At 38.0% G+C, this 72,089-nt stretch overlaps 1 protein-coding gene across 1 annotated transcript; it reads left to right on the top strand.

Moving 5' to 3' along the window:
* The first annotated feature begins 53,965 nt into the window (after nucleotides 1-53,965).
* LOC100010078 (retinitis pigmentosa 9 protein homolog) lies at nucleotides 53,966-54,658 on the top strand. The gene has a single exon (XM_056803827.1). It carries the CDS (start codon nucleotides 53,966-53,968, stop codon nucleotides 54,653-54,655), a length of 690 nt encoding a protein of 229 aa, XP_056659805.1. The 3' UTR covers nucleotides 54,656-54,658.
* The last annotated feature ends 17,431 nt before the right edge of the window (nucleotides 54,659-72,089 follow it).

Here is a 72,089-nt window from a genome sequence, read left to right as displayed (position 1 = left end):
TTCTTGCTGCTGAGATATATTGGAAATATATAGAAATGCTAATGACTTATACGGGTTTATTTTATATCCTGCAACTTTGGTAAAGTTGTTGATTATTTCTACTAGCTTTTTAGTTGATTCTCTGGGATTCCTTAAGTAGACCAATATATCATCCATGAAGAGTGATAGTTTAGACTCCACATTGCCTAATTTAATACCTTCAATTTCTTTTTCTTCTCTAATTGCTACTGCTAGTGTTTCTAGTACAATGTTAAATAATAGAGGTGATAATGGGCATCCTTGTTTCATTCCTGATCTTATTGAGAAGGCTTCTGGTTTATCCCCATTGCAGATGATGTTTGCTGATGGTTTTAGATACATACCACTTATTATTTCCTATACTTTCTAATGTTTTCAATAGGAATGAGTGTTGTATGTTTTCAAAGGCTTTATCTGCATCTATTGAGATAATCATGTAATCATGTTTGTTTGCTTGTTAATATGGTCAATTATGTGGATGGTTTTCCTAATATTAAACCATTCTTGCCTTCCTGGTATAAATCCCACCTGGTCATAATGAATAACCCTTGTGATCACTTCCTGCAGTCTTTTTGTTAGTATTCTATTTAATATTTTTGCATCTATGTTCATTAAGGAGATTGGTCTGTAGTTTTCTTTCTCTGTTTTTGACCTGCCTGGCTTTGGAATCAGTACCAAATTTGTGTTATAAAAGGAATTTGGTAGAACTCCTTTTTTGCTTATTCAGTCAAATAGTTTGTATAATATTGGGATTTATTGTTCTTTGAATGTTTGATAGAATTCATTTGTGAATCCATCTGGTACTGGAGGTTTTTTCAATTTCTTTTGTTCAATTTCTTTTTCTGATATAGGGTTATTTAGGTATTCTATTTCTTCTGTTAACCTAAACAATTTATATTTTTGTAGCTATTTGTCCATATCACCTAGATTGCCATATAATTGGGCATAATAGTTTTTAATGATTACCTTAATTTCCTCTTCATTAGAGGTAAGGTCTCCCTTTTTCATCTTCGATACTGTCAATTTGGTTTTCTTCTTTCCTTTTTTTTAAATTAGACTGACCAGTACTTTGTCTATTTTATTTGTTATTTCAAAGAACTATATTCTAGTCTTATTTATTAAATCAATAGTTCTTTGACTTTCAATTTTATTAATTTTTCTTTTAATTTTTAGGATCTCTAATTTAGTTTTCATTTGAGTATTTTTAATTTGTTCACTTTCTAGTTTTTAAATTTGCATGCCCAGTTCATTGACATCTGCCCTCCCTAATTTGTTAATATATGAACTCAAGGATATAAATTTCCCCCTAAATACTGCCTTGGCTGCATCCCATAGATTCTGAAAGGATGTCTCATTATTGTAATTTTCTTCAATTAAATTATTGTTTCTATGATTTGTTCTTTAACAAACCAATTTTGAAGAATCGTATTATTTAATTTCCAATTAATTTTTTATTTACCTCTCCATTGTGATGAAGAATGAATGGTTTGCAAAAACCTGAGAGATGCAAATGTCAGAGTGAGTGATTGACAGGAGCATGTGACTAAGGGTCACATGGGAGCCTGAGGCTGGAGATCTGGGAAAGATTCTATGCCCAACAGACAGACCTCTCCTGAAGGACCTTGTTTGAAGGCTTGGAGAAAAAAAGGTTTCTGCTTTTTTACCTGAGACCAGATAAAGTAGAAAGAAGGCTATTGAATCTGGCTGCTGACTGCATCAGTAAAGAAGATCTCTGGACCTGTTTGGATACAATCAACTAAGGATCCTGGCCCATTTGATTGGACTCCATGTATGAGATTTGGCTATGGGGAAAATTACTGTTTAGCTTAGAAATATAGTTTTAGATAGTTTATAGTCCTTAGATTTTAAGATAATGAGTATAATTTTCTCCTAAAACCCCTGTTCCTTCCTCCCTTTCCCTAACAATAAGTCTGAATTATTTATATGTTCCCTCTTTTTTTTCCTCACCAAATTCTCAACATAACACCATGTACCCTTACCAATTATTATTTTTATTGAATTGTGTTCTGAAAAGGTTGCATTTATCATTTCTGCTCTTTTGCATTTGTTTGCAATGTTTTTCATGAAAATAAGGTGTACTTTTTTTGTCCTTATTTATTTTTCTCCACATATCTATTAACTCTAATTTTTCTAAGATTTCATTTACTTCTCTTATCTCTTTCTTATTTATTTTTTGGTTTCATTTATCAAGTTCTGATAGAGGAAGGTTCAGGTCTCCCACTAGTATAGTTTTTCTATCTATTTCATCCTTGAACTCCACTAGGTTCACCCCCTCCCTCCCTTGTATTGTTTTGCTCCCTACAAGTCTGTTTGTTACCCTTCTACTTCTCTATAGAGTGCAAATGAATTCTCTGCCCCAATGTATTTGATTGCTTTTCCCTCTTTGAGTCGGTTATAATGTATGTAAGAATTAAATATTTCCTAGCAATGTGCGGCTTCTCACCAGCAAGAAGCCACAAGATAAGAAAGATAGAGAAAGGATAGTAGTTTAGAATTCCACGGGGGGAGAGGGGGTGTGGCGGAGCCAAGTTAGAGATGGCAGAAATAAGTCAGAAACCAGGCCATATTGATTACAATGGAGCCACAGCCATACTCCAATCTCTGAACTACCCAAAGGCAGGAACCATCCAGAGATCCAAATTTAACACTACACCGGTCAGAGGATGATATAGCTTAGTTGAGAGAATAAACAGCGTATAATAGGATGAATTAGAGAGTGCTAGGTATTAGCATTGGGAAAGAGAGAGACACCTGGCCGAAGGCCAGGTTTCAGGTGAGAGATAGAGAGGAGAGAAAAAGGGAAGAGACAGTCTTAGGCAATCCTGTGAGATCTCCGAGACCAAGATGGCTGCGTGCTCTCCTTTTAATCTCTTTGATACGCAAATGTACCCAATACATATTGATGAATTACACAGTGTATTGCCATTGGTTAATTGCAAATTATGACAAGTTAAAGGTGGGGTTTTATCCCAGGTGGGTAAGACAAAGGGAAGTAAGTTTTCGCGCCCTAACAATCCCTATCAATGCTGGAATCAGAGTTCATTGCAATGCACAGGAATAGCCATGTGCCCATACACAATCCTTGCATCTTAATTATACATGTGGCCTGGGCTGCTACACCATGCACTTCTTAATGACATAAATTTTGTTTCTTTTCCCCTTTCTCTTAGTATTAACCTCTTTTTTTATTACCTAGTTTTACACACACACACACACATGTCTTGGTGTTTTGCCCTATACAGTTTGTCACTGTTCCCACGTGATAATAACAATTTTTAAGAGTTGCCAATATTCTCTTTTCCTGTAGAGCTACAAATCATTTTAACTTATTGGGTCCCTTAAAATTTTGTTTGTTTGTTTCCCCCACCCCCACCCCCCACTTTTTAATTACTTTTTGGAGATTCTCCTGAGCTCTGTGTTTGGTCATCAAATTTTTTTGTTCAAGTCTGGACTTTTCTTTATGAATGCTTGGAAGTCTTCTATTTTATTAAATGACCATACTTTCCCCTGCAAAATTATAGTCAGTTTCGCTGAGTAGTTGATTCTTGTTCGTTGACCTAGTCCCCTTGCTTTCTGGAATATCATATTCCATGCCTTTCAGTCCTTCAGCCAGATCCTGTATTATCCTAACTGTGGTTCCATGGTATCTGAACGACTTCTTCTTAGCAGCTTGTAATATTTTTTCCTTGGTCTGGTAGTTCTTGAATTTGGCTATAACGTTTCTGGGTGTTTTCAGTTGGGGATTAAGTATAGGAGGTGATCTGTGAATTCTTTCAATCCCCACTTTCCCCTCTTGCTCTAGAATGTTGGGGAAGTTTTCTTGGATAATTTCCTGTAGGATGATGTCCAAGCATTTTCTTTTATCATGATCTTCCAGTAGTCCAATGATTCTTAAATTGTCTTTCCTAAACCTGTTTTCTAGATCTTCCATTTTGTGGATGATGTGTTTCATATTTTCCTCAATTTTTTCATTTTTTTTAATTTTGTTTTATAGTTTTATAAAAATGGAGATTTTGATCCCTAGACTTCAATCCCTAGAAGTCCTTGGTATTTCCCAGAATTCCCTATAATCTCACCTGAGTCTCCACCACAATTGGTATTTAATTGGCATTAACGCCTCCCTCTCTCTTCCATTCCATTGCAATGATATAGTAAGTAAGCTAAGCGTGAGGAGTCTGAATTGGCTAATCAGCCATGGGCATGTGGTTATTATTGTGTATTTTCTTTATTCCTTGATTTCTAATAATCCTTAATAAACCTCATAAAATATAATATTTTATTACAAGATATCATTTAATTTTTACAGTTAATGGCAACCACTGGTCGACAAGAACTTCTCATTAAAAAAAAAAAAAGATAGCCTAGATAATTTTTTTAAGCCACGTTTCTCTTGCCAAGGCTTTTCAGCCCCCCTCACAAAGCTGTTTTTGATTCAGCTTACTCCTCCTGACCTTCTTGACCAAGATTGCTCACCTGGTCTCAGCCCACCCTGGCTCCTGCTCCTGTCTCCAGCCTTTTTGCTCACCTGGTCCAGTCCTGGTCCCAGCCCCAAACCTAGTCTCAGGCCATTGCAATTATACTCCTGATCAGCTTCTTGAACCAGATCACCCCAGGCCAGCCCCAGGACCCAGGCTGATGGTAGCTGCTCCTGTGTCTTCAGGAATCACAAACCAACTGGTAAAAACTGGGGTGTTCTTTCCTTAGACAACAATTAGCCTCCACGGGGCAGGGGACCTCAGGGGGGTGAAACAAGGAGAAGGAAGCGACTTTTCCAAACAGGAAATTACAAGTATTGCGTATTCTATGAGAGAGCAGGGCATTTCCTATTTCAAAGGATATTTTTTAAGTGCACTGATACTTTTATTTATCTCACCTGAGATTCAGGAGATAAATTCATCTCCCTGCAACTCTTTGCCATTTGGGCCTGCCCAATTTGGGATTCCGAAACCCCATGTTCACCCTTGCTGTGGGATATTTGTCAGTTCTGACAAAAGGCATCTCAATGGATAAAAACAAAACAAAACAAAAAAACAACAATGAACTTTTAAAGAGACTGGAGGTTATATTTTTAAGACTTTTCCAATGTTTCATAAAAATCTCTGTATTTTATTACATTTTGCTGATTGGGTTTTTTTGAGATTTAATTTTGTGGTTTTAAGTTCATATATCAATGTATTCAATACTATTCTGTTACATTGAATCATTTTAATGTACTGGGTTTTGACTACTGTTATATTCTGTTGCTTTTCCCCTATAACCATACTGAACAAATATAATTGAATAAGCCCATTAAAAAAACCAGAGCCTTTTCTATTTTGTCTTTGTAAATTGTCACATAGAGGATGGATGGACTTCATCAAAACTGGTTACAATTGTATAATGACCTTTGGAAAATGTAATGAGCTAAATATCTCAAATTGATTTTAAGCGGTCTTTAGACATGATTTTTAGATTTTTTTCAACAACTCTGATCATTTTGCCTGCCTCTAACAGGAGGTAAGGTCCACTTTAGTAGCTGAAGTGAAATACAATTTTAATCCTCACCTCCCACATTTATAAAAATGTGAATGGATGGGACATCACAGTCTCATACCAAAGGAGCTGGAAAGTTAATCCCAGGGCATGGTACCCCTGGATGGCTCCCAAAAGAGGAGCATCTCTCATTTATAACTCTTCAGCTCACTTTATCCTTTCACCAGAATATCTAGATTTCTTGATGATGTTCTAGACTCAAATACATTTTACTTTGTTTTAAAAATCTCAGCCAAGGTTGAAATATTGCTACACTTGAAAAACTTGTGACAAGTATCCATTTTCTTTAAATGTCATACAGCAACTTATGTGAAATATGATAATGGGTTTGTTTGCTATTGTAATTAACTGGGATTTTGCAAATTTTGGGGATTTTGAGACTTTTTGAATGTGCATTATATGTTGTACTACTGTTCTTTATAAAAAACTGTTACTTTGTGAAAATTATTTGCTTGTACTCTCACAGTGGATCATGGCCAGGTATGAAGAAGAACTAGATCTCATTTTTGGTGCAAATCTTGTATTCTACATTTCCTTAGCTAACACAGTGTGTCAGTGTTAATAAGCTATATTTTTGAATTTTAAAACTCTTTTATTATATTTTTCTTGCATGTGCAATACTATTTTAGTTTTTTATTTTTCTCTCCTTTTATATTTGAAGCACATCACAAGTATTAAGATTTTCTTTAACTTTTTTTTATTTTGCAGTAATATAAGTTTAAAATATATTTGCTATAATGTCAATGCATGCCCCAAAACTTGAGAGTAGAAAAATGATGCCACTGATTGTTTTTTTTTAAAAATGGGACTTTGCTTAATGATTTTGTCTGATTCCAGGACAAGAGAATACAAAAGAGCCAATGCACAGTGCTAAAGAAGCACAAAGTTAAATTGTATAGTGCCAATAGAGCACAAGGTCAAAGAAACCAATTAATCCTGGTGGGATTGATGTAATTTTGAGCCATGACAAGAGGACTTGAAGATGTTTGGGGTTCGAGGTTGCGGCTGTTTAACATGTGTTAAAGGCAGGTCGTCCTTGTTCCACATTCTACCAAGTATCTCAAATTTGACTCCTACTTGGCTCCTAAAATCTAGTCCCTATTGTAACAGTTAAAATTTAAGGAATATGGGGAGACTGAGGCAGGTAGAAATTAGTTTCTCTCTGCAAGGAGTATTATTTTTTTTAGAAGTTTATTAAAGGTTAAAGATTAAAGAAAATACAGAATAAGAAAAAACACGTGCCTAGGCCAGAGGCCTAGGCCAGATAACCTCACATCACAGAAGAGATACATCTGCTCCAAAATGGAAGTCCAAAAGAGTCCTCAAAAGCTTTTGAATCAGCTTAAATACCTTCTTGATCTCGGCCCAGGTGAGATTACAAGGCATTCTGGGGAAGTGGAGCAAAGGCTCGTGGGGATTGTAGTCCTGTATTCGAGTCTATTTTTTACACTATTCTGTCTTTCATAATGTGGCAACTTTCTGTAGTCCTGGTTACTTACTAGGTAAATGCATAAATGCTTATATCATTTTAATTGGGCCCTGATTCAAAGATCTGTTATAGATTTATTTTTCCTTTACTTGGAATTTTTATACATAAGACTTTGATAGCCTATATTTCATCCAGAAATTATCTTTTTTATTTTGGATTTTTTTATGTCTTTTGATTTCTCTTGCTAATTGATTCATATACCTCATAACTCAGCCATGCATCCCTAAGTGATCCCAGTGTTTTTTCAATCACCCTCTTGGGGGGGGGTGTATAAATATTATTATTATTTTAAATTTGTAAAGTTTAAATTCCTTTTGAGAATAATTTTAAGTTAAGAAACATGATACCTCTCCAAATCCAGAAAGTGAACTGTTTGGAGAAGACACCATGAAGATGCCTCCACAGAAAACACACTGCACCAGAAGATCCAGAGTGAACTTTGGGATGTGGCAACTTGAACTGTGTGGGGTTTGAATGCATTTGTTTTGAATGTATACTCTTATGCCAAAGGGGACTGCTCCCCTAACTGGCTTTTTGTCAATGCACCTAGCAATTATTAGTTTTGTTCTCTTTTCCTCTTATCCTCAAATTATTGTAATTTGGTATGTTTACAAGACCCATCAGAGAGACTAGTCTTCCTCGGGCCTCAGGGGGAATGTAAATATGGAGATTTTGAACCCTAGACTTCAATCCCTAGAAGTCCTTGGTATTTCCCAGAATTCCCTATAATCTCACCTGATTCTCCACCTGGGTGAGATCACAACTGGTATTTAACTGGCATTAACGCCTCCCTCTCTCTCTTTCATTCCATTGCAATGATGTAACAAGTAGGCTGTGTGGGGATTCTGAATTGGCTAATTAGCCATGGGCATGTGGTTATTATTGTGTATTTTCTTTCCTTGATTTCTAATAATCCTCAATAAATCTCATAAAATATAATATTTTATTACTAGATACTAATTTAATTATTATAGTTTCCTGCTGCCTTGTGAAGTTGTTTGATTCTAGTTGTTGGATTCTAGTTTTTTAAAGACTGAATTTCATCCCTGGTTTTTTGGTCATACTTCTCCTTCTAGTCTGATTTTCTTTGAAGGTGATCTTTCATCTTCTTTGTCTCATGTTTCATCTTCTTTGCTTCATCTTTCATCTTCTCTGCCTCATTTTCAAGCTGATTAATTTTGGCTTTCAAGACACTATTTTCTGTTTGCAGATGATTTATTTTGCTTTTTAAGTTCTTTTCTCTGTCTTCAGCCTCTCTTTTTTTTTGAATTGTATTTTGAATTCTTCCAAAGCCTAAGTCCAATTCATTGGTTTCTGTGTTTTTGCTTGGTGTTCCTTGCTCCTACTCTGTTCCATTTGCTCTTTGTTCATTGCCTGGATAGAAGAAGTTGATTGTAATTTCTTTTTTCTTTTTCTGTTGTTTACTCATATTTCCCCCTTCTTTCCCCTCTGTAGTTGCCTGTTGTCTTACTCCTCTCATTATATGCTGGATCTGGGGGTTTGGGCTGTTCTGTGTTGAAAGGGCTTCTTCTCTGTTCTGCTGATTGATCAGGTTAGTCAGATCTTCCCCTGCTTACAGCAGAAGCGAAAAAGGAGCTGGGCTTCCTGTCCTGTTGTCAAGGTTGTTGATGACTGTAGTTTGTTGTAGCTTTTGCCCTTGGAGCTTAGTTAGCAAGGCTCTCAGATCAGTCTGTGGGAGAGGGGTGTTGGAGCTTGAGCTTCCCTGCCCTATGAAGGCTTCTTATCTGCCCTATTGATGAGATTGAGCCAGGGAGGAAGAGTTGATCTGCAAAGCAGGATGTGCCCTGAGGTCAAAACCTCCAGAAAAGGGGTGGGATGCGGGGGCAAGATGGAGCATCTTGGCTGCAACTAGGCTGCCTGCTCTGCATTACTCCTCCAGTTGCTTCTACGCTGCCTTTATTCTACACCCTGAGTCTGGCACAGCTTTTTTTTTAAGCCATTTAAAATTTTTTAAAATTAATTTATTTAGTCAATTTAGAACATTATTCCTTGGTTACAATAATGACAATATTTCCACCCCTTCCCTCCCTTCCTGCAGCAGATGAGCAATTTCATTGGGTATTATTTGCATCCTTGATCAGAACCTATTTCCATGCTGTTGATATTTGCACTAGGATGTTCATTTAGAGTCTACATCCCCAACCATATCCCCGCTACCCATGTATTCAAGCAGTTGTTTTTCTTCTGTGTTTCTACTCCCACAGTTTTTCCTCTGAATATGGATAGTGGTTTTTCTCATAGATTTCTCCAAGTTGTTCAGGATCACTGCATTGCCACTAATGGAGAAGTCCATTACATTCGATTGTACCACAGTGTATCAGTATCTGTGTACAATGTTCTCCTGGTTCTCTAGGAGCCTACTTCTTGACCAACTGTATAAATGCTTTCATCAACAAAAAATAAGAAAGCACAAACCAATGAACTGAGCGTGTAATTTTAAAAAAACCTAAAATCATCACAAATAAAAATCACCCTGCTAACTGACAAAACTGAAATTTGGAAAATGAACTATAGTTTAATAAAACCTGAAAGCAAAAAGACCACTTTATAAATAAAATTATGACATTTCTTTGAACAAAGCTAATAAAATAAAATTTGTTTATGTGATTTTAAAAGAGAAGAAAACCACATTGTTGGAATCTAAAATGAAAAAGGAGAACTAATGAAATTAATGGAAAATAAAAGAAAATATAAGACACTATTTTTGCCTAATTGTATGCTAACAGAACTGCTAACTTTGAAGAAAGAAATGAGTGTTTACCAGAATGTAAAATGATTAGATTGATAAAAGAAGAAATAGACCATTTAAATAACTTCCTTCAGAAAAATAAATTAAACAAGTCATAAATAAACTCCCCAAAATAAAAACATTAGGACCAAATGGATTTGTAGTTGAATTCTATCAAGCATGAAAAAAAAATTAATTCCAATACAACATAAACTGTTTGAATAATGAGAAAAGAAAGCATTCTTTTTATCATTTCTAGGATAAAATACAAACTTCTCCACTTAGTATTTAAAGTCTTTCACAGTCTAGCTTCAGCCTATTCCTCCATAATTATTGCACAAGATTATACATTTTATATTCCAAGCAAAGCTCCTTGATTTTAATTTATGAACTTAAATTAATTTAATGCTCCTTCATGCTTTTGTATGTGGGTATGCTACAGTTTTTATATAGCCTTTTAAATTTTTCAGGGCACTAATTTGATTCTTACACCAAAACTGCAAAGAAGATGCTATTATTATCCCCATTTTACAGATGAAGAGCCTGAGAAGGACCTGGGTTAAGTGACTTAGCTAGTTACACAACTACACAACTTACCCTTATATACTTGCTGTGTATGATACAGGATTTGAACTTAGGTCTTCCTGAATGCATCCTGTGATCTTTCTAGGACATGATCCATGATACCTCAGGTGCCTTATGCCTTAATTGAGAAAGACCAAGCCAATCAGGTCATGGAGAAAGCTTTTGTTGCCTTTTAGGGAAAACTAATCTCTTTGTGTGTGTTTAGTGAAGGAGCTTAGTATGTGTGTGTGTGTGTGTGTGTGTGTGTGTACACACACATATATATGTATAAGTTCTATCACAATCTCACATTTTTAGCAATAAACTATATTCTTGAGGCAATAGATGAATTGAAGACCTGAGTTCAAATCTGTATTTAGAGACTTGAATGATAAACCATTCATCTGAGTTTGCAAAAAGTCAGACATGACTGAAATGACCAGACAACAAATATCCTTGAGTCTGAACAAGTCAATACTGAACATTATAATTTGACTATTTTCTGTAAATACTGGTGAATTGATTTGTGTTAGATTAATTAAAATTAAATAGAAAAATGTCTTATTTAGGTGTGGGAAGGCTTTTATCTCCAAATAAATAGACTAAATCAATAGCAAAGATGAAAGTTAATCTAAGAGGTCCAGTGTTTCAGTTTTCTGGTTTCATTTCTGCCGCTATTAATCTCTAATAAGTCAATGAATCTTCCTGAGCCACAATACTTGTTGACAAAAAAAGGAGCAACCTGGAAACCATCAAACGAGTAGTCTCCAAATGAGTTTTTGTTTTAAAACTCTCATTTTCTGTCTGTAACAGCTCTAAGGCAAAAGAAAGATAAGGGTTAGGCAAAAGGAGTTAAGTGACTTGCCTAGGGTGGCAACACTGGGAAAGGTCTGGAGTCATATTTGAATTCAGGTCCTCATGACTCCAGACCTGGCACTCTATCCATTGTGCCATCTAAATCTCCCTTCCATGTATAGCTTGTCAATAAAAATCTTAATACTATTCCTGTTATGCTATATTTATTTATAAATCATATAATGAAAAATAAAGCATACAAAATTAGAATTTTTGAAATAATGAAATCAATAATATATTAAATATTTTTAGTTCCTTGATAAATACTATCTTTTGGTTCTCACTATTTTTAAAAATAATATTGTTAGTGAAAGAAATGTTACGGAATAGCCTTCATTTATTTTTTTTAAACTTTTACCTTGTGTTTTAGAATCAGTTCTGTATATTGGTTCCAAGGCAGAAGAATGGTATGGGCTAGCTAAGCAATGGTCTTTAAGTGAATTGCCCAGGTTCACACAGTGTCAAAGTGGAAGTGTCAAAGTTGAACCCAGGACCTCCCCTCTTTAGGCCTGGCTCTTAATCCACTGAGCCACCTAGCTGCCTCCTCCATTACTTTAAAGAGATTTTTGCTTAAAATTTTACTTTCCCCAATTTTATTCTGTCCAGAAAGATTAATTGACTTGCTATAAAGTTACCCACATAGTGCCTGAGAACTTCAAATTCTAGAAACTATGTTTAATTTTTATATCTTTGCTTTTGACTTCATTTATTTATTCATTTGGTATTGGAAGATATCCCACAACAAAATAAGGCTTTTTTTTAAGTTTATTTGGATGCCTTGAATAACATTTTTATACTCTGATTTTTATTGATATCTATTTTTTTTACTTAACTTTTATTCTTCAATATATGCCTGCCTCAACTCTTCAAAGAGCTGTCTCTTACAATTAAAAAAAAATGAGAGGGAAAAATTAAGCAAAATTAATTCATCAACAAAGCCTAAGATTATAAACAAGATTCTGTGCCCATAGCTTTCATGTTTGAAGCAAAACACGATCATTATCATTTCATAAGCATTCAGTCTTGATAATAGCACTGCAGTAGTCACTGTATATGTGGTTTTTCCTGATTCTGTTTACTTCACTTTGTATTCCATGCATTGTTTCCTTCCTTCCTTCCTTTCTTCCTTCCTTCCTTCCTTCCTTCCTTCCTTCCTTCCTTCCTTCCTTCCTTCCTTCCTTCCTTCCTTCCTTCCTTCCTTCCTTCCTTCGTTCCCTTTCTCTATCTCTTCTCTGCCTCTCTCCATTTCTCTATCTGTCTCTCCATCTCTGTCTCTCTCTTTTTTCTTCTCTCTATCCAGTCATTCTCTCTCCTCTTTAACTCCAGTCTCACTTCATCAATTACCTCCTCTAGGAGGCATTTCCTTAAGATGGATGTCACACAGGCATTTCAAACTTAACATGAAAAATTAATTCTCTTTCTAAACCCCCTCCCTCCTTTTGATGAACATGCTGTGATCTCTTCACCAGATTCTCCACTATGGCCAAAACTTCCCTGCTGCTAACCTTCAGATCTCAACTAGGGGTTGGCCTATCCACCAGATGGTTTTCATGGTTCTATTACAATACAGTTTAAAGTCTGGAAATTCTATTCACTTTCCATTCTAACACTTTTGCATTATTTCCTTTGATATTCTACATCTTTTGTTCCTCGAAAAAAAATTGTCCTTTTATCTAGCTCTGTAATGTGTTTCTTGGTAGTTTCTGACAATTTAAATTGTTCTTTGTTTCTTTAAGGAATATTTTTGCAGCTGAAACCTTATGTCTTTAGTATATTTTGATGAGTAGTTTGCTAACATTTCTAGATATATTAAGTAATACTAGGAAGAATGTATACCTGCTATACTATGCTATTTATTGGGAAAGCTTCTAGTATCTAACCTCATTGCATAAGATAATTGCTTTGGGGATTTAGGAGAAAGAATTTTTTAATTGTATAAGATCTTAAAACAAAATTCTGTACATCCATGCTTTTTAGAATTTTTAGTATAAATAAATGCTATACTTTGTCAAAGGCTTTTTCTGTCACTGAGATAAGGTTTTGTATGTATTTTTGGTTTCAACGTTTTAATAACCCTTACTATGTGCCAGGATCTGTGCTATCCATTTTGCAATTATCTCATTTGATCCTCACAACTACCCTGGGAGGTAGATCATCCTACTCTTCAGATGAGAATACTGAAGGCAAAAAGAAGTTAAGTGACTTGTCCAGGATCACACAGCTAGTAAGTATTTGACTCTGGATTTGAACTCAGATCTTACTCATTCTCAGCTTGATACTCTATCAACCATCTCAAGTAGTTCTAAAACTGAACCATCCTTGCATCCATGGTATAAATCTAATTTAGTAATTGTGTACAACTTATTGAATAAATTGCTATAGTTGAAAGGTTTTTGATTTTTAAAATCTAATTGATATTCATTAATGATATTAGATATTGTTCTTTGCTTTGTCCTTCATTTTAAGTATTCAAGTGATAATTTATCTTATAAAAAGAGTTTCTCAATATTTGAGAATAATGTTTGTAGTAGGGGTGTTAATCATTCTTTAAAGTTTTGATAGAATTATCCTATAAACCCATTGGGGGCACCTAAGTGGGCACAGTAGACAGAATCTTGGTCCTGGAGTTAAGAAGATTCATCTTCCTGAGTTCAAATCCATCCTCAGACACTTACTAGTCAGGTGACCCTGGACAAGTCACTTAACCCTATTCATCTCAGTTTCCTCATCTAGAAAATGAGCTGGAGAAGGAAATGGCAAACCACTCCAGGTTCTTTGCCAAGAAAACCCCAAATGGGGTCATAAAATGTTAGACATGATTGAAGTGACTGAACAACAATGTAAACACATCAGGATCAGAAGTTTTACCCTTTCCTTTTTATAGTTCTCTTTCAACCAGTTTTATTTCCTTTTCTGAGACCAGATCATTACTTGAAGTTATGCTTGTTTGAGTATTTTGTGGTTTTTGAGGGATTTCTTCTATTTCTAGTTCCTTGGTTTTCTTAGTTTTATTGGCATTTAACTGTTTAGAATAAGTCTGATGATTTGTCTTATTTATTTTTGGCTTCGTAGTATTAGCACCTAAAAGGATTGGTATTTTGGGAGAATATTATGTGTTAGGATTTTTCACTTTTAGGTTCTATATAATGTAATTTTGTTCAACTACTTGCTTTCTTCTCCTGTAGATATGGTGTTAATTGGTCCACTTCTCATGCATACTTCCTTTTTTTTTTAAATTACTTATAAGAGTTAATGGGGACTAGAAAAAAACTCATCTTCCATTATAATGGATGTCACCTGGAAGCCCTATCCTCATTTTTTTAAAATGTTGGTTTCATGCTCTTTGATACAAGACTCAAAGGGTTTGTTCTAAGCTTGCTTTACTTAGAAACTAGATTTTAATGGCTGTAAAAAAATGTAAGAGCTCAGATACACATAGATGTACATATACAAATGAAAGAAATTTAATGTTGTCCATGCTTACTAAATTATGATCTTAAATTTCTCAGTCCCATTTACCAATTACTCAAAGGTTTTTGTTGCAATTTGCCCAGGAATTTTCCAACTTTCCTGATATTGATTCTAAGAAAGAAGGTAAGAGTTTAAAAAATAAAATAAAATAGCTAGTATTCTCACAGCTTTAGGGTCCTAAGCACTAGGGAGAAGTTTTAAAGAAAGGTTAGGATGGAGTAGTTCCTAAAAGTTGGACAAGTGGTCTACCTACTGCCCTCACAGCCAGCCTTTATTGCTCTTCTCCCTCAGCTATCTCCTTGGTTGTACTGAAGCACTCCAAAGGTTCCTTCTAGTTGAAACATTCTTGGAACCTCACTGGAAGGACAGAGTTAAAAAAATATTTCCACTTTGATCTTGCTTCTCAAATAAGTCCTAAAAAACTTTAAATTAAAAAAAAAAACCCAAGCACCACCTCCTTTCCCTATTGACAAAAATGAAAAATAAAAACAAGACCCTTGTAACAAAATATGTATAAGTTACACAAAACAAATTCCCACATTGACCATCTCTGGACATGTATGTCTCATTCTCTGCCCCGAGCCCATTATCTATCCATCAGGATGTGCCGAGTTCCTCCTCAAAGGAGGAAAAATACTGTGTATTGGTTCCAAGGCAGAAGAGTGGTAAGGACTAGGCAATGAGGGTTAAGTGACTTGCCCAGGGTCACACAGTTGGGAAGTGTCTGAGGCCAGATGTGAACCTAGGACCTCCCAGCTCTATGCCTGGTTTTCAATCCACTGAGCTACCCAGCTGCTCCCTATAGTTTTTCAAAGTTGTTTCTCTTTATATTGTTGTTATGAACAAATTGTCTGTCCCCTTGGCTCTGCTCACATCATTCTGCTACAAGAAATGATGACAGAAAAGGTTGTAGAGAGGCTGGGGAAGACTGAAGTAAAGAGGATTCCTATGCAGCTATATGCTAAACGCTAGATTCTGTCTCACCTCAGAGACCCTGGGCTGCTGTTAATTATTCTATTTTGCATGCACATCTGCCCACTTAGGGCGTTGTTAAATCTTCTGCCAGAGAATCTGAGGCTTCCTTCCTCCTACTAACCAGAATATTGCAACTTTGCATATAATGGGGGAAATTTGAGAGTTTTTTGGATAAAAATATCTCCTCCTACTTCTTCCTTGGAAATATCTTGTCAGGAGAGGCATCTTTTTAGGGAATATCCATGTGGGGGCAGAGGGCATCCTATGTAGGATGATCAAAGAAACATATCTTCATAGTGCAAGCATAATAGGAATGGTGTTTGGAGGAACCATACATTTTCTGAGCTGAAAGAGACATTAGAAATCATCTAGTCCAATCAGTTCATTATTACAGATGAGAATTCCCAGAGAAAGCAACTTGTCCAAGATTGGGGGAACAGAATAGTGGGAGAGCTGCCTGGAGTTTATTCCTCTTGTTTTGTCCTCTCTGCTCCCTTTAGCCCAGGTGAAGGATCAATAAACATTTACCTACTTAAGTGCTTACTAGGTGTCAGGAACTGTGCTTAAGCACTGGGGATACAAAAAGAAACAAAAGAAAGTCCCTTCCTTCAAGGGGTTTACAATCAAATGGGAAAGACAACATGCAAATATATACCATGCACATTATTTACAGGATTAATAATAATAATAACTGACACTTATATAGTACTTACTATGTGCTAAGTGCATAAAATTATTATCTCATTTGATCCTCATAACAACCTTGGGAAGTAGGTGTTATTATTAAGCTCCATTTTTACAGATGTGGAAACTTAGGGAAATAGTGATTAAATGTTCTGGTCACCCAGCTAGTAAATATTTTAGTTGGATTGAACTTCTTCCTGGCTCCAGGGCCAGCACTCTATTTGCTGCATTAGCAAACTTCAAAAGGAAGGCACTAGAATTAAGAAATCTTTTCTGTAGAAGGTGAGGTTTCAGTTGGCATCTAAAGGAAGCTAGGGGGATTGATCAGTAATCAGAGTGGAGGAAGGAAAGCACTCCAGGATCGAGGAGCAGCCAGAGAGAAAGCCTGGAACCAAGAGTGTCTTGTTCATGAAACAACCAGACAGTCTGTGCCACCAGATCAGAGTACATGGTGGAGTGTAAGTGTAAGAAGACTGGAAGAAAGGCTTGAAATTCAAACAGAGAATTTTTATTTTGCTCCTAGAGGCAACAGGGAGCTTTAGGAAAATCATTTTAGTGGCAGGATGGATTGTAGTGGGGAGAGACTTGAAGCAAGCAAATCTAACAGGAGGCTATTGTCATAGGCCAGGTATGAGGTGATGAGGCAATGTCATAAGAGAGAAGGGGAGCATATCTGAAGGATAGTGCAAAGACAAAATCTATGGGCCTTGGCCGCACCTTGGATACGGAGGGTAAGTGATAGTGAGGAATCCAATAATATAAATTGGCAGTTTTCATAGGAAATTAAGGCTATTAACAGTCTTATGAAAAAAAAATGCTCTAAATCACTAATACAGAAATGCAAATTAAAACTAGATTGGGAGCCTGAGAGACTTGGAGTATTGGTGTTTCCCTCTAGAGTAATAGGGAAGGTATATGGAGAGGAGGGTGTGAGGGAGAAGAGAATGAGTTCCATGTTAGACACATTGGGTTTAACATATCTACTCGGTGTTAGTCTAAGATAACTTATATACGTATAAGCCTATCTTCTTCATTTTCAAACAGAGACCCTTCAATGACAGCTAACTAAAGTTTATGTCATTGCCTACTCTTTCTGGTTAGACTTTTGCACATATATTAAGTTCTCCTTTGCACTATGCAGGAAAAAAAAAAGAACACATGAAGTAGAAAAGAAGACAGCCAGGTGATTAACAGCAGAAAAAACTTTTCAGTCTCCTCACCTACCAGAGGATGTTTAATTAGAAGCCTTGCCCTGTCCCAAGAGATGTAGGATAGCATTAGAGCATCCAATGGCAAAGGGGACATTTTTGTGATATGGTCAATTCCTTTTGTGCAGTTAACATCTCTCAACACCTGGTTCTTTCTGGTTCTTTGCCTGGTTTCTATTGTGGCAGATGAAGAGCAGAGAAGTCTAGCCCTCTTTACCAAAGTTCGGATTCAAGATTTTGTGATCTAGGTTAAGGGACACTATGGCTGTACCTTCACCTAAAGCAACTCTGGAGCATACAAAACTTAAGGATGGGAGAAAGGAGAAAGGACATTCATAGTTGTACTAGGTCCTCAGTGCTCCTTGGCTTGGTGGACTACCAAATAGTCAAGCTCTGTTTTAAAGAACATTGTTTGGAATTCCTACTGGCCCAGATGAAACTTTGACATTGACTTAAGTAAAATTGCCAATATGAAAGGAAGGGAAATGGAAAAGTAGAGAGTTTAAAAATAATCTTCTCAAATACTCTTGATTCTGAACCCTCATATTTGTATTTTCACTCCATCTCAGCTACATACAGGGACAATCATTGTTTTTTTTTTATTAATATATTTTATTTGATCATTTCCAAGCATTATTCGTTAAAGACATAGATCATTTTCTTTTCCTCCCCCCCACCCCTCCATAGCCAACGCGTAAATCCACTGGGCATTACATTTTTCTTGATTTGAACCCATTGCTTTGTTGATAATATTTGCATTAGAGGGTTCATTTAGAGTCTATCCTCTGTCATGTCCCCTCAACCGCTGTATTCTGGCAGTTGCTTTTCCTCAGTGTTTCCACTCCCATAGTTTATCCTTTGCTTATGAATAGTGTTTTTTTCTCCTGGATCCCTGCAAATTGTTCAGGGACATTACACTGCCATTAATGGAGACGTCCATTACGTTCGATTATACCACAGTGTATTAGTCTCTGTGCACAATGTTCTCCTGGTTCTGCTCCTCTCGCTCTGCATCACTTCCTGGAGGTTGTTCCAGTCTCCATGGAACTCCTCCACTTTATTATTCCTTTGAGCACAATAGTATTCCACCACCAACATATACCACAGTTTGTTCAGCCATTCCCCAATTGATGGGCATCCCCTCGTTTTCCAGTTTTGGGCCACCACAAAGAGCGCAGCTATGAATATTTTTGTACAAGTCTTTTTGTCTATTATCTCTTTGGGGTACAGACCCAGCAGTGCTATGGCTGGATCAAAGGGTAGATATTCTTTTGTTGCCCTTTGGGCATAGTTCCAAATTGCCCTCCAGAATGGTTGGATCAGTTCACAAACTCCACCAGCAATGAATTAATGTCCCTACTTTGCCACATCCCCTCCAGCATTCATTACTTTCCTTTGCTGTTATGTTAGCCAATCTGCTAGGTGTGAGGTGATACCTCAGAGTTGTTTTAATTTGCATCTCTCTGATTATAAGAGATTTAGAACACTTCTTCATGTGCTTGTTAATAGTTTTGATTTCTTTATCTGAGAACCTATCCATTTCCCTTGCCCATTTATCAATTGGAGAATGGCTTGATTTTTTGTACAATTGATTTAGCTCTTTACAAATATGAGTAATTAAACCTTTGTCAGAGGTTTCTATGAAGATTTTTTCCCCAATTTGTTGTTTCCCTTCTGATTTTAGTTACATTGGTTTTGTTTGTACAAAAGCTTTTTAGTTTGATGTAGTCAAAATTATTTATTTTACATTTTGTGATTCTTTCTATGTCTTGCTTGGTTTTAAAGCCTTTCCCCTCCCAAAGGTCTGACATGTATACTATTCTGTGTTTACCCAAATTTACTTATGGTTTCCTTCTTTATGTTTAAGTCATTCACCCATTTTGAATTTATCTTGGTGTAGGGTGTGAGGTGTTGATCTATTCCTAGTCTCTCCCACACTGTCTTCCAATTTTCCCAGCAGTTTTTGTCGAATAGTGGATTTTTGTCCCAAAAGCTGGGATCTTTGGGTTTATCGTATACTGTCTTGCTGAGGTCGCTTTCCCCCAGTCTATTCCACTGATCTTCCTTTCTGTTTCTTAGCCAGTACCAAATTGTTTTGATGACTGCTGCTTTGTAATATAGTTTTAGGTCAGGGACTGCAAGGCCCCCATCATATGTGTTTTTTTTCATTATTTCCCTGGATATCCTTGATCTTTTGTTCTTCCAAATGAATTTTGTTATGGTTTTTTCTAAATCAGTGAAGAAGTATTTTGGTAGTTCAATGGGTATGGCACTAAATAGATAAATAAGTTTGGGTAGGATGGTCATTTTTATTATATTGGCTCGTCCTATCCATGAGCAGTTAATGTTTTTCCATTTGGTCAAGTCTAGTTTTAGTTGTGTGGCGAGTGTTTTGTAGTTGTGTTCATATAGTTCCTGTGTTTGTCTTGGGAGGTAGATTCCTAGGTATTTTATTTTGTCTAGGGTGATTTTGAATTGGATTTCTCTTTCTAGTTCTTGCTGCTGAGCTGTGTTGGAGATATATAGAAAAGCTGATGATTTATGTGGGTTTATTTTGTATCCTGCAACTTTGCTAAAGTTGTTGATTATTTCAATTAGCTTTTTGGTTGAATCTCTAGGATTCTTTAAGTAGACCATCATGTCATCCGCAAAGAGTGATAACTTGGTCTCCTCCTTGCCTATTTTGATGCCTTCAATTTCTTTATCTTCTCTAATTGCTACTGCTAGTGTTTCTAGTACAATGTCAAATAGTAGGGGTGATAATGGGCATCCTTGTTTCACTCCTGATCTTATTGGGAATGCATCTAGTTTATCCCCATTGCAGATGATATTAGCTGATGGTTTTAGATATATACTGTTTATTATTTTTAGGAATGACCCTTCTATTCCTATGCTTTCTAGTGTTTTTAATAGGAATGGGTGTTGTATTTTATCAAAGGCTTTTTCTGCATCTATTGAGATAATCATGTGGTTCTTGCTAGTTTGCTTGTTGATGTGGTCAATTATGTGGATGGTTTTCCTAATGTTGAACCAGCCCTGCATCCCTGGTATGAATCCTACTTGATCATGGTGAATGATCCTTCTGATCACTTGCTGGAGTCTTTTTGCTAGTATCCTATTTAAGATTTTTGCATCTATATTCACTAGGGAGATTGGCCTATAGTTTTCTTTCTCTGTTTTTGACCTGCCTGGTTTTGGAATCAGTACCATGTTTGTGTCGTAAAAGGAGTTTGGTAGAACTCCCTCTTTGCTTATTATGTCAAATAGTTTGTATAGTATTGGGATTAACTGTTCTCTGAATGTTTGAAAGAATTCACAGGTGAATCCATCAGGCCCTGGGGATTTTTTCTTAGGAAGTTCTTTGATGGCTTGTTGGATTTCAATTTCTGATATGGGATTATTTAAGAATTCTATTTCCTCTTCTGTTAGTCTAGGCAGTTTGTATTTTTGTATATATTCATCCATTTCTCCTAAATTGGTGTATTTATTGCCATATAATTGGGCAAAGTAATTTCTAATGATTGCCTTAATTTCATCTTCATCGGAGGTGCTGTCCCCCTTTTCATCTTTAATGCTGTTAATTTGCTTTTCTTCCTTCCTTTTTTTAATTAGATTGACCAGTACTTTGTCTATTTTGTTTGTTTTTTCAAAGTACCAGCTTCTTGTCTTATTTATTAAATCAATAGTTCTATCACTTTCGATTTTATTAATTTCTCCCTTAATTTTTAGGATTTCTAGTTTGGTTTTCTGCTGGGGGGTTTTAATTTGCTCGCTTTCGAGTTTTTTCATTTGCATTTCCAATTGATTAATCTCTGCTCTCCCTTGTTTGTTAATAAGCATTCAGGGACATGAATTTACCTCTGATTACCGCTTTGGCTGCATCCCAAAAGGTTTGAAAGGATGTCTCGCCATTGTCATTTTCCTCAATGAAATTATTAATTGTTTCTATGATTTCTTCCTTAACTAAACGGTTTTGGAGTATCATATTGTTTAATTTCCAATTGGTTTTAGATTTGGTTTTCCATGTACCATTACTAATCATTATTTTTATTGCCTTGTGATCTGAGAAGGCTGCATTCATTATTTCTGCTTTTTTGCATTTGTGTGCCATGTTTCTGTGACCTAATGTATGGTCAATCTTTGTGAATGTGCCATGTGGTGCTGAGAAGAAGGTGTATTCCTTTTTATCCCTATTTATTTTTCTCCATATGTCTATTAATTCTAATTTTTCTAAGATTTCATTCACTTCTTTTACCTCTTTCTTATTTATTTTTTGATTTGATTTATCTAAATTTGATAATGGTTGGTTTAAGTCTCCCACTAGTATGGTTTTATTGTCTATTTCTTCCTTCAATTCTCCTAGTTTCTCCATTAGAAATTTGGGTGCTATATTATTTGGTGCATACATGTTGATTAATGATATTTCCTCATTGTCTAGAGTCCCTTTTAACAAAATATAATTACCTTCCCTATCCCTTTTGATCAGGTCTATTTTTGCATTGGCTTTATCAGATATCATGATTACCACTCCTGCCTTCTTTCTATCAGTTGAGGCCCAGAAGGTCTTACTCCATCCTTTAATTCTGTCAACCCGCCTCATGTGTGTTTCTTGAAGACAACATATGGTAAGGTTTTGGATTCTAATCCATTCTGCTATTCGTCTACGTTTTATGGGTGAGTTCATCCCATTCACGTTTCAAAGTTATGATTGTCATTTGTGGACTCCCTGGCATTTTGATAGCCTTCCCTAATTCTAACCTTTTCTTCTTCGGCTCTACCTTTTAGTCCAGTGATTTACTTTGAATCAGTCCCCCTTGTCCCCACCCCTTTTTAGTCTCTCCCTTTTTGTTCCCTCCCAGTCCCCCCTCTCTTTCCCTCCCTTTTTGTGCTCCCTCTCCCCCTCCCCCCCCTTGGTTTCCCTTCTCCCTACCCTTGTTGGGTAAGATAGAATTCAAGATCCCAATGGATCTGGATGTTTTTCCCTCTCAGAGTTGATTTCCCTGAGATTAAGGTTTAAGTAAAAAAAAAAAAAACCCTCTCTTCCTCTCCTTCTTATAGGAGTTTTCTTCCCCTCCCCTTCCCATGTGAATCTTTGTGTGAGAAAGATTATTCTATTTGGTCTTTCTTTACCCCCTATTTATACATTACATTTCCCCCACATATTAGTATACATAGATTGATATAAATGTAGTCCTTATAGAAGAGAGTTTGAGTAAAAGAAGAAGATAACATTTTTCCCCCTTTCCTTAATATTTACCTTTTCAGGTATTCCTTGCTCTTTGATTTTCGGTATCAAACTTTCCACAGAGCTCTGGTCTTTTCTTTGCAAAAAGTTGGAAATCTTCTATTTTGTTGAATGCCCATACTTTCCCTTGGAAGTATATAGTCAGTTTTGCTGGGTAGTTGATTCTTGGTTGGAGACCCAGCTCTCTTGCCTTTCTGAAGATCATGTTCCATGCCTTATGATCATTCAGAGTAGAACTTGCAAGGTCTTGTGTAACCCTGATTGGCATTCCTTTATATCTAAATTGTCTTTTTCTGGCTTCCTGTAGGATTTTTTCTTTTGTTTGATAGCTTTGGAATTTGGCAATTACATTCCTGGGAGTTGTCTTTTGGGGGTTTAGTGTAGAAGGTGTTCTGTGAGCTCTGTCAGTGGCTGTATTGCCCCCTTGTTCTAGAATCTCTGGGCAATTTTCTTTGATTATATCTTGTATCACCATGTCCTGTCTGGTGTTTATTTCTGGCTTTTCTGGGAGTCCAATTATTCTTAAATTATCTCTTCTCCCTCTATTTTCCAGATCTATCACCTTGTCGGTGAGATATTTTATGTTCTCTTCTAATTTCTTGGTATTTTGGCTTTGCTTTATTAATTCTTGCTCTTTTACACGATCGTTGTCTTCCAGCTGCCTGATTCTGGCCTTTAAAGCCTGGTTTTCCTTTTCAGTTTCATCACACCGGTTTTGTAGATGCATGAATTTCTTTTGCATTATTTCCAACTTTTCCTCCCAGAAGGCTTCCATCTTTTTGGTCATTTCTGATTCAAATTCTTCATGGGTTTGTGGAGAGTTTCCATTTCCTTTGGAAGATTTTGGAGCATTTTCTTGTATATCTTCTTCTATCTGCTCTGTATTTTGTATTTTGGCTCCATAGAATGTGTCCAAAGTCGCCCCTTTCTTCTTATTTTTCTTGGTATTTTGGGGCTTCTGTGCTTCTGTGGAGTTTGCCATCTCTGAATGTGGAGGATTAGCTTTTCTTATCTCTGTCTGGTGTTCAGAAGCTTTAGTCCTGGGCAGATTGTCGGTTCTATGAGGTTTCCCTGGGTGAAATTGAGTATGCCCCACTCGAACTGGAGTGGAAGGGTTGGACCAGGAGGCCACACTCTCCCCTGGCTCTCTGGGTCAGGTTGCTTTCCGGAAGTTGCCTTCAGAATAGCTGGCCATGAGGCTGTTTCGTCGGTCTGCGGGGGGGATGGGCTGCGGCTTCCCCGAGCTCCGAGGGCAGGGACTTTCACTGAGACTTGGATAGCAGGATCCAGCCCGTGAGGCTGTCTTGCCCGCCCTGAGGGTTGCTGTTGTTTCAGACAAGCCTGCTCTCTGCCGGGGGAGCTCCGAGGGCAGTGACTTTCACTGGGACTCAGATAGAAGGCCCTGAGGGTTGTTGTTGTTTCAGACAGCGACCCTGCTCTCTGAGCGGGGAGCGGCCATGGCTTCCCGGAGCCTTGGACTCTGAGCTCCTACCCCTTAGGTCTGAGTGATCTCGGGTTCTGGCTTTTGAGGGGGGCCTTACCTTTTGATCTGGGTCCAGGTCCAGGAGGAGCATTCCCAGGGTCTATGCTGTTGATCGTTTTGCATTTCGGCGCCTTAGGAGCTTATAGTTTGAGATCGGTCAGGAAGGGTTTTCCGGAGATCTGAACTTTAGCTTTCTCTAAGCCGCCATCTTGACCGGAAGTCGACAATCATTGTTTTTTAACATTAAAAAAATTTTCATTTTGAGTTACAAATCCTCTCATTCCCTCCAGTCTCTTCACCACCCATTGAGAAGGCAAGCAGTTATAATAGCCATCATGCATATGAAGTTGTGCAAAATATATTTCCACATTAGGCAAGTTGCAAAAATAACAATGAAGAAGATTAATAAAGTGGAAAAATCGGCTTTGAAATGTGCTCAAAGTTCACCAGTTCTCTCTCTATAGGCATAACATTTTTCATGATAGGTACTTTGGAATTTTCTTGGATTATTGTGTTGATTAGATTAACTAAGTCTCTTATCATTAAGTGTTGTTACAGTGATTGGTATTATTGTGTACATTTTCCTGATTCTGTTCACTTTACTTTGCATCAGTTTATAGAAGTCTTTCCTGGTTTTTCTTTTTTTAATTAAATCAAATTTTGTATAATTTTATTTAAAGATATTTTATTTTCCCAATTACATGTAATAACAATTTTCAATAAAGGTTTTGCTAATATATAAGACCCAGATTCTCTCTCTCCTTCCCTTCTCTTAACCCTCTCCTAGATGGTAAGCAATTTGATCTGGTTAATACATGTATTATCATGCAAAACATATTTCCATATTGATCATTGTTGTAAGAGAATTGTCATATAAAAACCAAGCCCCCAAATAAAAACATAGATCTGCATTTGACTCCAACAATTCTTTCTTTGGAGGTAGGTAACACTTTTTTGTCATAAGTCCTTCAGGATTGTCCTGGATCATTGTATTGCTGAGAATAGCTGTGTTTCATAGTTGATCATCGTACAATATTGATGTCATTGTGTGTGATGCTCTCCTTTTCCATTTTTTCCACTTAAAACATCCTTCTCATCATTTCTTGTAGCATTGTATTCCATCACAATCATAGACCACAATAGTTCAGCCATTCCCCAACCGCCGGGCTCAATTCCTAATTCTTTGTCACCACAAAAAGAAGTGCTATTAATATATATATATATATATATATATATATATATATATATATATATATATGTTTACATGGAGGTCCTTTTCCTTTTTCTTTGATCTCCTTGGAATACAGACCTAGTAGTGGTATTGCTGGGTCAAAGGATATGCATTGTTTTATAGCCTTTTACGCATAGTTTCAACTTGTTCTCCAGAATGGTTGGACCAATTCACAACTCTCCTCAGTGCATTAGTATACCTGTTTTTCCACATCCTCTGTAGCATTTATATTTTTTTTTCTGTCACTTTAGTCAGTCTGATAGGTGTGAGGTGGTATCTCAGTGTTTTAATTTGCATTTCTCTATGAACGATTTAAAGCATTTTTTCATATGACTGTTGATAGGCTTCATTTCCTCCTCTGAAAATTGCCTATTCATATTACTCAAGCATTTATTCATTGGGGCCCGACTCTTATTTTTATACATTTGGCTTAGTTCCTTTGTTGTTTGTTCCTCATTTTTTGAAGAAGACCAATGATATGACAGGTGACAACTTGCAAGTAAATTGAATTTCCCTAATTCACCAATAAGTTTGTTTCAACTTAACTTGGTTTAGACTCCCTCCTGAGATGATCTTGCAGAGGTGTGGTTTTTGCACAAGCTTCTTGAAGTCACAGGTAAGAGTTATTAAGAGTTATGGACGTGAAAGGTAAGTAAGTTCTGACAAGGGCTCAGCAAGCCCTAATAGCAGAGGTGCTAGTTCTCCATGAACACCCCATATACCCCATATGCCCATTTCCCTATGTATTTGAGAAATTATGCCTTTATCAGGGAAATTTGCTACCCTCTTCCAGTTTTCTACTTTTATTATAATTCTGGCTCCACTGATTTTGTTTGTGCAAAATATTTTCAATGTCATATACTGTAATCAAGTTATTTATTTTACTTCTGTAAGATTAAAATGAATATTCAACCATTCCAAGTATAATATTTTATAAGACTTATTAATAATCACTTGAAGTAGAGGAAAGTAGAAACCTTGAGTAGAGAGAGAGAAGTTCATCCTGACTGAGGTTGGGGGAGAGGAGAAGAGAGAAAGAAGCAGGAGTAAAACAAGGTGGAGTTACACAAGCTTTTATCTACAAAACGTATTTATACACTACCTGCAATTTTTTCTGTCTCTTACTTGGCCACAAACTTCACTTATCCATAGATACAACAGACAGTTTTTCCCATGCTTCCCTAATTTGCTTACGCTGTCACTTTTAATGCCTAAATTATGTATCCATTTTGAACTTATCTTGGATAAATAGTGTAAAGTGTTGGTCCATGCCTAGTTTCTACCAGACTGCTTTCTAGTTTACCCACTAGTTTTTGTTAAATAGTGACTTCTTGCTCCAAAAACTTAGGTTTTTGCATTTATCAAACAGTTTAAATATGGTCATTTACTTCAGCATTTGCATACCTAATTTATTCCACTAATCAATCACTTTGGTTGGGATGATCTTGATATCGTCATGCCTACAAATGTTCCATTTCCACAATCCACAACACTCAGAATCTCCTAACCATAACTTTCTACCACTTTATCTCACACTCTTTCTCAATTTAAATCATATTTTCACCTGTCTCCACTCTATCTGCCCTTTTTCAGTTTCCACAACTATAAAATGAGGACAGTGATAGTACCTGCTATCCCAAGGATATGTGAGGATCAAATGAAATAAAACTTGTAAAACTCTTAGCACAGTACCTGGCACTTAGGCGACACTTAAATGCTTATTTCCTTCCTTTGTTTCTTTTTTCTTTCATTATTTGGTTGGTTCTTTCCTTCCTTGCTTCTGCCTGTCTGCCTCCCCTTCCCTTCTTTTCTCTTTCCTAATTTGACAGGCTTTGTTCTGGATTCAATTTCCCCCCTAAAAAAATCTATACTTCTCCTCTCTTGTGTGAGTTTTAAAATTTTATACACTTGTGTACCCCAAATCCTAGAATCCTATATTTTTGCTTCCATTTTTTTATTTCTACTCACCTCTCAACCTCTGGCAATAAGGTTTCTATTCCTATCTTTCCTTTCTGCAGCATCTCTCTCTCTCTCTCTCTCTCTCTCTCTCTCTCTCTCTCTCTCTCTCTCTCTCTCTCTCTCTCTCTCTCTCTCTCTCTCTCTCTCCCTCCTCCTCCTCCCTCTCTTTTCATTAGTCCTATGGATTCAACTTTCATCTTTATGCTCATCCAGATCTGCTTTATCTCTAGTCCTATATCACCAAGTTTCTGGTAGATAGGCAGATATATCTCTTTGGATGTTCCCTTGATATGTCAAACTTGACATGACCAAAAAAGAACTTCTTTTTCCCCCTAACCATACCACTCCTTTTTACATCTTCCAGTCACCTAGATTTGCAACCTAAGCATCACCCTTAAGCTTTTGTTCTTACAACGTCCTCTCCAATCTAATCATTGCCAAATCTTCTAATTTCTACCTCTAAAATATCTCTCAAATTGATCCTCTTTTCTTTACTCAAAAAAACACCCCACCCTAGTCCTGATTCTAGTTACTTTTTGCATAAATTATTGCAATATCATCCTAATTTATCTCCCTTAATTTTTTTTTTGCTGAAAAGCTAATATTCCTTGAGTTCAGGTAATACTTTTGTTTCCTTCTGCTAAAAATGTTTCAACAGTTCCTCATTGCTTCTAGGATAAAACACAAACTCAGGGGGTACAGCTTATTGTCTCAGTGGATAAAGAACCAGAGGAAACCTTGGGTTCCAATGTGATCTCAACCACTTCCCAGCTGTGTGACCCTGGGCAAATCACTTAACCCCCATTACCTATCCTTTCCTGCATTTCTGCCTTGGAACAGTGTTGGAACACAGTGTTAATTCTAAGGTGAAAGGTGAGGGTTTAAAATAAAAACACAAAGTCTGCTACTCCAATCAAACTGATTTACTTTCCTCTCATACAGTATTCCATCTCTTACCTCCATTCCTTTATCAAGGCTTTCCTCATGCCTGTAATATTTCCTTCCTCAATTCCCTCTTTTTTCCCCTCTAACTCCCTTCAAGCCTCCCCCACACACACACTCAAATACAACCCTCTTAAAGAGGCCCTCATACATATTATTTTGTCCTTGAGGTTTTTTTCAGATATCCTAACATTATCTTCCCTCTTCCTTGTCCCCAAATAGTATGAGAGCATGGACTGTTACATTTTTGCCTTTGTATCTCTGGTGCCTACAGCAGTGGTTTTTATGTATTTATTTTAAACACCTTACCTTCCTTCTTGGAATCAACACTGTGTATTGGTTCCAAGGCAGAAGAGTGGTAAGGGCTAGGCAATGGGGGTTAAGTGACTTGCCCAGGGTCATACAGCTGGGAAGTGTCTGAGATCACATTTGAACCTAGGATCTCCCATCTCTGGGCCTGACTCTCAAACCACTGAACTATCCAGCTGCCCCCAAGCAGTGCTTTTTAATTGACTGTTTGCTTGATATTCTTGACCCTCAAGTCCCTTTAGATGAAAAATTCAAAATATGAGTGCTCCAAGTAATATTAATAAGAGTACTCCAGAATGCAAAGTGAAGTTATCAAACTGGAACACTGGACATAGTAACAGTAGTATTTTTTTGATGAACAAATGTGTTCATTTGTTGTATAGTACAACAAGGTATAGTACCTTGCTGGTACTATATTTCACTTTTTCCTTCTTTTTTTTCCCCCAAGATCTATTCCAAAAATGACTAATATGGAAAAGAATGCTTTATATAATTGGTGGAAGAGAGAAAATTTGGAGCTCAAAATTTAAAAAAAAAATGAATGTTTTAAATAAATAAATAAATAATGGGGAAAAGAGTAGTCTAGAAATATGTATTTTTACAAAGCACTTTCTTCACAACAAACTTGTAAAGTATGTGCAAAAATTATTATTATCCCTGTTTTTAAAGATGAGGAAATTGGGAATCAGAAAATGTAAATGACTTTCCTATGTTCACACAGCAAATAAATGCAGGCGGCAAGCCTCCAAATTGAAGGCTTCCTGATTCTAAATTCAATTCCCTTTCCATGATCTCCTACTGCTCTTTGGGATGTAACCAAGGATCTGAGGATGCACTTTTAACTTGGCATTGGCAGACCAGTCCTGGAATTGTAAATCTCTTGTTTCAGCACACCTTTGAGTCCTTTGCTGGACTTTAGGACCCTCTGGATATCCCCAGTTTGTAACACATTGGGGTGTGTTCTTGGTCATTCCATAACATTATTTCTTATAATTCTCTAACAGAGAAGAAAGTTTTCCAATATTTCTGCATCAATATCCTTTCTTGCATTCACATGAAATGAATATGGTCAGGAAACAATCTTGATAACAAAAACCTCTGACAAAGATCTAATTACTCAAATTTACAAAGAGCTAAACCAATTGTACAAAAAATCAAACCATTCTCCAATCGATAAATGGGCAAGGGACATGAATAGGTAATTTTCAGTCAAAGAAATCAAAACCTAAATAAGAACATGGAAAAGTATTCTAAATCTCTTATAACCAGAGATGCAAATCAAAACAACTCTGAAGTATCACCTCACACTTAGCAGATTGGCCAACATGACAGCAATGGAAAGTAATGAATGCTGGAGGGGATGTGGCAAAGTTGGGACATTAATGTATTTCTGGTGGAGTTGTGAATTAATCCAGTCATCTGGAGGGCAATTTGGAACTATGCCCAAAGGGTGCTAAAAGACTGTCTGCCTTTTGATCCAGCCACAGCATCACTGGGCTTGTACCCCAAAGAGATAATAAGGAAAAATACATGTACAAGAATATTCATAACTGCGCTCTTTGTGGTGGCCAAAAATTGGAAAATGAGGGGATGCCCTTCAATTGGGGAATGGCTGAACAAATTGTGGTATATGTTGGTGATGGAATACTATTGTGCTCAAAGGAATAATAAAGTGGAGGAATCCCATGGGAACTGGAACAACCTCCAGGAAGTGATGCAGAGCGAAAGGATCAGAAGCAGGAGAACATCGTACACAGAGACTGATACACTGTGGTACAATTGAATGTAATGAACTTCTCCATTAGTGGCAATGCAGTGATCCTGAACAACTTTTTCATAGAACAATATATGAAAAAGAACACTATCCACATGCAGAGGAAAAACTGTGGGAGTAGAAACAGAAGAAAAACAACTGCTTGACTACAGGGGTCAAGGGGGATATGATTGGGGATGTAGACCCTAAATGATCATCCTAGTGCAAATACCAACAACATGGAAATCAGTTCTGATCAAGGACACACATAATACCCAGTGGAATTGCCCATCGGCTATGGGAGGGGTGGTGGGAGGGGAGGGAGGAAAAGAAAATGACTTTTGTATCCAAGGAATAATGTTTGAAATTGACCAAATAAAAAAATAATGTTAAAAAACTAAAAAACTAAAAACAAAACAAACAAAAAAAGTAGGACTCTACTAGCAGAGACAAAGGGGAGAAAGAATCCAAACACTGAAGTGATTATTAGGTGAAAGGCTCTGTTCTAGGCACAAGAGGCTTCTTTATTCATTAGGATTTGGGAGTCATGGCATAATGGTCTTCGACCAAGAGACCAAGAAAGTCCAACAAAATGATTGATTTAGAAACTTTATAAAACCAGCATGTCTGCTTAGCAAATAGCATATACAAATTTTGGATCACAACACTTCTCCCAAACACTGAGATGGATAAAGGTGAGAGATTTAACATTAACCACTAAGGATAAAACAAAACTTTAAAATTACATCTTATTTGGAAATATGAAGGCAAATGGTCCATATAATACTGTAAATATCATAAAGTCATAAATAAAAATTCAGATATGGAAACCAAAAAAAAAAAAGATGTTTATCCCATTGTATCAGAGGCTTGGAATCCTTCTCTTGTATTTATTGTAAAGCATCAGCTTCTCCCTGGCCCTATCCTTCTGCCCATTTTAAAACCAATCAATTGAACCTTCCTGTCCTATATTCTCTAAAAGGTATATAAGACCACAAGTTCTTCAGCTCATTGGAAAATCTCCTTTTGAAGTGTTTTTTTTTTTTTCTGGAAGACTTTGTTCCTAGAGTCCCAGAGCCTTGGCTCCATGAGTGTCTAGTGCTTGACTCTGTAGTGATCCACCAGAGCATTGTCTTCCTTGTCCTGAATAAAAACCTTTTTTTTCTAAAAAACAAAAACAAAACAAAACAAAAAAGAAATGAATATGGTCTTTTAAAAAGTTTTAGTTGACATTTTTATTAGAAGAAGGCAGAAATATAGCCTCTCCTTAATACCAAACCACTTCCTCAATCCCAGTAAATCAGGAGTCTGTTGTTGTGGTCAGGACAGAGGGAGGTGCAATTATGGTGATGCCTTAGGATAGCTACCAGAGCAAATCTATCCGTTCTTTTTTTTTTTTTTGGTCATTTCCAAACATTATTCATTGGAAACAAAGATCATTTTCTTTTCTTCCCTCCCCCCACCCCCACCCACCACCTCTCCCATAGCCCACGAGCAATTCCACTGGGTATCACATGTGTTCTTGATTCAAACCCATTTCCATGTTGTTGGTATTTGCATGAGAGTGTTCATTTAGAGTCTCTCCTCAGTCATATCCCCTCCACCCCTGGAGTCCAGCAGTTGCTTTTCATCAGTGTTTTTACTCCCACAGTTTATCCTCTGCTTGTGGATAGTGTTTTTTAGATCCCTGCAGATTGTTCAGGGACATTGCATTGCCACTAATGGAGAAGTCCATTACCTTTGATCGTACCAGAATGTATCAGTCTCTGTGTACAATGTTTTCCTGGTTCTGCTCCTTTTGCTCTGCATCATTTCCTGGAGGTTGTTCCAGTTCCCATGGGATTCCTCCACTTTATTATTCCTTTGAGCACAATAGTATTCCATCACCAACATATACCACAATTTGTTCAGCCATTCCCCAATTGAAGGGCATCCCCTCATTTTCCAATTTTTGGCCACCACAAAGAGCGCAGTTATGAATATTCTTGTACATGTATTTTTCCTTATTATCTCTTTGGGGTACAAGCCCAGTAATGCTGTGGCTGGATCAAAGGACAGTCTTTTATCACCCTTTGGGAATAGTTCCAAATTGCCCTCCAGAATGGTTGGATTAATTCACAACTCCACCAGCAATGAATTAGTGTCCCTACTTTGCCACATCCCCTCCAGCATTCATTACTTTCCATAGCAATTATGTTAGCCAATCTGCTAGGTGTGAGGTGATACCTCAGAGTTGTTTTGATTTGCATCTCTCTGATTATAAGAGATGTAGAACACTTTTTCATGTGCTTATTAATAGTTTTGATTTCTTTGGCTGAGAACTGCCTGTTCTCATGTCCCTTGCCCATTTATCGATTGGAGAATGGCTTGATTTTTTGTACAATTGATTTAGCTCTTTGTAAATTTGAGTAATTAAACCTTTGTCAGAGGTTTTTATGAAGATTGTTTCCCAATTTGTTGTTACCCTTCTGATTTTAGTTACATTGGTTTTGTTTGTTCAAAACCTTTTTAATTTGATGTAGTCAAAATTATTTATTTTACATTTTGTGACTCTTTCTAAGTCTTGCTTGGTTTAAAATGTTCCCCTTCCCAAAGGTCTGACATGTATATTATTTTGTGTTCACCTAATTTACTTATAGTTTCCTTCTTTATGTTCAAGTCACTCACCCATTCTGAATTTATCTTGGTGTGGGGTGTGAGGTATTGATCCAAACCTAATCTCTCCCACACTGTCTTCCAATTTTCCCAGCAGTTTTTATCAAATAATGGATTTTTGTCCAAAAAGCTGGGGTCTTTGGGTTTGTCATAAACTATCTTGCTGAGATCATTTACCCCAAGTCTATTCCACTGATCCTCCTTTCTGTCTCTTATTGTAGTATAGTTTGAGATCTGGGACTGCAAGTCCTCCTTCCTTTGCATTTTTTTCATGATTTCCCTGGATATCCTTGATCTTTTGTTCTTCCAAATGAACTTAGTTATGTTTTTTTCTAATTCAGTAAAGAAGTTTTTTGGCAGTTCAATGGGTATGGCACTAAATAAGTAAATTAATTTGGGTAGGATTGTCATTTTTATTATGTTAGCTTGTCTCACCCATGAGCAATCGATGTTTTTCCAATTGTTTAGATCTAGTTTTAGCTGTGTGGAAAGTGTTTTGTAGTTGAGTTCATATAGATCCTGTGTTTGTCTCGGCAGATAGATTACTAAGTATTTTATATTGTCTAGGGTGATTTTGAATGGTATTTCGCTTTCTAATTCTTGCTGCTGAATTGGGTTAGAGATATATAGAAATGCTGATGACTTATGTGGGTTTATTTTGTATCCTGCAACTTTGCTAAAGTTGTTGATTATTTCGATTAGCTTTTTGGTTGAATCTCTTGGATTCTTTAAGTAAACCATCATATCATCTGCAAACAGTGATAGCTTGGTCTCCTCATTGCCAATTTTAATACCTTCAATTTCTTTTTCTTCTCTAATTGCTACTGCTAGTGTTTCTAGTACAATGTTAAATAATAGAGGTGATAATGGGCATCCTTGTTTTACTCCTGATCTTATTGGAAAGGCTTCTAGTTTATCCCCATTGCAGATGATGTTTGCTGATGGTTTTAGATATATACTGTTTATTATTTTTAGGAAAGGCCCTTCTATTCCTATGCTTTCTAGTGTTTTTAATAGGAATGGGTGTTGTATTTTGTCAAAGGCTTTTTCTGCAACTTTTGAAATAATCATGTGATTTTTGTCGGTTTTCTTGTTGATATGGTCAATTATGTGGATGGTTTTCCTAATATTGAACCATCCTTGCATTCCTGATATGAATCCTGCCTGGTCATAATGGATGACCCTTGTGATGACTTGCTGGAGTCTTTTTGCTAGTATCCTATTTAAGATTTTTGCATCTATATTCATTAGGGAGATTGGTCTATAGTTTTCTTTCTCTGTTTTTGACCTTCCTGGCTTTGGGATCAGTACCATGTTTGTGTCATAGAATGAAGTTGGTAGAACTCCTTCTTGGCCTATTATGTCAAATAGTTTGTTTAATATTGTGATTAGTTGTTCTTTGAATGTTTGATAGAATTCATTTGTGAATCCATCTGGACCTGGGGATTTTTTCTTAGGGAGTTCTTTGATGGCTTGTTCAATTTGTTTTTCTGAAAAGGGGTTGTTAAGGTAATTTATTTCTTGCTCTTTTAGTCTAGGCAATTTATATTTTTGTAAGTATTCATCCATATCACTTAGATTGCCATATTTGTTGCCATATAATTGGGCATAGTAGTTTTTAATGATTGCCTTAATTTCCTCTTCTTTAGAGGTGAGGTCTCCCTTTTCATCTTGGATACTGTCAATTTGGTTTATTTCTTTCCTTTTTTTAATTAGACTGACTAGTACTTTGTCTATTTTATTTGTTTTTTCAAAGTACCAGCTTCTGGTCTTATTTATTAAATCAATAGTTCTTTGAATTTCAATTTTATTAATTTCTCCTTTGTGTTTTAGGATCTCTAATTTAGTCTTCATCTGAGGATTTTTAATTTGTTCACTTTATAATTTTTTAATTTGCATGCCCAATTCATTGACCTCTGCCCTTATTAATTTGTTAATATATGAACTCAAGGATATAAATTTCCCCCTGAGTACTGCTTTGGCTGCATCCAATAGGGTTTGAAAGGATGTCTCATCATTGTCATTTTCTTCAATGAAGTTATTAATTGTTTCTATGATTTGTTCTTTAACTAGCTGGTTTTGGAGAATCGTATTGTTTAATTTTCCAATTAATTTTTGATTTACCTCTCCATGTTCCCTTATTAATTATTATTTTCATTGCATTGTGATCTGAGAAAGTTACATTTATTATTTCTGCTCTTTTGAACTTGTTTGCAATGTTTTTATGCCCTAATACATGGTAAATTTTTGTGAATGTACCATGTGCTGCAGAAAAGAAATTCCTTTTTGTCCCTATTTATTTTTCTCCATATGTCTACTAACTCTAATTTTTCTAAGATTTCATTCACTTCTCTCACCTCTTTCTTATTTATTTTTTGGTTTGATTTATCTAGTTCGGATAGAGGAAGGTTCAGGTCTCCCACTAGTATAGTTTTTCTATCTATTTCGTCCTTGAGTTCCTCTAGTTTCTCCTTTAGAAATTTGGATGCTATGCCATTTGGTGTATACATGTTGAGTACAGATATTTCCTCACTGTCTATATTGCCTTTTATCAGGATGTAATTACCTTCCCTATCTCTTTTAACTAGATTTATTTTTAATTTGACTTTGTCAGATATCATGATTGCAACTCTTGCCTTCTTTTTATCAGTTGATGCCCAATAGATTTGGCTCCACCCTCTTACTTTCACCCCATGTGTATCTACCTTTCTCATATGTGTTTCTTGTAGACAGCATATGGTAGGGTTTTGGACTCTAATCCACTCTGCTATTCACTTGCATTTTATGGGTGAGTTCATTCCATTCATATTCAGAGTTATTATTACTAGCTGTGTATTTCCCAGCATTTTGATTTCTGCTCCTTTACCTGCCTTTTCTTCTTTCACTATTTCCTTCTATATCAATGTTTGCTTTTGAACAGTCCCCCTTGTTCCCACCCTTATTTTACTTCCCTTTCTATCTCCCTCCCTATTTATCCCCCCCTTATTTTCTTTGTAGTCTTTCTAAAATTAACCCCCCACTCCCTCCCTCTCTTGTACTGCTTCCCTCCCCACCAGACCGTTTGCTACCCTTCTACTCCCCTATAGGGTGCAAATCTATTCTCTGCCCCCAATGGATTGGGTTGTTTTTCCCTCTTTGAGTCACTTTCAAAGCACGTAAAAGTTGAGTATTTCCTGTCTCTGACCGCTTTACCCTTCCAGTGTATTGATGTTCTCCCCCCTCCCACCATGAGCGTCTTCATGACATATAAATTTACCCCCATTAGTTTCTTTTCTCATTTCTTTTAATATTAACCTATTTTGAAGCTCTAGTTATATATATATATATATATATATATATATATATATACACATATATATATGCATACTCATGCGTATGTATTTTTGCATGCATATGTCTATATACCTATTTATGTCTTGTTCTTTCACTCTATACAGTTTGTTGCTGTTCCCTCTAAGTATACTTCTTTTTGCTGCCTAGGTAATAACAACAGTTTTTAAGAGTTACCAATGACCTCTTTTCTTATAGGGATACATATCATTTTAACTTATTGAGTCTCTTAAAAATTTTTTTCATTTTTGTTTTTCTTTTTTCCCCTCTTTTTAAATTACCATTTGATGATTCTCTTGAATTCTGTGCTTGGACATCAAATTTTCTGTTCAGGTCTGGTCTTTTCTTTACGAATTCTTGAAATTCTTCTATTTTTTTAAATGACTATTCTTTCCCCTGTAAGGATATAGTTAGTTTTGCTGGGTAGTTGATTCTTGGTTGTAGACCTAGTTCCCTTGCTTTCCAGAATATCATATTCCATGCCTTTCTTTTTTTCAGTGTGGATGCAGCCAGATCCTGAGTTATCCTCACTGTGGTTCCTTGGTATCTGAATGACTTCTTCTTGGCAGCTTGTAATATCTTTTCTTTGGTCTGATAGTTCTTGAATTTGGCTATAACATTCCTGGGTGTTGTCAGTTGGGGATTAAGTACAGGAGGTGATCTGTGGATTCTATCAATCTCCACTTTTCCCTCTTGTTCAAGGATTTTGGGGCAGTTTTCTTTAATAATTTCCTGTAATATAATGTCCAGGCTTTTTCTTTTGTCATGGTCTTCTGGTAGGCCAATAATTCTTAAATTGTCTCTGCTTGAACGATTTTCTAAATCCTCTGTTTTGTGAATGAGATGCTTCATATTTTCCTCAATTTTTTCATTCTTTTGGTTTTGTTTTATAGTGTCCTGCTGCCTTGTGAGGTCACTCAATTCTAGTTGTTGTATTCTGGTTCTTAAAGACTGGATTTCATTCTTAGTTTTTTGGTCGTCCTTTTTCCTTTGGTCGGATTTTCTTTGGAAGTCATCTTTCATCTTCTTCACCTCATCTTTCATCTGCTTTGCCTCATCTTTCATCTCCTTTGCCTCATTTTCCAGCTGGTTGATTTTGGCTTTCAAGACACTATTTTCTGTTTCCAGATGACTTATCTTAGTTTTTAAGTTCTTTTCCCAATTGTCTTTAGCCTCTCTTAATTGTGTTTTGAAATGCATTTTGAGTTCTTCCAAAGCCTGTATCCAATTCGCTGGGATTTCTGATTTTTCCTTTGCTGGGTCCTCCCCCTCTGTTTCATTTGCTCTTTGCTCATTACCTGTGCAGAAGCTGTCTATTGTAATTTCTTTCTTCTTTTTCTGTTGTTTCCTCGAGTTTACCCCTTCTTTGCTCCCTGTATTTGGCTGTGCTCTTGCTCCTCTCATTTTGTTTTGGTTTTGGGGCTGTCAGTCTCCCCTCTTGGAGCTTTGTCAGATCTCTTGGTACAGTCTCTAGGGGAGGAATGTTGGCTTCCCTGTCCTCTGGAGGCTTTTGATTGGATTGAGTTCAACTGGGCTGGGCTGTATATGGTATGAAGCTCTGAGGCTCTGAAGACTCCTGGAAGGCTGGGCTGCTCAGGCTCTCTCTAGCTCTCTCCAGCTATTTCTCCACTGTCTGCAAGTACCTTTGCCCGCCTCCCTAAACTCTGAGGAGTTCTGATGGGATTAGATTTAACTGGATTGGTCTGAATGTGCCCGGAGGCAATGGTGAGACTGGAGCCTGATGGAGGGACCCAGCCACGCCCGTTTCTCTCTAGCTTCCTCCCCGCTGTCCAAGCTGGCTGCTCCGAGCCCGGCGCCCTGCTGCTCACAAGGTAGACCCTGCAAACCAGCACCTTTGCCCGCTCAGAGGTTCTGGCTGCTGCTGGGGGCTCAGCCCTCTGGGTTGTGGGGGAGGGGTCCTGGGACCTACCCTCTGCCTTCCCATTAGCCCTGAGTATTCTTGGATTCCGGCTTTTGGGGGGGCGTACCTTTTGATTTGAGTCCAGAAGGAGGGTTCTCTGCTTCTGTCCTGTTGTTCAGATTGAATTTCGGTGCCCTAGGAGCATTCAGTCTGTATCGGTTAAGGAAGGGTCTTCCACTAGAGGTCTGAACTTTTGCTGCTTGCTAAGCTGCCATCTTGACTCCACCCTCAAATCTATCTGTTCTTTAGGGGGAAAAACAAACTGAGAGTTTCTATTAAAAGCTTGCTCTTAATTTAACTATTTAGCAATATTGAAATTAAACTAATATTACTTCTTTAAAATAAATATTAAGGTTAAGTAGCTGCTTACCAAACAAACATTTATTCAGGTAGCATTCTTATTATATTTTTCTTAGTATGTATCAAGGAGCTCAAAAAAGTTCATTTGGCACCTTGAACAACCAGAGAATAACCCAGACATTTTTTCATACACGTTCCTGAGAACTGTCAGAAGATCTAGATTTCAATCCTGATTCTTATAATAAGGGCTAGGCAATGGGAGTTAGGTGACTTGCCCAGGGTCACACAGCTGGGAAGTATCTGAGATTAGATTTGAACCTGGGACCTCCTGTCTCTAGGCCTGGCTCTCAATCCACTGAACTACCCAGCTGTCCCCTATGACTGCTGATTTTAGAAGATACCAAGTACCTTAGACCTGGACTGGCTATAGGTCCCCTCAGTGCTATAGTTCTCTGAATTTAGATATGAAAATTTAAGAATGCTATTAGAGATTCCTAGCATAACTAGAAAGTGGACTTGTTATTTCAAATATTTTATTTGTCCTATATTTCCCTTCTTACATAACTCTCTGCTCTGGCAAAACAGCAGATTGTTCCATTTCAGCTAAAGAAGTACTGGTGATTAGCTCCCAAGAGCAGAGTAAGAGGATAGATAATCTGACAACTATTACTGTGACATCTAATCTTAATTGCTTCTACAATACCCTAAACTCCAGCTCTCTTGGGAAGTCTATTTCACAATCTCTTGGAAGAGCAGTGGAAAGGGGGAGCTGTTCATTTACCAGTCCTACAGAGAAAGAGTCAGCTCAGCTCTTTCTGAATAATTCATCCTTTCCATGATATGAATAGGCAGTTGTCTTTGGCAGGGGCACTTACCACTTCTGGGGATGGAGGGTTGTGGAGGGAACTGACTGCTGAGGGAGACTGCACTGTTTCAGTTGACAAGAAGCATAATGCGTGGAGAATCAGGTTTGGTATCCCGAGTGGAGAGCAGCTAAATTGAAAGTAGGGAGTGGAATGATAGAGTATAGTAGGAGGAGTGAGAGATTTTGAATCAAGAGAGGTCTGTGATCCAAACCTGTCTCCAGCACTCACAGGCTGAACACTCACTCTCTACATCTCAGGAAAAGACTTAAAATCTACCTCCCAAATCAGTTTAAGAAACAAAGGATCTAAAACATGATAATGTGACGACTGTTACATTTTCAAGACCAAAATGGCTAGAAATGGCTTTGGGGATCCTGTAGGCTTCAGGGGCAGCTTCAATCCCCAGAACTCACTCTCTAATAGTTTATTCTCTTACTCTACATGGCTGACTAAATTTATATTTAGCAAGAGACACTAATGCAAGAGAGATAAAGGAAATAGGAAAAAAGGCTGGAGGTTAGAGGAGCTTCCTTTAAAATTTTCTACTACCACCAATTAAAGAAAGGGATTTTCTCTTCCAGGAGCAGAATCTTCTGTTTAGGGAAGAGACCACTTTTTTCAGGGTTGTGCTGGGTTCCCTTCATCACGTATGCTTGACTTTCCCTTTTGCACAATAGGCTACATCTTTATATTTCATAGGTTTTGACATGATAAAGACTTTAGAGGTCATCTAGTCCAGCCCCTATTTTGCAAATCAAGAAACTAAGTCTCAGAGAGCTTACATGGCTTGCCCAAACTCATTTAAACCCAATTCCAACACCAAAACTAGCTCATTTTGGACAGCTCCATGCAGCACTTAGGGGCTTAATGGTTGTCTCTACCTTAGACACAAAAGGTATCTTGGCAATGACCACAAATACATAAAAAAGGTAGAAATTTGGACAAATATTGAAAGTAAAGGTTGACACTTTGATGAATCCCAGGTAGTGGGAATGGAGGAGGAAAGACCTGTCCCTTTCCTGTTCCTATCAGTATGTTGTCCCTATCTATTCATTAGCATGGGAGATCTAAAAGAATATTTCGTTTGACAAAATTTGAGGGCTGTGGACCCAGACAGCCTTTGTGTTTTTGGAAAGAGAATCTTCCTAAAAGATCCTGAATGGGGTATAGTATGCTAATCAGTTAAAAAAAAAACAACTCAATTTCTGTCTTAGGAACAACTCTAAAACAGAAGGGCAAGGCCTATGTAAATAAGTTTAAGTGACTTTTCCAGAGTCACACAGCTAGGGAACATTTAAGTTCAGATTTGAACCCAAGTCTTCCCAACTCCAGGCCTGGGGCTTTGTCCACTGTGCAACATAACCTTGTACACACACACACACACACACACACACACACACACAATCATATCTTATTTATTAGTTCTTTGGAGGTGGACATACATAAGTCATTCTTCAAAGAATAATTCTATAACTATTGCTTTCTTTGTAAGGGAAAGAAATTTTTTTTTAATCCCTGACCTAGTCTATAAGGCTCATCATTTCCTCATCATTTCAGAGACCTCTGGATATTTATGACTGTTGTATGTTCTACTCCAATCCCTAAAGTGGAGTGTTCTGGAAATAAAATACCAAAGCAATTAAGTTATTGTCATGATAGAAGGCTTGCTCCCTGACCCTTGGTATGTTTCTTGAGAAGATAGGAAGAAGTGAAAATCCAGATAAGCATAAGCAAGGTCAAGCAGTCAGCTCTACCAGGAATACAGAGTGCTTCTCTGGCTGAAGGAACTGGGCTCTCTATAGGGAGTCCTGGTAAGTTTTGCCTTGCTGTTATCAAATGAAATTATAATTTTGCAGAGAATGTAATCAGAGAAGAGAGAAATATAGAAGTTCAGTGATAGCTCCCTGAGCAGCTGAAATCTTCAAATCTGAATATGGATTTTGATTGAAAGCTGTTAAAAAGATCTATATTTTAAATTGCCTGTGACAGGATTCTATAATCTTATCAAACTGAAACCATTTATTACCATGAATGAGCACTGTTTACTTCCCTGAAATTTTGCCGTGCCCTAGCCAGACTGAGAATAACAGAATCCAAGAGTTGAAAGGGATCTCAGCAGCCATTTGGTCCATTTTTACACAAAAAGGAATACGATAACACGTATAACAGAGCTGACAAATGGTTGTCCAGTCTTTGCTCAAAGACAGAGAGCCTATTTTACTTTTGGATGTTCTAATTGTTAGGAATTTTCCCCTGATATCAAGGTACATTTGTTTCTTTGCTGCTTCTAATGAGCAACCGTTCTGGTTGCCCTCTTCTGGACATTTCCACAAATGGAATTCATTTTAAGATATTTCAATCAGTGTTTGTATTAATGACATATTATGTGCCAAACACAGTGCTGGGGGCTGGTTATAGAGATATAAACGTGAGATAATCCCAGTCCTCAAGAATTTATATGGATTATTGTTGCAGGGAAGGAACTTTTGGTCTAGGCAGTCACAGTCATTATGAGAAGAGTCATAGTACTGCTCTATTCAGTAGAAGGAATTAAGGGGTAGCTAGTTTGTGCAGTAGATAGAGTGAACTGGAGTCAGTAAGACTCATCCTCCTGAGTTCAAATCTGAACTCAGACACTTATTAGCTGTGTGACCTTCAGCCAATCACTTGACTCTGTTTTGTCTCAGTTCTTCGTCTGTAAAATGAACTGGAACAGAAAATGTCAAAGAACTCCAGTATCTTTGCCAAGGAAACCTCAAATGGGGTCAAGAGTAGTAGGACACAACTGAAAATGACAACACAATTCAGTAGAATCTTATAATTAGACCTGGAAGTGACCTCAAATCATCAGTATTTTTCAGATGAAGAGACTGAAGTATTAGTCCTGACTCGTCAGTCCCCTGGTACTTTAGGTTTGGTACTGGAAATGAATGGGACACTCACAGATCATTCAACAATTAAGTCAAAATTTTCTTAGCCATAGAAAGAGTTAGACATTCAACAAACACAAAGAAGTAACATCATTGCCCTAATAATTTGACGATTTTTCCCTGTCTCTTTTCTTAGCAAGAATAACCTGGAAGCTTTTTTCCATTTCATTGCAACAATGAGCACTTTTATTTATACGTTGCTTTATTGTTTACAATACATTTTTTTTTACATTTAACATATATTTCTTTAAATCCTTACAACATTTATGTGAAGTAGGTTCTACAGGTATTATTATCCTCACCCAAATTAATGTAATCACAAAAGGTGATTAACTTTATAATCATTTAAAAGGACTTTCAAATTTTGTCCAGTGGATGAAAGGCAGATGCTTCCACATAAGAAATATCTGAAAATTGTTTGAGAAGATCAAGTTATACCTCTTGGGCTACATGCCAAACGAGCAAAGTCAGATCAATCTGCTTGTTAAGAGGAAAGTTGTTCTAATGGATGAAGAGTTCTAGTTCAGAGGCTTTCAGAGCTAAGAGTTAGAATCTGAGAGGTTTGCCTCTCATTGACCATTTCATTAGGAAGACTGGACTAGTAGCAGACAGTGCTTCCTGCTAGATCAGAGACCTTGGGCACGTAGGAGATAACATTCATTTGGGAGTCAGACACCTGAAGAAATGAAACTTCAAGAGATGTGAATCCTCATGGCCTAAACAAGCATTGTCTATGGATTCTACAAAGGCACTGGCTCTAAGACCCCCAACAGAGAGCTACAATGAAAGGAAGTTTTATTAGGATTCTACAAATGAAGAAACAAACTTCCAATAATCAGCAGTTGTAAATTACTCCTTTACTACATGTACCTCATTAATTTTGTGCTTAACATTTTTACCTATTCTCTCCTGTGTGGGAAACTATACACCTAACTTTTGGGGAGTATGCTTTGATACCAACTGTTTATACCATAAAATTTTAATGAATATTTTTGCTAAAAAGTTAATGAGCTCTAACTTGTTAGTGGAATATATACAAGTAGGGACTCATGAGCAAAAAGTACAAGAAATCTAACCCGTCAGGTTTAACCCTAGAATCTGATAGTTGCTGTACCCTTTGGGGACACCAAACCAACTGTCCATTGTAAAGATTAAAATTTATGGAATATGGGGAGACTGAGGCAGGTAGAAATTAGTTTCTCTCTGCAAGGAGTATTATATTTTTTAGAGGTTTATTAAAGGTTAAAGATTAAGAATATACAAGTAAGAAACATGTGCCTAGGCCAGAGGCCTAGACAAAATAACCTCACATCATGGAAGATTTGCCTCTGCTCCAAAACGGAAGTCCAAAAGAGCCAAGACCCCTCAAAAGCCTTTGAATCAACTTAAATACCTTCTCGATCTCGGCCCAGGTGAGATTACAAGGCATTCTGGGGAAGTGGAGCAAAGCTCATGGGGATTGTAGTCCTGTATTCGAGTCTATTTTTTACATTCCCCCCCTTTGATCATTTGCAAAAAATTAATTTTTTTCCAAAGGATCATGAAAACATAATCAATTTAAAGATTACAATAATTGAGGATAAGAGAAAGAAAAGAATAAAACCAATAATTACTGGACGCATTGACAGAAAGCCAGTTAGGGGGCAGTCCCCTTTGGCATGAAAGTATGCATGCAAATAAATGTTCATTAACCACACCCAAAGTTCATTTTGTGCAGCTTGTGGTCTGGAGGCTTCTTCATGATGGCTTCTCCAACAGTTCAGTTTCTGAATTCAGGGAAGTAGCATCTTCTTTACCTAAAATTCTTCTCAAAAGGAATTTAAACTTTGCAATTTAAATAATGATATTTTTTTACATTCCCCCCGTTAAGAGGGTGATTGAAAGATTCAGAATCAGTTAGGGATGCATGGCTGAGGTATGAGGTATATGAATCAATTGGCAAGAGATATTAAAAAGACACCAGAAAATCCAAAAGAAAAGAAAAATTTCTGGATGAAAATATAGACTATCAAAGTCTTATGTGTAAAAATTCCAAGTAGAAGAAAAATAAATCTATAACAGGTCCTTCAATCAGGGCCCCATCAAAATGATCTAAGTAATGATGCATTTACCCAATCAGTGCCAGGACTACAGAAAGGTACCACACATTAAGAGGCAGAAAAGAAAGGGACCAGATTATAGGAGCCAAGGTTTGGGGATACTCCTCTGTGAGTATCTTCAGGGTGAGTGTCGATACAAGGAAAGCCTATGTCTTAACACATGTTAAACATAGTAACCTCGAGTCTTCACACTAGGTTCAAGACCTTTGTATTGGCCTAGAAGTGCATCAATCCATCCTAGATTGGCCTTTCTTTGGCCCTATGAAATGGCTCTTATGTGTATCTCTTGTCCTGGAATCAGACAGAATCATTAAGCAAAGTCCCATAATGTATTTAAATAATTAGTGGCATCATTTTATAGTCACAAGCCTTTTAGGGCATGTATTAGCAAATGTATCTTAAACTTAAAAATCAAAAGGTTAAAGAAAATCTTAATACTGGTGACATGTGCTTCAAATATAAAAAGGAGAGAAAAAATAAAAAAAACCTGAAAAAGTATATTGCACATGCAAGAAAAATATAATAATAAAAGAGCTTTAAAAAATTCAAAAATATAGCTTATAATCATTGACACTCTGTGTCAGTTAAGAAAATATAAAATGCAAGGCTTTCTCACCAAAAAATGAGATCCATTTCCTCTTTGTATCTGGCCATGATCACTGTGAGTAGAAGGCAAATGAATTGAACAAGGTTAACAATTTTTCATCTTTAAAAATACAGTAGTACAACTATGTAGTTACCAAAATCCCAAAAATTCTCAATAGCCCAATTAATTACAATAGCAAACAAACACACTTTCATATTTCACATAAGTTGTAACCTATGAATTAATGGACATTTGTCACAATTTTTACAAACATAGCAATCTTTCAACCTTGGTATTTAAACATATTTTTTTAAAACAAAGTAAAACTCATCTTGGGTTTAGAACATAATCAAGAAATCTATATATCATTCTGGTAGAAGTAAAATAGTGAGCTGAAGAGCATAAATAAAGGGGTGCTCCTTTTTCTTGGAGGCTTATAGGGATACAAATGCCCTGAAATTAACTGCCGAACTTCCATTCACATGTGGGAAGGTTGGGGTTTATAAAATGTATTTCACTTCAGCTAATGGGCCTTACCTCATGGTAGGGGCAGGCAAAAATAACCAGATTGTTAAAAAAAATTCCAAAAATCATATTTAAAAAACCCTTAAAATCAAATCATTTGAGGTATTTAGCACATTAAAATTCCAAAGGTTGTTAATACAATTATAACCAGTTCTGAAGTCCATCTATCCTCAGCAAAGTAGAAAAAAGCTGTTTTTTCATATATGGGCTTATTCACAATAATATTTGTTCAACACAGTTATAGGGGAAAAACAACAGAATTTCAAAACTCAGTACATTCAAAATAAATTCAATCAACCTTCAGTTCAAGCAGAATAATATTGAATCCAGTAATATATGAACTTAAAATCACAAAGTTATATCTTAAACAAAACAATGCAATAGAATACAGAGATTTTTATAAACCATTGGAGTCTGAAATGCCTTAGAATATAGCCTTTAGTCTCTTCAAAGTTCCTTGGGGTTTTTTTTTTGGTTTGTTTTTAATTATCCATTTAAATGTCTATTGCCCAAAGGTAGAGTAGTAAAGGCTAGGCTATGGGGTTCAAGGGATCCGTCCAGGGCCCCAAAGCTGGGAAGCATCGGAGGCCAGATTTTAACTAGAGACCTCCCATCTCTGGGCCTGGCTTCCAGTTCGCTGGGCCACCCATTTTCCTCCCCAAAGTTAAAGTTGAATCTTTGGGCTGAGTCTGCTCCCTGACAGGCAGGTAAAATCAATGAAATTGCCAGAAGAGCCAAAAATCCTTTTAAACAGCCCATTGCTTTTTAGGTTTCTGTTTGAAAAGATCTGTTTCTTCTCTCTAGTCTTTTCTCTCTTTCCCCTCTCTGATCCCCCTGTGGCCAATACCCCCAGCCACGTGGAGGCTTAGCCTAAGGGAAAATTGCCCGGTCTCCTTTCCCTCTCGTCTCTCCCCTCCGCCCACGTGGCCAATACTGTTACCAGCTGGTCGCAATGAGTCCTGAGCGATCTGCTCCAAGGATCTGGGTGATGAGCCGGCTGGGTCGGGCTCCTGGGTCTGGGGCACAGAAATAGGCAGGCTGCGGGCCAGTGAGAGGCCGCTGCGGGGGTGGTCAAGGCCGGGACCAGGTACCAGGTGAGGATGATCAGGGCTGCAGGCTGCAGGCAGGAAGCGGCAGGCCGAGCCAGGTGGGGTGGGCAGCAGGTCCGGAGTCTGTAGCAGCTTTGTGAGGGTAGAAAACCTTGGCCAGAGACATATGACTCAAAAAAAAATTTTCTAGGCACTAGCTATTAAAAGTTGAATTAAAGATCAGAAAAGAATTCAGAAGATTGAGTTTTTTTTTTTCCCATTAGGTCGCCATAACTGTAAAGATTAAAATTTATGGAATATGGGGAGACTGAGGCAGGTAGAAATTAGTTTCTCTCTGCAAGGAGTATTATATTTTTTAGAGGTTTATTAAAGGTTAAAGATTAAGAATATACAAGTAAGAAACATGTGCCTAGGCCAGAGGCCTAGACAAAATAACCTCACATCATGGAAGATTTGCCTCTGCTCCAAAACGGAAGTCCAAAAGAGCCAAGACCCCTCAAAAGCCTTTGAATCAACTTAAATACCTTCTCGATCTCGGCCCAGGTGAGATTACAAGGCATTCTGGGGAAGTGGAGCAAAGGCTCATGGGGATTGTAGTCCTGTATTCGAGTCTATTTTTTACACCATATTGGGGAGTGGTCCCACAGGAGGTACCATACACAGATAAGGCTAAGTTACTTGCTCATGATCACACAGCTTGCAAATGTCAGAGGAAGGATTCAGATTCAGATTTTTTCTGACTCCAAATGGCCACTACTCACAAGAGTGCCATATTACCTATACATATTCTTTTGTGACTCTCTTTTAAAGGGAAGGTTCTGATCCAAGTTTTTGGGACCAAAACCCACTATTTGATAAAAACTGCTGGGAAAATTGGAAGACAGTATGGGAGAGATTAGGTTTGGATTAACATCTCACATCCTACACCAAGATAAACTCATAATGGGTGAATGTCTTGAATATAAAGAAGGAAACTATAAGCAAATTGGGTGAACAGAGAATACTATACATGTCAGATCTTTGGGAAAGGAAAGACTTCAAAACCAAGCAAGACCTAGAAAAAAAAATCACAAAATGTAAAATAAATAATTTTGATTACATCAAATTAAAAAGGTTTTGTACAAACAAAATCAATGCAACCAAAATTAAAAGGGAAGCAACAAATTGGGAAACAATCTTCATAACAAAAACCTCTGAGAAAGGTCTAATTACTCAAATTTCTAAAGAGCTAAACCAATTGTACAAAAAATCAAGCCATTCTCCAATTGATAAATGGGCAAGGGGCATGAATAGGCAATTTTCAGTTAAATAAATCAAAACTATTAATAAGCACATGAAAAAGTGTTCTAAATCTCTTATAATCAGAGAGATGCAAATCAAAACAACTCTGAGGTATCACCTCACACCCAGCAGATTGGCTAACATGACAGCAAAGGAAAGTAATGAATGCTGGAGGGGATGTGTCAAAGTCTGGACATTAATTCATTGCTGGTAGAATTGTGAATTAATCCAGCCAACCTGGAGGGCACTTTGGAACTATGCCCAAAGGGCACTAACAGACTGTCTGCCTTTTGACCCAATCATACCACTGCTGGGTTTGTACCCCAAAGAGATAATAAGGAAAAAGACTTGTACAAGAATATTTATAGCTATGCTCTTTGTGGTGGCCAAAAATTGGAAAATGAGGGGATGCCCTTCAATTGGGGGATGGCTGAACAAATTGTGATATATGTTGGTGATGGAATACTATTGTGCTGAAAGGAATAAGGAACTGGAAGAATTACATGTGAACTGGAATGACATCCAGGAATTTTAGATTTACTCCACTCTGCTTAGTCTAACAAAATAGGAATGTCTACACCTACTTAAGGATTAAGTATTGAGGATGGCCTATGATAGACATGTGCTAGCAAATGACAAATCAGAAACAACTGACAGACCCCCTGGGCTGTCCTAAGTAAACCTTAAGCTACCATTGGTAAATGTGAGACGCAGGAAGTAATGTAAAACGGTCTATATGTTTTGTGTCACTTCCTCTCTCAGGATCTTTTTGTGGAGAGGTGGCTCTGGCTTTTTATTTTTTGCAGTGTTCATTTATGTTGTCAGTGATATAGAAATATATATTTTATAGATATATGTGTACATATATTAAGTTAAGCTTCTGGACTTGGAACTGAATTCTCATCTTCTTCCTTTCCCCATTCCCATTTTAACAACAACAAAAATTACCCCAGACACTTTTCCCTTTTCCAAATCTCCTAAATGATATACCAACAAAAGCCAAAAATTACATAATGCTAAAGCACAGTGTGCAGTGCATCTTGGCATCTTGGCATGGCTGCAGCCTTTGTCAGGGTTTGGCAGTGAGCATCCTTGATACAATACTGGGAGAAGCTTAGTAGCATAGTTCAGGTGAGACGTCTTCTCTGAGCTCTCTCGGAGTTTAGGCTGATTCCTTTTTTTCCTTTACCTTTCCTAAAAACGCCATCCTCCTAGGAGGCCCCTCATCTTGGAGGAGGCCTCATGGCTGGAAGGTCTCTGAACTTCCCTTGGTTCAGGCTAGGCTGAGGAAATCTTATACCCTTTTCTCTCTCTCTTCTTAATTCCTTCCCTCTATATTAATTAAACCACCATAAAAATCCCAAACTGATTTGAATATTTTTATTGGGATTTGAATTCATCCCTGGTGACCAACTAAATTTATATTTCAGTCAAAAACCCCTAAATTTACCCCTACACCTCCAGGAATTGATGCAGAGCGAAAGGAGCAGAACCAGGAGAACATTGTACACAGAGACTGATACACTGTGGTACAATCGAATGTAATGGACTTCTCCATTAGTGGCAATGCAGTGATCCTGAACAACTTGGAGGGATCTATGAGAAAAAACACTATCCACATTCAGAGGAAACACTGTGGGAGTAGAAACACAGAAGAATAAACAACTGCTTCAATACATGGGTCGAGGGGATATGGTTGGGGATGTAGACTCTAAATGAACATCCTAATGCAAACACCAACAACATGGAAATAGGTTATGATCAAGGACACATGTAATACCCAGTGGAATTGCGCGTTGGCTTCGGGAAAGGTGGGTGGAGGGGAGGGAGGGAAATAATGTGATTCTTGTAATCAGGGAATAATGTTCTAAATTGACTAAATTAACTAATTAAAAATAAAGTAAAGGTTCTCAATTTACCATAAGGCAGAAATACAGGATTATTAACTACAGTCCTTCTCTCCAGGAACTTATCTAAGATAGACACACAGAGGATTCATTTTTAGATCACTTGTAGTCAGTAAAAGAAAATGGTAATGAAGATTCAGGGTCCCAAACTCTTCCCCAACCTACCTCTACTTTATGACATTCTTTTTTTTTTTAAACCCTTACTATCTGTCTTGGAATCAATACTGTGTATTGGTTCTGAGGCAGAAGTGTGGTAAGGGCTAGGTAATGGGGGTTAAGTGACTTTCCCAGGGTCACACAGCTGGGAAGTATCTGAGGTCACATTTGAACTTAGGACCTCCAGTCTCTAGGTTTGGCTCTCAATCCACTAAGCTACCCAACTGCCCCCTACTTCATGACATTCTAAGAATGATAGTGGAACCAGGAAATTGAGGGAGTACAATATTATTCTCCCCACATTTGCCTTAGGTTCTTTAATTTCTCCTTCAATTTTTTTAGGGTTTCTATCTATACTGTGAACTTTAGATTCGTCCACTCTACTTGGATTAACAAATTCAGGAATGTCTACACCCATACTTAAGGATTAAGTATCTAGGAGGATGGCCTATGATAGACATATGCTAGCAAATGACAAATCAGAAACAGCTGACAGACCCCCTGGCCTGTCCTAAGTCAAGCTTAAGCTATCATTGGTACAGGTGAGATGCAGGAAAGTGATGTAAAACTGTCTATATATTTCATATCACTTCCTCTTTGGGGTCTTTTCGCAGAGAGGTGGCTGGTGGCATCTTGCTGAGCATCTTGGCATCATGGTGTGGCAGCAGCTATTGTCCAGTTTAGCAGTGAGTTTCCCTTGATACCATATTGGAGGAAGCCTAGTAATCTAGTTCAGGTGAGGCGTCTTCTCTGAGCTCTCTTGGAGTTTAGGCTGATTTTTCCTCCTTTACCTTCCAAACACTATCCACTTAGAAGCCTCTAATATTCTTCAGAAACCTTGTTGCAGAGGACTTTGAACTCCCCCTGGCACAGGCCAGGAGGGTGAAATCCTATGCCCTTTCCCTCTCTCTTCTCCTTGATCTCTTCCCTCTATATTGATTAAACCACCATAGATTTCCAAACTGTCTTGGGTATTTTATTTGGGATATCCCCTGGCGACCAAAAATCAAACTTAGATTAGGTCATGACCCTAAATTATCTTTACATACCAACTATCTGCCAGATGGATGGGCCTAGGTTTACAGTTATACTGAAGTGTCTACAAAACATATTAGATGAAGTTTCCCCCTTAGACTCTCTTCTTTTTGCTTTTGAAAAAAACCCAAGTCAACAAGATTACCATATTAGCAATTCATAAACATTGGTAACTTTTTGGAATCTTACTAAAGTGCATTATTTATGACTCTAAACTGCTTTCCCCCCAGGACAAAAATTTAGCTACCATGACCTAATTTATTTGTGTCCTGGGAGTATAGCTGCTGGTTTCTCTAGTCCTGCTGTTGGCCCATTTCCCACAAGTACTCAAAATAACTATCCCACATGCTGGGGGCCATCAGACCATGACACCTTGACAGAGTCACGCATGGTAGCTGGGGAGACCACAGAGTGGTCCTTGGTGAGATGTGACTGCCCACTCTATCCCCTTTACATGACCTCTTTCATCAATGCCCCTTACCTATGAATTGACATGATTATTATTCCCCCAGTCTCAAAAGAAATAATGCAAGAGCAAAGAACCTGTACCCTAATTCCCCAAAACATCACCAAAAGATCAGACCCTTAAACCCAATCCCCAAAAGACTACATGGGTTAACTTTTACTTAAGTACATAATTCCTAGCAAAACTGAAGCTACAGGCCAAACCCCCAACAACTTCCCCACTCACAGATGCCTATTCTCATGAAGTCAGCACATAAATCAATCATAGAGGCCCAAGTGATAAGTACAAATGCATCAAGCTTCAGTATGCCTCAGTGATTCAGGAACTCCCTAGTAAAGAACCTGAGAAATGGCCAGTCTAAATTTGAATTGTGTTCCCAGTACCCTCAGCCTCAATGATATGATTGCTGAATTGTCTTCTAAGAACTGCTGATTAATTATTCCATTTTATTAAAAGCAGTACGTAATTTTCTTTGATTGTTTGTAAGCTCAAAACTTCTCACAGGGTAATGAGAAAATTAAGTCACCTGTGACGAAATCATTTATCTTGTGTGTAACCTTTATTCTATCTTTAATCACAATACAAAAATATAGAATGATAATCAAGTGATTTGTTAAAAGTCAATGTATCACTTTTCCAATTATCTCTCTTTGATTTTGTATACCTGCATGCCAAGAATATGGGTATAAAAATAAAGATCAGACACCGGGATAGCGGAGCAGCTGTCAGATGCAAAGCAATCCCATGGCTGTTATGATTAAGCTGTCTTCCATTTGTTATTTTTGTTGACTGATCGTTTGCCACCTGTCGGGAACCATGGAGTCTTGAGTGAGGCTGGACCCCACCCACAGCAGCTCTCCATTAAAACTAGTTTTCTACCTGGTCTTTAGTCTTCCTTGGGAAGAGGAGAAACACTATTTATATGGAATAGCAGACATCCCTTTCCAAGAAACTGAAGAAAGGCCATTCTATAAAGTCTCCAGGTTGGTCTTCAGCCTCAAGAGGAAAGGAGAAAAACTCCTCAGCTCTGAGCACTTTTTCCTTTCTTGTAGTTCCTAAAGCTCCCAGAGCTATCTTGAGGTCAAACTTCTGTGGAAAATAAAATCTACCTAGTCTCTTTCCTCAGTGATTAACAGCCTTGCCAGACCCTCCCCATCGTAGTGATTCTAAATCAGTCTTTCCTTGACTTCTGGCCCTCATACTAGACTTCAACACAGATAGTTAACTATACACACATATCCCTATACACCCTAATATCACAGTTTCTTGACCATCTCACTGAGCATGACCTGTTCCTCCAGCCTATCTCAGTAATACCCAAAGATAGTCATACTATGGATTTTACCATCACCCATATACAATCCACTTCCATGTTTAGAAGCTGAAATTCCCTTTTCTGAACAAAACTTGTTATATTTCCATTTGTGTTTCTACTTTGCAATTGTGGAAGAGGCATGAAGAAAGAGAGGTTTTTCAGGACAAGCCAAGCATGCAAGAAACAAAGCTGAGGACCTGTCTGTCAATCAAGGGGAAAATTCCAAACAGAATGTTCCCAGGAAGAGAGGCTTTTGGAGCTGGCGAGGGGAAATGAACTGAGGAGACTGGCTCTCTGGGGTTACTGACCAAGGGAGAAACCTCTTCTCTGGACTCCTGACTAAAAGAGACTGACTTTTTCTGATCTAGGCAGAGAGAGACCTTTGGGGTTTGACAGAGTCTGGACTTGAATTACTCAAGCAGAGATTATTTGACTGAAGAAGAAAGAAGATTTAACCATTGTCCTCCATCTCTCTGGCTGTCTCTAGTCACAATTATAGCTAGATTGACATTTCCCAAACCCTCCTAATTCTCCTTATAGATTAGGGACACCCCTATCCCCTTCATCTCAATCCCCATCCTGTTTGTTCCCAATAAGCCCCTTTACTTGAAGAAGGAAAAGAAAAGAGTTTTTTCCTCGTAATTCTTATAGTCCACTCTGGGGGAGGGAGGAAGCCAAAAGGCTTCAAGAAGAGGGTGATTAAGGGAGGTGAAGGAAGGGAGAGGGCAGGAAATAGTTTGATTTATTAGCCATTAGGGATCAATAGACAAACCCAAAGAGTACCTCTCTAGCAGCATCTCTATCTCTCTCCATCTATCTCTCCTCAATCTCCATTACAAATAGTTACCCTCAGGTTCTACTAGCAACTCTCTCTAGTCAAGCCAGAGTATCTGCAGTTACCACAACCACATATAGTTTCCACACAGATTATCATTTTTATTATACAATCTTAAAGCCTGTTCAAACTATTCCTCAGCTCTTCCTTCAAAAATTTGAGAGATACTCCTCCCCTAGCGGCCGAGGCAGCGGCGGGGAGCCGCGGGCCTGGGCCCGGCCATGCCTCCGCCCCCCCCTCCCCCCCCCCCCCCCCCCCCCCCCCCGCTTGGCCCCGATGCTGCTGCAGGCCCGGAGCGCCGGGGCGGCCGCCTAGAGCAGCAGCGGCTCCAGGAGCAGAAGCCCCGGTGGCGGGACGCGCAACAGAGGCACCAGCTGCAGCACCTCGAGTCCTTTTATGAAAAGCCTCCTCCTGGACTTATTAAGGAAGATGAGACTAAGCCAGAAGACTGTATCCCAGATGTACCAGGCAATGAACACGCCAGAGAATTTCTGGCTCATGCTCCAACTAAAGGGCTCTGGATGCCCCTGGGGAAAGAAGTCAAGGTTATGCAATGCTGGCGCTGTAAACGGTATGGACACAGAACAGGTGACAAAGAATGCCCATTCTTTATCAAAGGCAATCAGAAATTAGAACAATTCAGAGTAGCACACGAAGATCCCATATATGACATCATAAGAGAGAATAAGCGGCATGAAAAGGATGTGAGGATACAGCAGTTAAAGAAGCTACTAGAAGATTCTACCTCAGATGAAGATGGCACTAGTTCCAGCTCCTCAGAATGTAAGGAGAAGCATAAGAGAAATAAAAAGAAAGAGAAACATAAGAAAAGGAAAAAGGAGAAGAAAAAGAGAAAGAAAAAGAAAAAAAAGCACAAATCTAAATCAAATGAGAGTTCAGACTCTGACTAAAAAGTCATTTCCTTTGAATCCATCTTGTCACTCCAGAATCATAGCTGAATGTCAGAGGTAAAGAAGTAGCCACAAAAGGGCCTCAGTTGACAGAGAAAAAAGAACCAAAAAACTTGCATAGTTAGCATCCCCCCATGGCATTTTGCCCTCACTGCCAACAGTGATGAATTCACTGTGATATTGAGTTTCTTATATGCCACACTGCTGGATTCTCCTCCTCCTCCTTCCTGTGTACTGTAGTTTGTGATTAGTTTTGAAAAAAAAAATCAAACATAAGATACGAAAATATTCTAGGTGTTTCCAAGAGAGATTCCCCTAGAAGATCAGAGGGTTAATGGAGTAGTAGGATGACTTGAGATCTTCAGCAGTTACAAGTGCATTCTATTGAGTGATGAATAATAAAACTCCATTATTTCTCACTTAAAAGTGAATATCCTTGCTGTATACTTGCAAGATCTAATGGTGGAAGAATGGAAAAGGAGGTAGCTATATGAAATATCTTATCTTCATTGTAATCATTTTGTTGTAGAATCTGGCACTCCACAAAGTAACTGATCTACTAAGATTTTTAGGGAAAAAAAATTTTTTTGTCAGCAGAAAATCCTTCCTTTCCTTCCCAGTACAATCTACTCCCCAATTCAGAACAAAAGAAAACCCAATAAAGATGTGAACTCAAAAAAAAAAATTTGAGAGATAAATTCATTCCTAAAGTTAAGATAGCATATTTGTCAGGCTCAGAGCATTCTCTCTTACTATAATAATTTCCTTACCATCAACTTCTTCCATTCTTCCAATTCTAACAAATGTATTCTCTAATCTCATTGTGATCTCTGAACCCTCAGTCTCTCCCTAGCCTCCCAGTAACTTAGCTCTTTTCTGGCTTCTTTTGCCTTCTTCTTTTGCCTACAGATTGAGACTCCAAAGTCATTTCAAAAACTTCTCCCCTATGCCTCTACAAAATCTTCCATCTTCTATCATACCACCTCCCAATCACAGTCAACTTGAATCTATTTTCTAGCCCTGAAACAGCCCAAAGGGGAAAAAAAGAATGCAATGGTAGTGAGTTTAGTTATAACAATTATAGAACTCCAACTCCTATAGGGCACTCACAGCACATCAAACATCTTTGTTCATCTTTCCTAATGCTTTATCACATTTCCCTTTAAGGCTGTTTCAAATCTTTCTCTTGTGATATTCCTCAAGCTCATACCCCTCCCCAACCCTTTTCTCCCACATAATACCTTCCTCAGAAGATGATTTTGCTTCCTTTGTCAAAGATCACATAATTTCTTTATTTTTACCCATTTGTTCTTCCTCTCTTATGAAATGCCACAATTAGATTGGAAGGGTTTTAGGGAAGAAACACAGAGGGAATACATATAAATATTTTTACTTTATTTTAACAGAGAGGGGGAAGGGAGAAAGGAGGGAAAAGGAGATCAGACTGCTTAACCATTAGTTTAACCCCCTAGCTAATAAGCCTGTCTCCTTACACTAAAATCCTAAAGGTCAGTCCAACAGAGATCTCATATCTATAGCGTCCTTAGCAGTTAGATGCTGGTATCTAAATGAAGGTCCTCAGAGGTCCAGAGAATGACTGAAGTCTTCCTCAATCTTCCCTTAGTCCACCTAAGTGTATTGGGGAAAAGTGCTCGCTCTTGCTTGAAGGTCTGCTTATCCAAGGTCCAATGGAGTCCACAAGAGAGATAAGATCTGCCACCATCAGTTTTTCCCCTCAGCTCAAACTCCAGTTGGGGCAAACTCAGTCTCCAACAGTTTTTGGAACCTTCCCCTGCCAGCTCTGAAGATTCTCTGTCTTGAGGACCTGCCAATCATGCTTTGCAACCCTACTGCTACACTTACTATCTCAGAATCTTCCCCATCACTCCTTTCTTTTTTTTTTTTAAATATATTTTATTTGATCATTTCCAAGCATTATTCGTTAAAGATCATTTTCTTTTCCTCCCCCCAACCCCCCATAGCCGACGCGTAAGTCCACTGGGCATTAGATGTTTTCTTGATTTGAACCCATTGCTTTGTTGATAGTATTTGCACTAGAGTGTTCATTTAGAGTCTGTCCTCTGTCATGTCCCCTCAACCTCTGTATTCAGGCAGTTGTTTTTCCTCGGTGTTTCCACTCCCATAGTTTATCCTTTGCTTATGAATGGTGTTTTTTTCTCCTGGATCCCTGCAAGTTGTTCAGGGACATTACACCGCCACTAATGGAGAAGTCCATTACGTTCGATTATACCACAGTGTATTAGTCTCTGTGTACAATGTTCTCCTGGTTCTGCTCCTCTCGCTCTGCATCACTTCCTGGAGGTTGTTCCAGTCTCCATGGAGCTTCTCCACTTTATTATTCCTTTTAGCACAATAGTATTCCATCACCAACATATACCACAGTTTGTTCAGCCATTCCCCAATTGATGGGCATCCCCTCGTTTTCTAGTTTTGGGCCACCACAAAGAGCGCAGCTATGAATATTTTTGTACAAGTCTTTGTGTCCATTATCTCTTTGGGGTACAGACCCAGCAGTGCTATGGCTGGGTCAAAGGGTAAATATTCTTTTGTCGCCCTTTGGGCATAGTTCCAAAGTGCCCTCCAGGTTGGCTGGATTAATTCACAACTCCACCAGCAATGAATTAATGTCCCTACTTTGCCACATCCCCTCCAGCATTCATTACTTTCCTTTGCTGTAATGTTAGCCAATCTGCTAGGTGTGAGGTGATACCTCAGAGTTGTTTTGATTTGCATCTCTCTGATTATAAGAGATGTAGAGCACTTCTTCATGTGCTTGTTAATAGTTTTGATTTCTTTATCTGAGAACTGCCTATCCATGTCCCTTGCCCATTTATCAATTGGAGAATGGTTTGATTTTTTGTACAATTGATTTAGCTCATTATAAATATGAGTAATTAAACCTTTGTCAGAGGTTTCTATGAAGATTTTTTCCCAATTTGTTGTTTCCCTTCTGATTTTAGTTATATTGGTTTTGTTTGTACAAAAGCTTTTTAGTTTGATGTAGTCAAAATTATTTATTTTACATTTTGTGATTCTTTCTATATCTTGCTTGGTTTTAAAGCCTTTCCCCTCCCAAAGGTCTGACATGTATATATTCTGTGTTTACCCAATTTACTTATGGTTTCCTTCTTTATGTTTAAGTCACTCACCCATTTTGAATTTATCTTGGTGTAGGGTGTGAGGTGTTGATCTATTCCTAGTCTCTCCCACACTGTCTTCCAATTTTCCCAGCAGTTTTTATCGAATAGTGGATTTTTGTCCCAAAAGCTGGGATCTTTGGGTTTATCGTATACTGTCTTGCTGAGGTCGCTTTCCCCCAGTCTATTCCACTGATCTTCCTTTCTGTTTCTTAGCCAGTACCAAATTGTTTTGATGACTGCTGCTTTGTAATATAGTTTTAGGTCAGGGACTGCAAGGCCCCCATCGTATGTGTTTTTTTTCATTATTTCCCTGGATATCCTTGATCTTTTGTTTTTCCAAATGAACTTTGTTATGGTTTTTTCTAAATCAGTGAAGAAGTATTTTGGTAGTTCAATGGGTATGGCACTAAATAGATAAATAAGTTTGGGTAGGATGGTCATTTTTATTATATTGGCTCGTCCTATCCATGAGCAGTTAATGTTTTTCCATTTGTTCAGGTCTAGTTTTAGTTGTGTGGCGAGTGTTTTGTAGTTGTGTTCATATAGTTCCTGTGTTTGTCTTGGGAGATAGATTCCTAGGTATTTTATTTTGTCTAAGGTGATTTTGAATGGGATTTCTCTTTCTAGTTCTTGCTGCTGAGCTGTGTTGGAGATATATAGAAAAGCTGATGATTTATGTGGGTTTATTTTGTATCCTGCAACTTTGCTAAAGTTGTTGATTATTTCAATTAGCTTTTTGGTTGAATCTCTAGGATTCTTTAAGTAGACCATCATGTCATCCGCAAAGAGTGATAACTTGGTCTCCTCCTTGCCTATTCTGATGCCTTCAATTTCTTTTTCTTCTCTAATTGCTACTGCTAGTGTTTCTAGTACAATGTCAAATAGTAGGGGTGATAATGGGCATCCTTGTTTCACTCCTGATCTTATTGGGAATGCATCTAGTTTATCCCCATTGCAGATGATATTAGCTGTTGGTTTTAGATATATACTGTTTATTATTTTTAGGAATGACCCTTCTATTCCTATGCTTTCTAGTGTTTTTAATAGGAATGGGTGTTGTATTTTATCAAAGGCTTTTCCTGCATCTATTGAGATAATCATGTGGTTCTTGCTAGTTTGCTTGTTGATGTGGTCAATTATGTGGATGGTTTTCCTAATGTTGAACCAGCCCTGCATCCCTGGTATGAATCCTACTTGATCATGGTGAATGATCCTTCTGATCACTTGCTGGAGTCTTTTTGCTAGTATCCTATTTAAGATTTTTGCATCTATATTCATTAGGGAGATTGGCCTATAGTTTTCTTTCTCTGTTTTTGACCTGCCTGGTTTTGGAATCAGTACCATGTTTGTGTCGTAAAAGGAGTTTGGTAGAACTCCCTCTTTGCTTATTATGTCAAATAGTTTGTATAGTATTGGGGTTAACTGTTCTCTGAATGTTTGAAAGAATTCACAGGTGAATCCATCAGGCCCTGGGGATTTTTTCTTAGGAAGTTCTTTGATGGCTTGATGGATTTCAATTTCTGATATGGGATTATTTAAGAATTCTATTTCCTCTTCTGTTAGTCTAGGCAGTTTGTATTTTTGTATATATTCATCCATTTCTCCTAAATTGGTGTATTTATTGCCATATAATTGGGCAAAGTAATTTCTAATGATTGCCTTAATTTCCTCCTCATTGGAGGTGCTGTCCCCCTTTTCATCTTTAATGCTGTGAATTTGCTTTTCTTCCTTCCTTTTTTTAATTAGATTGACCAGTACTTTGTCTATTTTGTTTGTTTTTTCAAAGTACCAGCTTCTTGTCTTATTTATTAAATCAATAGTTCTATCACTTTCGATTTTATTAATTTCTCCCTTAATTTTTAGGATTTCTAATTTGGTTTTCTGCTGGGGGGTTTTAATTTGATAGCTTTCGAGTTTTTTCAATTGCATTTCCAATTGATTGATCTCTGCTCTCCCTTGTTTGTTAATATAAGCATTCAGGGATATGAATTTGCCTCTGATTACCGCTTTGGCTGCATCCCAAAAGGTTTGAAAGGATGTTTCGCCATTGTCATTTTCCTCGATGAAATTATTAATTGTTTCTTTGATTTCTTCTTTAACTAAACGGTTTTGGAGTATCATATTGTTTAATTTCCAATTGGTTTTAGATTTGGTTTTCCATGTACCATTACTAATCATTATTTTTATTGCCTTGTGATCTGAGAAGGCTGCATTCATTATTTCTGCTTTTTTGCATTTGTGTGCTATGTTTCTGTGACCTAATGTATGGTCAATTTTTGTGAATGTGCCATGTGGTGCTGAGAAGAAGGTGTATTCCTTTTTATCCCTATTTATTTTTCTCCATATGTCTATTAATTCTAATTTTTCTAAGATTTCATTCACTTCTTTTACCTCTTTCTTATTTATTTTTTGATTTGATTTATCTAAATTTGATAATGGTTGGTTTAAGTCTCCCACTAGTATGGTTTTATTGTCTATTTCTTCCTTCAATTCTCCTAGTTTCTCCATTAGAAATTTGGGTGCTATATTATTTGGTGCATACATGTTGATTAATGATATTTCCTCGTTGTCTAGAGTCCCTTTTAACAAAATATAATTACCTTCCCTATCCCTTTTGATCAGGTCTATTTTTGCATTGGCTTTATCAGATATCATGATTACCACTCCTGCCTTCTTTCTATCAGTTGAGGCCCAGAAGGTCTTACTCCATCCTTTAATTCTGACCTTGTGGGTGTCAACCCGCCTCATGTGTGTTTCTTGAAGACAACATATGGTAGGGTTTTGGATTCTAATCCATTCTGCTATTCGTCTACGTTTTATGGGTGAGTTCATCCCATTCACGTTCAAAGTTATGATTGTCATTTGTGGACTCCCTGGCATTTTGATAGCCTTCCCTAATTCTAACCTTTTCTTCTTCAGCTCTACCTTTTAGTCCAGTGATTTACTTTGAGTCAGTCCCCCTTGTCCCCTCCCTTGATGTTTCCCTTTTTAGTCCCTCTCTTTTTCTTCCCTCCCCCTCCCCCCTCTCTTTCCCTCCCTTTTTGTTCTCCCTCTCCCCTTCCCCCCCTTGGTTTTCCCTTCTCCTTACCCTTGTTGGGTAAGATAGAATTCAAGATCCCAATGGATCTGGATGTTTTTCCCTCTCAGAGTTGATTTCCCTGAGATTGAGGTTTAAGTAACCCCCCCCCCCCTCTCTTCCTCTCCTTCTTATAGGAGTTTTCTTCCCCTCCCCTTCCCATGTGAATCTTTGTGTGAGAACCATTATTCTATTTGGTCTTTCTTTACCCCCTATTTATACATTACATTTTCCCCATATGTTAGTATACATAGATTGATATAAATGTAGTCCTTATAGAAGAGAGTTTGAGTAAAAGAAGAAGATAACATTTTTCCCCTTTCCTTAATATTTACCTTTTCAGGTATTCCTTGCTCTTTGATTTTCGGTATCAAACTTTCCACAGAGCTCTGGTCTTTTCATTGCAAAAAGTTGGAAGTCTTCTATTTTGTTGAATGCCCATACTTTCCCTTGGAAGTATATAGTCAGTTTTGCTGGGTAGCTGATTCTTGGTTGGAGACCCAGCTCTCTTGCCTTTCTGAAGATCATGTTCCATGCCTTACGATCATTCAGAGTAGAACTTGCAAGGTCTTGTGTGACCCTGATTGGTATTCCTTTATATCTAAATTGTCTTTTTCTGGCTTCCTGTAGGATTTTTTCTTTTGTTTGATAGCTTTGGAATTTGGCAATTACATTCCTGGGAGTTGTCTTTTGGAGGTTTAGTGTAGAAGGTGTTCTGTGAGCTCTGTCAGTGGCTGTATTGCCCCCTTGTTCTAGAATCTCTGGGCAATTTTCTTTGATTATATCTTGTATCACCATGTCCAGTTTGGTGTTTATTTCTGGCTTTTCTGGGAGTCCAATTATTCTTAAATTTTCTCTTCTCCCTCTATTTTCCAGATCTATCACCTTGTCGGTGAGATATTTTATGTTCTCTTCTAATTTCTTGGTGTTTTGGCTTTGCTTTATTAGTTCTTGCTTTAAAGCCTGGTTTTCTTTTACAGTTTGGTCAAACTGATTTTGTAGATGCGTGAATTTCTTTTGCATTATTTCCCACTTTTTCTCCCAGAGGGCTTCCATCTTTTTGGTCATTTCTGATTCAAATTCTTCATGGGTTTGTGGAGAGTTTCTATTTCCTTTGGCAGATTTTGGAGAATTTTCTTGTATATCTTCTTCTACCTGCTCTGTATTTTGTATTTTGGCTCCATAGAATGTGTCCAAAGTCGCCCCTTTCTTCTTATTTTTCTTGGTATTTTGGGGCTTCTGTGCTTCTGTGGAGTTTGTCATCTCTGAATGTGGAGGATTAGCTTTTCTTATCTCTGTCTGGTGATCAGAGGCTTTAGTCCTGGGCAGATGGTTCTATGAGCTTTCCCTGGGTTAAACTGAATATGCCTCACTGGAACTGGAATGGAAGGGTCGGACCACGAGGCCACACTCTCCCCCCGGCTCACTTTCCGGAAGTTGCCTTCAGAATCGCTGGCCGTGAGGCTGTTTCGTCGGCCTGCGGGGGGGGGGGGGGGGGGGGGGGATGGGCTGCAGCTTTCCCAAGCTCCGAGGGCAAGGACTTTCACTGAGACTTGGATAGCAGGATCCAGCCCGTGAGGCTGTCTTGCCCGCCCTGAGGGTTGCTGTTGTTTAGACCAGCTCTCTGCAGCGGAAGCCCCAGGCAGTAACTTTCACTGGGACTCGGGTAGAAGGCCCTGAGGGTTCTGCTCTCTGAGCCCGGCTGGGCTGCGGCTTCCGGGAGCCTTGGACTCTGCGCTCCTACCTCTGAGGTCCGAGTGATCTCGGGTTCTGGCTTTTGAGGGGAGCCGTACCTTTTGAACCGGGTCCAGGTCCAGGAGGAGGGTTCCCAGGGTCTGTGCTGTTGATCGTTTTGAATTTCGGCGCCTTAGGAGCTTATCGTTTGAGATCGGTTGGGAAGGGTTTTCCGGAGATCTGAACTTTAGCTTTCTCTAAGCCGCCATCTTAACCGGAAGTCCCCATCACTCCTTTCTAAGGCTCAGGCTTCTATGTGTGAAAGAAAATCCTTCTGCAATGCGCTTAATAGATGTACATATAGCCTTTGCCTGAAGATCTCCAAGGGGAAAGAATGGGCATGGGGGAGGTGGGAGAATCCACTATCCCTCTAGGAAATCCATTGCACATTTGGATAATGCTAATGCTTAGAAAAGTTTTTCCCACCATCAAGGCTAAATTTGCCTCTTTGTGAATTCCAACCAATGTGGCAGAAGGCTCAGAGGATAGAGTGCTTTGACCTCCAGTCAAGGAGACTAAGTTCAAATACAGCCTCAGATACTTACTAGATGGAATGGCATGGGACTCTGGGTTTTTCTTGAACACCCCAAATTATTGAAGTGCTTAATGTCAAACTGTAAGCAGGAAAATTATTTTACTTCCTTGCATTCCTTGTTAATGCTGAGGAAAGGGTAACCCTGAACATTAAAGACTCTGTAAGACCCTTGGACATCAAAGACTCATGATAAGTAAGACCCCTGAGAGACATATTCTCCTTGGATTTCCCCCTAGATTTTAAGATGGACACAGATATTCATATTCTGGCTATGCCCCGATACCATCAGGTTGTAATCTAGGACATCTACTTGTCCTCTAAGCTATGCCCAGTCAAACCCTATAGGACATAAAACACTGCTCTAACCCCAGTCAGGTGACACCCCCCCCTTTCTGCCTGAATTCATACCCTTCTCTGTTCACACAACACCTGTTGCCAATAAAGTATAAAAAGATCCAGAATCCATCCCTTCAAGGAAGCAGTGTACACGCTTGAGCCTGTCCCCTGTCCTCTCAACATTACTTTCTAAATTAATAAATTTCTCTTTATTTTTAAGCTAAGTTTTAGGGTCTTACTTTTTTTGCAAAGAGTATCCATTCTAAACTCCAGGGGTTCACCTATACAATAGTATGATCTTGGACAAGTCATTTAACCTTCTTGGCCTCAGTTCCCTCATCTGAAAATGAGCTGGAGAAGGAAATGGCAAACCATTCCACAATCTTTGTCAGAAAAACCCTAAATGGGGTCCAGAAAAGTTGGACACAGCTGAAAAATGATGGAAAACATTCTTTTACATGCCAGTCTTTCAATTATAGATACCACATACTCCCTAAGTCTTTTCTTCTCTAAGTAAAACATTCCCAGTTCCTTTGACCAGAAGAGTTATATATCATATGACATAGACTTAAGGCCCTTTGCCATCTTGCCTGGTCTATTCTGAACTTTCTCTGTTCTCTTCTTAAACTGTGTTGCTAAGAACTGAACAGAACACTTCAGTTGGGGTCTGACTTAGGCAGAGTTCACAGGCACTATTACCTCCTTATTCCTGGAAATTGTGCCCCTCATAGTGCAGTCCAAAAATACCTCAGCTCATTCTGAATTTTAGCGCTCCTGACACAGTTTTCACAAGACCATGGTGTTTTGCCCTCTTGTTGGTTGATGAATTCCCTGAACATCTACATTAGCTACTTCAGACAGCTCTCCTTTATCCTCTTCATTGTTATTATTTTCCTTTATGTATCTAGAATTTCATTTATTAACATCTCTCCTTGGGCAATTTTAGTTCATGAGATTTTACTCATCCTTCTTATCAACTCTTTGAAATCTGTTTTCACAAACCCTAGAGTGCATACATGTCAGATAACAACTAGATTTCCTCTCCTCTACCCTACATTATAAGAGGCAACTACCATGGACATTTCTCTAAAAGGTTCCCATAATCTTCATCCCAAAAGCAAGCTCTTCCAGGTTAGTGATTATCATATCCACAATAAAATTTCCCCTCTTAAGGGACAGCTGGGTAGCTTAGTGGATTGAGAGCCAGGACTAGAGACGGGAAGTCCTAGGTTCAAATCTGACCTCAGACACTTCCCAGCTGTGTGACCCTGGGCAAGTCACTTAACCCCCATTGCCTAGCCCTTACCACTCTTCTGCCTTGGAACCAATACACAGTATTGATTCCAAGATAAGGTAAGGGTTAAAAAATTTTTTTCCCTCTTAGACTTTTACCATTTAAAGAATTATATTATCCTTGAGACAAAAAAGAAAAATTAGCTGCTCTACTAATGGCAAAGAGAGAAGTACAATAGATATCTAGATGACTGAAGTACTTCCCAACACTAATATGTTCATGTTCCAGGCTTGTGGTCTGGTTCCTCAACTCTCCATCTATTCCTCTTTCTGTCAATTCTCTTCTTTTTTTACTTCCATTGGTCATCACTCTAATGCTCTGCACCATGCTTCTTCTCTATGATTCTTGATTTTCTCATCTAGATATCTTATTAATCTAATCCATCTACACTCTTTCATCTATTTTTTTGCACATTCCAAAACAGTTGAACCATTTAAATAACCTGAGCTTGAGACTCTTAATTTAGGATAAATTTTCTTAAATATGAAAAATTACTACATTCTAAGAAACTAAGTCTAAGCTGAAATAAACTGAATGTCCTCAAATAAAATATTACTATAGATGCTTCAAAGAATAAATTAGGAGTAAGGAAGGGAGTTTTCTCTCTGTCTCTATCTTTTCTATTTCTTTTCTCTTTGTCTCTGTCTTTGCCTGTTTCTGTCTCTCTATTTTTCTCCCCAACTTCAGTACTCAATTAGAAAAAAGATTATTCTCAAGGTTAATAAAGATGCAGGGATATAGATCCTATTTCTTTTTAATAAAGCATACCAGTCCAGAGTTAGTGACTGATTTTGCTAGATTTCAGTGTGTGGTGAGAAATTAGTGTTATTCTCAAATATATTAGCAATATTAATATCTCCAAGATGAATATGCCTAGGACTCAAGAAAGAGTTAGTAAAGCTGGTCTCTCTGAGACAGCATCCATAGTAGGACAAAATTTCCCCACCCCATTCAGAATACAAAGGCCTTTTAATTACCTTTGGCTTGAGTGAGACAGAAACAACTGCAAAAAGAAATTCTTTAATGTGTTTAATTTAACAGGGGACCTGGAGGTCCCCTTACCATAGAGATCTGTAGGGATTAACCAGCCCACAGTAACAGGAAATAGGAATCCGGGTGACCCTGCTGAGCCAGCATCAGTTGCAGGCTGTCAGTTGCTAATAGGAGAGTCAGTTACTGACAGTTGGTCAGTCAGTTTCTGATAGTTAGGAAACCCAGTTGCTGACAGTGAAGGCTGGCAGTTGTAGGGTAATTGGCTGGTAGTAGGGAGTTGGTTGCTAGTAGTGTGGGTTGGTGTTTAGTTGCTGGAATATCAAGGCAGGCCTGAGCTTACTGAGAGGGCTTTTGGCTTTAGCCAAAGGGTTTTTTGGCCTCTGGAATCTCTAGAGAGCAGGAGGTCTGTCTCATAGGCAAGGATCTGCTGTCAGTTGGCTATTGATAGTTTGGGCTGCTATAGAAAACTGACTAAAGGAGTGAGTGGTAGCTGTCTATTATTTGAGGGAGTTAGGGAGTTAGTGAATTATTTATAGATAGTGTAGGTTAGATAGGCCCGGTGTTTGCCAGGCAAGAAGAAGCTGTCCTCAAAAGACAGTTAGAGGTAGTTATTAAAAGGGGGACATCACCTCCAATGAGGAGGAAATTAAGGCAATCATTAAAAATTACTTTGCCCAATTATATGGCAATAAATACACCAATTTAGGTGATATGGATGAATATATACAAAAATACAAACTGCCTAGACTAACAGAAAAAGAAATAGAATTCTTAAATAATCCCATATCAGAAAATGAAATCCATCAAGCCATCAAAGAACTTCCTAAGAAAAAATCCCCAGAGCCTGATGGATTCACCAGTGAATTCTATCAAACATTCAGAGAACAGTTAATCCCACTACTATACAAACTATTTGACATAATAAGCAAAGAGGGAGTTCTACCAAAGAAAACTATAGACTAATCTCCCTAATGAATATAGATGCAAAAATCTTAAATAGGATACTAGCAAAAAGACTCCATCAAGTGATCAGAAGGGTCATCCACCATGATCAAGTAGGATTTATACCAGGGATGCAGGGCTGGTTCAATATTCGGAAAACCATCCACATAATTGACCACATCAACAAGCAAACCAACAAGAACCACATGATTATCTCAATAGACGCAGAAAAAGCCTTTGATAAAATACAACACCCATTCCTATTAAAAACACTAGAAAGCATAGGAATAGAAGGGTCGTTCCTAAAAACAATAAACGGTATATATCTAAAACCATCAGCTAATATCATCTGCAATGGGGATAAACTAGATGCATTCCCAATAAGATCAGGAATGAAACAAGGATGCCCATTATCACCTCTACTATTTGACATTGTACTAGAAACACTAGCAGTAGCAATTAGAGAAGAAAAAGAAATTGAAGGCATCAAAATGGGCAAGGAGGAGACCAAGTTATCACTCTTTGCAGATGACATGATGGTCTACTTAAAGAATCCTAGAGATTCAACCAAAAAGCTAATTGAAATAATCAACAACTTTAGCAAAGTTGCAGGATACAAAATAAACCCACATAAGTCATCAACTTTTCTATATATCTCCAACGCAGCTCAGCAGCAAAAACTAGAAAGAGAAATCCCATTCAAAATCACCTTAGACAAAATAAAATACCTAGGAATCTACCTCCCGAGACAAACACAGGAACTATATGAACACAACTACAAAACACTCGCCACACAACTAAAACTAGACTTGAGCAATTGGAAAAACATTAACAGCTCATGAATAGGACGAGCCAATATAATAAAAATGACCATCCTACCCAAACTTATTTATCTATTTAGTGCCATACCCATTGAACTCCCAAAATATTTCTTTACTGATTTAGAAAAAAACATAACAAAGTTCATTTGGAATATCAAAAGATCAAGGATATCCAGGGAAATAATGAAAAAGAACACAAATGAGGGGGCCTTGCAGTACCAGACCTCAAACTATATTACAAAGCAGCAGTCATCAAAACAATTTGGTACTGGCTAAGAGACAGAAAGGAAGATCAGTGGAATAGACTGGGGTCAAGCAACCTCAGCAAGACAGTATACGATAAACCCAAAGATCCCAGCTTTTGGGACAAAAATCCACTATTCGATAAAACTGCTGGGAAAATTGGAAGACAGTGTGGGAGAGATTAGGAATAGATCAACACCTCACACCCCAAACCAAGATAAATTCAAAATGGGTGAATGACTTAAACATAAAGAAGGAAACATAAGTAAATTGGGTAAACACAGAATAGTATACATGTCAGACCTTTGGGAGGGGAAAGACTTTAAAACCAAGCAAGACATAGAAAGAATCACAAAATGTAAAATAAATAATTTTGACTACATCAAATTAAAAAGCTTTTGCACAAACAAAACCAACGTAACTAAAATCAGAAGGGAAACAACAAATTGGGAAAAAATCTTCATAGAAACCTCTGACAAAAGTTTAATTACTCAAATTTATAAAGAGCTAAATCAATTGTACAAAAAATCAAGCCATTCTCCAATTGATAAATGGGCAAGGGACATGAACAGGCAGTTCTCAGCCAAAGAAATCAAAACTATTAATAAGCACATGAAGAAGTGTTCTAAATCTCTTATAATCAGAGAGATGCAAATCAAAACAATTCTGAGGTATCACCTCACACCTAGCAGATTGGCTAACATAACAGCAAAGGAAAGTAATGAATGCTGGAGGGGATGTGTCAAAGTAGGGACATTAATTCATTGCTGGTGGAGTTGTGAACTGATCCAACCATTCTGGAGGGCAATTTGGAACTATGCCCAAAGGGCGATAAAAGAATGTCTACCCTTTGACCCAATCATAGCACTGCTGGGTCTGTACCCCAAAGAGATAATGGACAAAAAGACTTGTACAAAAATATTCATAGCTGCGCTCTTTGTGGTGGCCAAAAATTGGAAAACGAGGGGATGCCCATCAGTTGGGGAATGGCTGAACAAATTGTGGTATATGTTGGTGATGGAATACTATTGTGCAAAAAGGAATAATAAAGTGGAGGAATTCCATGGAGACTGGAACGACGTCCAGGAAGTGATGCAGAGCGAGAGGGGCCGAACCAGGAGAACACAGAGACTAATACACTGTGGTATAATCGAACGTAATGGACTTCTCCATTAATGGCAGTGTAATGTCCCTGAACAATCTGCAGGGATCTAGGAGAAAAAACACTATTCATAAGCAGAATATAAACTGTGGGAGGTAGAAACACCGAGGAAAAACAACTGCCAGACTACAGCGGTTGAGGGGACATGACAGAGGAGAGATAAACGAACACTCTAATGCAAATATTAACAACATGGCAATGGGTTCGAATCAAGAACACATGTGATATCCAGTGGAAACACGCGTCAGCTACAGGGGGTGGGGGGAGGACAAGAAAATGATCTTTGTCTTTAATGAATAATGCTTGGAAATGATCAAATAAAATATTATATAAAATTAAAAAAAAATAAAAAATAAAAATAAAAAAGGGAACTGGAGTGCTGGCTCCAGAGCATGAAGCTTAGCATCGAGCTGGGGCATTTTCCATGTTGTTCTTACAATTTAGGTCACTCTTCTGAATTTCAGTGTGTCTTGTCTTGCTCTAATGTCATTTGAAAAATGTGTGAAAACCAAGGATGGATTTGAAACTGCAGGTCCCAGGTGCAAATTGCAGACTCAGTAGCATGTACCATTGAGTTATAGGCAAGATCTCTATACTGTAACTCAGTAGGTGGCAGATGATGTGAAACCAGATTATGTCTCAAAGTATGCTACCCTTTCCTATCTTAGTCACTACCAAACCTAGCAGACTTCTTAACTTGAAAGATGCTTTACTTGATCAACAATTTAGTCAACAATAAAATCCGGTAAGTCTGCTGTCTTCAATGGGTGGAGCCAGTCAAAACAAGAAAAGAAAAGAGGGCTATGTGGAAAATTCCTCTCCCTTAATGAAAAGTCTCTCCTAGGTTTGTCCCTCTTGCTACTCCTCTCATCATTTTCCTTCATCACTTCTTAAATGAATGACTTTAGGTAAATACTTTAACCATACTGGACTTATTTTACCTCTCTCATGGCTCAGAGGATGAATTGATGCAAGAGATACAGGCATTGCAACCCCAAAAGTGATTACACTGGGACAACTAGATAGCACATAATGAATAGAGCAACAACAGGTCTGGAAACCTGGAGTCCTGGGTTCAAATCTGACCTCAGACACTTCCTAGCTCTGTGATCTTGAGCAAATCACTTAACTTCAATTACCTAGCCCTTACCACTCCTTTGTTATAGAATTGATGCTAAAACAGTAGGTAAAGGGTTTTTTTTTAAGTGCTTACATTTAACATTAATATTTGTGATCCAAAGATCTGAATTGAGCTACTTCTAGTCTTAGAGCATTGGCTGGGGGCTCTGAGAGAGTGAGTGTGGCCACACAGATAGTTCCTGTTAGAGCCAGTATTTAAACCCAGGTCTTCAGGACTCCAAGACCAGCTCTCTTTCCCTACAGCACATAATACTTTTATAGACACTATCATCAGAGAAGATTTGAGCCAGAAATATTGGAATGCCACACCAGCAGAAATCAATCAATCAATATTTATAAAGTACCTGAAATGTTCCAGGCACAGTAGAGATACAAATAATAAAAAGAAAAAGCTCTTGTCTTCAAGGAGCCTTCAATCTCATAGGGGAGACAACATGCAAACAAATATATAGAAAGCAAGCTCTACAGGGTAAAAAGGAAATAATTAACAGAGGGAAGGCACTAGAATTTTTTTTTTAAACCCTTACCTTCCACCTTGGAGTCAATACTGTGGATTGGCTTCAAGGCAGAAGAGTGGTAAGGGCTAGGCAATGGGGGTCAAGTGACTTGCCCAGGGTCACACAGCTGGGAAGTGTATGAGGCCAGATTTGAACCTAGGACTTCCCATCTCTAGGCCTGGCTCTCAATCCACTGAGCTACCCAGCTGCCCCCGGAAGGCACTAGAATTAAGAAGTTTTAGGGAAGGTTTTTTTTGTAAAAGATGGGATTTTTTATTGGGATATAAAATTAAACCTATGCTGGAAGTTACTAGAAGAACTGTCATTCCCTGAAGACCTTTGTTATAACTTTAGAAACTTTTCTTTTAGATAAGCTTGAGTGGTCACATTCTTCTCTTCTGACCACGTATTTCCTCCATTTTGTAGAAGTGAATGGGACTGTCTCTACCCAGGCTAAGTGCTGGAGGTTAATATCCTTTCTATTAGTAGGTCTACTAGTAGCATATTTTATTCTAACACCAAATCCAAATTAAAATGGTCCTGGTATGAGTCAGGTCTGCCTCCTCTTTCTTTCCTTGATGCTCTCTCCTTTGGTAATTTTTGTTTTATTTTTGTGCATTCAATAATCATCTTTCTGCAGATGACCCTGGAATCTGCATCTTCAGTCTGCCTTCTCCTCTGAGCTCTAGTCATAAATTTCCAAATCTCTTCAGGACATTTCCACCCCTCCCTATTAACAATTCATTTTTAATATGTCCAAAATTGAGCTTATTTTCTTGTCTCTTACCATGAGACCATTGTCATTAGATTGAAGAATATTCAATAGAGTGTAAAGTATATTAAGACTGGAAAAGTAAGAGAGCCTAGGTAATGAAGGACTTTTGATTCAGAGCTAATGGGGAACCACTACAGTTTATTTAATGGCTGGAGTTTGGATTAGAATTGGGACAGACTTGAGATAGGCAGACACATCAAGTGACTATTATAATAATCCAGATGTGAGGTGATGAAGGTCTGTTCCAGGGCAGTGACAGACAAGAAAAAGGAGCATATTCAGGAGATGTTAAAGGTGTAATCAAGGCTTTGGCATCAGTTTGGATTTGGGAGGAGAGGGTGAGAGATAGTGAAGAATCCAGGATTACTCTTGGGTTGTGAGCCTAAGGGACCGGGAAGATGGTGCTGCCCTCTATGATCAAAGGAAAAGTCAGAGGTAGAAGGGAAGGTTTAGGGGGAAAGGTATTAAAAAATCTATCACATATCTAGTTTAAAATGTCTGAAAGGTAGCTGGAGATTTGAGGGCAACAGAAAGATTAGTAGATTTTGAGGATCATTAGCATAGAGATGGTAATTAAATTCATGGGAATTGATAAGATTACCAAGGGAGCTAAACCGAGGGAGAAGAGAAGAGGGCACAGGGCAGAATGCTGTGGGACACCTACAGCTAAAGAGAGTGATGTGGATAAGAATCCAGCAAAGGGGGGGCAGCTGGGTAGCTCAGTG

Source organism: Monodelphis domestica, chromosome 6, assembly GCF_027887165.1.
Source record: "Monodelphis domestica isolate mMonDom1 chromosome 6, mMonDom1.pri, whole genome shotgun sequence".
NCBI classification, from domain to species: Eukaryota; Metazoa; Chordata; class Mammalia; order Didelphimorphia; family Didelphidae; genus Monodelphis; species Monodelphis domestica.
This window is presented reverse-complemented; position numbering and strand designations above follow the sequence as displayed.

Coding starts and splice junctions, on each gene's coding strand:
- LOC100010078 (XM_056803827.1), top strand. CDS start 53,966: ATGCCTCCGCCCCCCCCTCCCCCCCCCCCCCCCCCCCCCCCCCCGCTT.